This window comes from Vulpes lagopus, chromosome 16, assembly GCF_018345385.1.
Source record: "Vulpes lagopus strain Blue_001 chromosome 16, ASM1834538v1, whole genome shotgun sequence".
Lineage (NCBI taxonomy): Eukaryota > Metazoa > Chordata > Mammalia > Carnivora > Canidae > Vulpes > Vulpes lagopus.
Window position 1 is genome coordinate 29637798 of NC_054839.1, and position 71833 is coordinate 29709630.

The window sequence follows — 71833 nt, forward strand, 5'->3', positions numbered from 1 at the left end:
ACATGGCCTGAGGTTCTGCTCTATGTTGTCTTCACTGTGACCTAGGCATAGGGCACAGCTGCCCTTCCAGTACCAGGGCAGGGGAAAAAGGCGTGAGGAAGAAAGCACAGCTTGTTGCTCATATAGCTTCAGTGGGGGGAGAGATCTCTATCACTTCTACTTACATTTCATTGGCCAGGAAAAATCTGGCCGGATCAGGCCCAGCTTCAGTGGAACTCTAAAATATAATCTCACCCAGACACCAGAGGAGAAGCTGATTTTGGTGAACAGTTCTACAATTTACCACAGTTACATTCATCTCAAGGAACACTCTGTGAGACTAAGAACAATACCACAAATCGCCATTTAAGTTTGTGAAGTACAGAAATGGTGTGTGTTATCATTAAAAGTCTGTATCTGCAGAAAGAGAGGTAGGAGATTTGTGTGAGGCTCTTAAAGAGTCCATGAGAGCTGTGGCTCTCAGTACATTTCTATGAAATTGAATTGAATTGAGGTTTTCCTTTGAATTTAGTTCATTGTAAAGATAACCTGAAGTAGTGCATCTACTAAAATATACAGCATAATGATGCATGCTTTGAAGGTTTTTTTTCATGTTAAATTTTTATGGTTATTAAAATTAATTATTTTTTATAGATTCAAAAAAAAGCACAAGGAAAAATCATAATTAGAGTCTAAATAAGTACAAGTAGGAAAACATATATATCAGTATAACTAAGAAGAAAAAGTCTCTTAGCTCAGGATGCCATAACAAAATACCATGGATGGGGTAGCTTAGTGGCAAATATTTATTTTCTCACAGTTCTGAGACTGGAAGTTCCAGATCAGAATGCCAGATGTGGTTGGGTTCTGATGAGAGTTATGAGAGTTCTCCTCCTGGCTTGCAGATAGCCTTTGTCTTTTTTTTTTTTTTTTAAGATCTTATTTATTTATTTGAGAGAGACCTGGAGAGAGAGCACAAGCTGGGGGAGGGGCAGATAGAGAGGGAGAAGCAGACTCCCCATGGAGCAGGGAGCCCAGCTCAGGGCTTGATCCCAGTGATGATTCGAGCCAAAGGCAAACACTCACTGGGCCACCCAGGCACCCTACAAACAGCCTTTGTCTTTATGTGTCCCTACGTGGAGGAAGGGAGGGGAGAGAAAGAGAGAAATGAACATAGAGAAAGAAATAAATTAGGGAAAGAGACAGAGATACAGGGAGACACATAGATCTTCCTCTTCCTACAAGGCTAGAGTCCAATGGGATTATGGTCCTACCTTTATGACTTCATTTAACCTCAATTACCTCCTAAAGACAATATTTCCAGATACAGTCAGATTGAAGGTTCAGGCCTCAACATACGAATTTTGGGAAGACACAATTCAGTCCACAAGAAAAATAAAAATAAATCATATCCTCCAAAGTAATGGTATCCAGAAAGACTAGATCATGCTGTAGTAACACATATTAGTCACTCATAATAAAAAAGGTTTAGTTTTCTTTCTGGTTATTTGCCTTATCAAGAGTCAAAGCTCTGCTCCATGCTGCTTCACTTATCGGTTCCTTCTTACACATTACTGATCACCACAGCAGAGGGAAAGAGAATTCTCGGTAACCTCAAACAGACAATGAGAGGCTCCCAGCCAAGAAGTAGCCACATTACTTCTATTTGCATCTTATTTGCTAAACTAGACTCAAAGTCCCACCACAGACAGGAGAGCAGGGCAGAGCAGACCAACCATGTGGTCAGAAGGGAGGGAATTGGACATCACATCACATAGGGTTCATGGATAGTATTATGGGTTGAATTGTGCCCATTCCCCCATTCATATGTTGAAGTCCTAACCCCAGATGTCAGACATGACCCTCTTTAGAATTAAGATCATCACAGATATAATTAATTAAGCAAGATAAGAAGTGGGATGGGCCCTTAATCCATGACTGCCATCGTTACAGAAAGGGGCAATTAGATCACAAACATGGATGTACGGAGAATGCCGTGCAAAAATGAAGACGGGGATCTGAGTGATGCTTCTACAAGCAGGGAACACCAAAGAGTGCCAGAAAAACACCAGCTAAGAGCCAAGCATGGAAGAAATTCTTCCTCACTCACTTCAGAAAGGACCAACCCTGTGACACCTTGATCTCAGACTTCTAGCCAGTCTTTCAACTTTTTAGCTTTAGCTTTCGTCTTTGTGCTTGAGCCACAGTGGGTGTTAAATCAAGGCTTGTAGAATAAATTAATGAGGTACAAAATTAGTTGATATAGATCAGAAGTGATTCAGAATTGAAAGTCAAGGGGGTTATGAGGAGGCTGGGATGACAAGAAAAACATCATGAAAGAGGTGAAAATTGAAACTTGGCCATAATGAAGGCTGTGAGGGGGAAAAGAGGTAAAAAGTCACAGACCAGGACACGTGGTTGGCTCAAGGGTTGAGCGTCTGCCTTTGGGTCAGGTCTTGATCCCGGGGTCCTGGGATCGAGTCCCACACTGGGTTCCCTTCAGGGAGCCTGTTCTCCCTCTGCTTATATCTCTTTCTCTATGTGTCTCCCATGAATAAGTAAATAAAATATTCAAAAATGACTAAAAAATTTAAAATCACAGATCAAAGAGTTGAGGACAGTGAGGTATGGGGAAATGAAGCCATATCTTAAACAACATTTGTAATAAATGATTCAGCTGCTAAAACAATGACTGAGAGTGTTGAGGGTGTAAAGGAGGTGTTGATGATGCTTTACCTAAGAAAGGTAAAGCAATTTGGCAAGACTGCAGCCAGCTGCTGATAACTTTATGGCCAAGTGCAGGATACTTTGTGAGAGAGGCGTCCTCAGAATGCAATTATCTATAGGGCTTGAGTAAATAATATGGGTCTGGTTTTCAGTTCTTAATAGAGGATCTCATCGTGGAAGTTCTGCTAACACCTAAACTAACGGCAAAAAGAAGAATGTGGTCTGTCAGGCAAAGACAGAAGCAGTCAGGATCTCCAGATGGGGTTCTGTAGTCTGTTCTGCGGCAAATCCCACAACTTCTCTGTCTTTGTGGTTCCTGTTATAATATTCCTGGAGATAATATTTCCTTTATTTATTCTCTAGCATTCAACAAACATTTGTGAAGTACCACTTACCCTTAGGTGGAACTAAAATATTCTTTTAAAAATTACCTAATTTAAAACAATCACCCAATTTGCAACTTTTTAAAATATTTAAAACTATAACTTGCTGTGTCACAATGCCAGAGGCTAACCTACAATAAGAACATCTGGAAGAGAAATTACTATAGAAATAGGCACTTCACAGTGAAATAGAAGAGTTGTACTCCATAGTTCCATTTATAAAGTGGCTCATTAATAATACAGTGGTGGAGTGCTGACTGGCTCAGTCCATGGAGCATGTGACCCTTGATTGCAGGATTGTGAGTTCAAGTCCATTTTTGGTGTGGAAGCCTACTTAAAAAAAAAAAAACTCACAAAAAAAAGTAGTACAGTGGCTGGGATCTCAATGATAGTCAGCAAAGTGGTTGTTGAATGAATAAAAGCAGGCAGGGATTCATAGCTGTATACCCAGCTCTTAGACCAGTGTGTGGTATATTAAAATATATATATAGGTGAAATAACAAATAATTAATTGTATTCATTCATTCATTCATTTTGCAATCACCTATACTGTGATTTATATACAAATTTGAAATGCAGATTCAGCATTAAAACCTCAACTGTTACTCCAGAGGTGTGGAGTAACTTGGTTCTGAGTTAATGCGGTATAGCTTTCCCACTGTAAGGAAAGCTCCATGAGATAGAATGTTGTCTGAGTTAGTAGTTTTATCATGTTTTTAATAGAAATACATTAAATGAATTCATGCTAACTTCTTGTTGTCTATCCTTTAAAAAAAAAAGACTTGCAGGAAAAATGCAAACTCTTCTGCTATAGTAACTAGCATATTTCATGCCATCATCCTGAGATATTTTAGCTCAGAATTCCCAGCCTATGAGAAGACTGACCCATGCTTGATGTCCATGCAGCTGGGCCAGTACCTAGGATTAATTTTTTTTTAATCTAACTTTTATGTGTTTCTCAGTGACAACCACAGTCCAAGCGAGGGAGCATAAATTTAAGACAAACAACAACAAAAAAGATTGTGTTTCAGAATGAAAGATAAATGTAATCTGAAATCAATATTTATGAAGTTGTGACTAATTGACTGATGGCCAAATGATTACAAAATGTCTCTCTGAAACATCTACTCAAATTTATTAGCTTTGACCAAAAAAATTAAAAAACAATCTGAACTGGGTCAATGAAAGAATAATGCATGCCTAATCAATTTTTAATAGCACTTAAGATTTTATATTTTTTTAAACTTGCTTTTAAATAATTTATCATAAAAATGAATCTGATTTAAACAAGGGGTAAAAGGTGTTCCATAGCTATTTGATGGTTTTCTTAGCAAAGAAATTCAATTATGACTGACTTTTTATTACAGAACTACTTTATTAATAATAATACATCTTTCACTTACACAAAGGCATTGGGCCAACAATCTCAAGGAATCCAAGTGAGATCTAGGATTTGGCTCCAACTCTACCATTTTCTGGTGGTTTATCTTCTCTAGGTCTTAATGTCTTCATATGTGAAAGGAGAGACCTGCATAAAGCCCCCTAAGATTCCTTCTAGTTCTAAAAGTTTAGAATTTTAAGAATTTAGGGAAGTTTAGCCCATTCCAGGTGCTATATTCTGTGGGACCCCTCAGGTTACAGGACTCTTCATAAGGCTGCTAAGAAGTCAAGAAACAAATTAGGAAAACAAATGTTTTCCTATTGGAGTAATGGCAACATTACTTAACAATTTTGGCCAAATGACATCTGTTTAGAACATGATTTGTCAACAAAAGGAAATGCTGTTCATAGAGCAGAGGGAAAGGATAGTTCCTGGACTTACACTATTTGAATTATTAAAAATGAAGCCTGAGAATTGGCCTGTAATTAGTTTGGACCTAGAGATTCATAAACAGTTTGTATTGCTAACAATGTTATTTAGGTGTGTGTGTGTGTGTGTGTGTGTGTGTGTGTGTGTGTGCATGCCTATCCACAAGCATAAGTAAACAAAGCAGGTATGTTATGGTATGATCCTATTTGTGCTTATGTGCAAATATATGGATTTACTGTTTGTAAAGATATGCTTTAGAATTTAATAGCGATAACCACATAGGATAGAAAGGTAAGGAAGGCATAAGCACAGAGGAACTTTTGCTTACTTTATATATATTTATAAATGGTTTAATTTTCTTAAGATAAGTATTATTATTTTTATAGTCAGCAAAAAGCAACACAGCTTCCATTTTGAAGTGGAAAACAAGTAAAGACATTGCAACCTGAGTCTGTAGCTAAAGAAAATATTACCTTCTGTGGAATAGTCACCTAGTACTATAAATCAGATACAATCTGACCTCAAGAAACAGTCTGTTGTGGAGGCAAACACATAAACAACCAACTATAATACAATGTGATGAGTACAGAAATAACCAAATAGACAAGCACTATACCAGCACTGAGAAGCTGAGACAATGATAGTGAGTACGGAAAGATATGCTGGGAATACTCTAGATTTTGACATTCTACTTAAAATGTAGGTTTCGATTTTTTAAAATCAACTTGTGACTGAATATTAAAACCAATCACCAAGGTGACTAACCAGAAATGAATTTGCTCCATTAATGATGGAAAAGAATCTTTTAAAAAAATGTCTTCAACATGTCTCCCTGCTGTACTGTTTCCAGGGATGGATGTGAGAGGCAGAACTTTCTCAGTTCTACATCCCACTCAAAGGGTGGGAATGACAGGTCCTCAAATACCGTCTTAGGTATTAGAGAGGTGAGAAGAGGGAATGGGCAAGTTGAGAGTAGGGAAGAACAACAGCAAGATGAGGAAAAAGTGAAACTTGAATGACCTGGAGCTATCTCATTCTGAAGTCTGAGATCTCCAGCCAGGGACAGGAACCAAACGTGAACTCCAGACCCCAGAAAAATATGACTTCAAACAGCCAGAAAATGACCAAACCAGGTGACTTTATGCCAGGCATTTTTAAAAAGTGGCCATTATTATGCTGAGTGAAATAAGTCAATCGGAGAAGGACAAACATTATATGGTCTCATTCATTTGGGGAATATAAAAAATAGTGAAAGGGAATAAAGGGGAAAGGAGAAAAAATAAGTGGGAAATATCAGGGAGGGAGACAGAACATGAGAGACTCCCAACTCTGGGAAACAAACTAGGGGTGGTGGAAGGGGGGGTGGGCAGAGGGTGGGGGTGACTGGGTGATGGGCACTGAGGGGGGCACTTGATGGGATGAGCACTGGATGTTATTCTAAATGTTGGCAAATTGAACACCAATAAAAATAAATGTATTAAAAAAAGTTGCCATTAACCAGACAAGTGATGTGACTATTTTGCCTAGTTCTCCAATTCCAAACCCATGAGGCCTCCAATTCCCAGAAAATGAAGTTTTAAGCTGTTGGAAAGAATTCTCACTGTCATCTGTCAGCTGATACTGAACTGGACTTGGGCTTCTTTAGGTGAATTACTGTCTGGTCCAGTCTCATTATTGTCTGTTTCTTTGTTTTTGTTTTTTTAATCTATTTTTTATTTAATTTTTTGTATATTTTCTATTGGACTTCAATTTGCCAACATACAGCATATCACCCAATGCTCATCCCATCAAGTGCCCCCCTCAGGGCCCATCACCCAGTCACCCCAACCCCCCACCCACCTCCCTTTCCACTACCCCTTGTTCATTTCCCAGAGTTGGGAGTCTCTTGTGTTCTGTCACCCTGATATTTCCCACTCATTTTCTCTCCTTTCCCCTTTATTCCCTTTAACTAATTTTTATATTCCTCAAATGAATGAGACCATATAATGTTTGTCCTTCTCCAATTGACTTATTTCACTCAGCATAATACCCTCCAGTTCCATCCACCTTGTCCCAAATGGTGGGTATTTGTCGTTTCTGATGGCTGAATAATATTCCATTGTATACATAGACCACATCTTCTTTATCCATTCATCTTTCGATGGACACCGAGGCTCCTTCCACAGTTCGGCTATTGTGGACTTTGCTGCTATAAACATTGGGGTGCAGGTGTCCCGGCATTTCACTGCATCTGCATCTTTGGGGTAAATCCCCAGCAGTGCAATTGCTGGGTGGTAGGTAGGGCAGGTCTATTTTTAACTCTTTGACGAACCTCCACACAGTTTTCCAGAGTGGCTGCACCAGTTCACGTTCCCACCATCTTTGTTTTTTTTTTTTTTTTTTTTTTTAATTTTTTATTTATTTATGATAGCCACAGAGAGAGAGAGAGAGGCAGAGACACAGGCGGAGGGAGAAGCAGGCTCCATGCCCCGGGAGCCCGATGTGGGATTCGATCCCGGGTCTCCAGGATCGCGCCCTGGGCCAAAGGCAGGCGCCAAACCGCTGCGCCACCCAGGGATCCCCTCTTTGTTTTGTTTTTAAAGATTTTACTTATTTACTTGACACAGAGAGAGTGAGCACAAGCGGAGGGAACAGCAGAGGGAGAGGGAGAACAGACTCCGTGCTGAGCGGGGAGCCCGATGTGGGGCTCCCCCCCAGAACCCTGGGATCGCGACCTAAGCTGAAGGCAGATGCTGAACCGACTGAGCCACCCACGGGGCCCCTATTATCTGTTTCTTTGAAATATGATAGTTAGCATACATTGACCTCATTGAACACAGACACACACACACACTTTAGCAAGAAGGAAGCTAAGAAGCAGAGAGGTTAAACAGACGGCCTGAAGCCAGTAGAGCCCGAAGTTGTTGGCGCAGGGAATTGCACTCTCCTGGCGCAGGTCCAGAACCCCTTCCTTTGACCGCTTGTTTCCCGTTTCTATGCCGTCTCTTTTCCCAAAAGATTACTACAAGTCGTTCCATTGGTTTTGTTTCTAAGTCTCCCTACTGACCAATTGTATCTGTTGGCATAATTACCCTGGCCCTTTGTCACTTAAAGTGAGTTGCCATTAAATTCCAAATCTGTTACAGGCAGGATTTACGTAGGAACTTGCAGGGGTTTTCTGTCTCACTGGTAGGAAAGGCCGACTTAGGAACCTCACACCCTGTGCTTCCGAGTTCTGCAGCACAATGACACGCATCTGATCCAACGTGCCCCTGCAACGAAGGCTCTGAGCGCCCGTGCAAGTGTGCAAGCGCCTTCCGGGAGCGCGGCGGGCGGGCCCTCTGCAGCTCGCTCGCTCGTAGGTGTGAATCGGCGTCCGCGGCTCGGACCCCCAGGCCTCGGGCAGACGGAAAGCGCGCGAGGGCCGACCCTAAGCACGTCTTCAGGGAAAGCTGCGTTTCAATGTATCCAAACGCCGTCGTCAAAAGGCCGAGAGACCATCCCTGTTTGCTGCTTTTTAAGTGACATTACATCATTTGAAAATGGAAAAAAAAAAAAAAAAAAAAAAAAGATCCGAGAGCGGCAGAAAGTTGTTTCGGAACCTTGAAATGTGTAGATAACATCTTGTCTCTTCCTGTTTAGACTGCGCCGTGTGTTTGCAGACTGTGTAGGGTTTGATTTTTAGGCGAAAAACCTCTCCCGGGGATCCCTGGGTGGCTCGGCGGTTCGGCGCCCGCCTTTGGCCCGGGATCCCGGGATCGGTCCTGGGGTCCCGGGATCGGGTCCCGCGTCGGGCTCCCTGCATGCAGCCTGCTTCTCCCTCCTCCTGTGTCTCTGCCTCTCTCTCTCTCTCTGTCTATCATGAATAAATAAATAAATAAAATCTTAAAAACAAAAACTCTCCCACCCTCCAGTAGAGAGAGTTAAGGCATTCGAAAATCTCCTTCCCCATCTTCCTCCGGGCTCTGCACTTTTTCCTTTAAACTTTCAAGATTTTCCATTGATGCCTGCAGTACTGTAGTATCCTGCCTTCCTTCTCATTCTCAAGAATCTTGCAGCTCCCCAACCCGGGATTTTTTTTTTTTTTCTTTTGTCTTTCTTTTCTTTTCTTTTTTTTTTTTTTTAAATGGAAGGAAGGAAGGAAAGGAAAAGCCGTGGTGGGGCCGCGCGTTTCGAAAGCGCGTTTTCGTTTCCTGCCCCGGCGGGTTGTGGCCCTGCCGGGCTGCCGTAGCCGGCCTCGCGCGGCCCCAGACGCGGCGAGAGGCCGCCGTCGGCGGGACTTCCGTGTTGGCGGGCTTCTGAACGCTGCCATGGCTCAGACCGTGCAGAACGTTACATTGTCGCTCACGCTGCCCATCACGTGCCACATTTGCTTGGGGAAGGTAATGGGTGATTCTGGGCACTTCTAGGAAACAGGGTCGGGTCTGAAGTCGCCCTCCGGGGCCGAGGGCGGTCCCCGTGTGTGGCGGGGACAGGGCGAGAGGGCGCCGAGAGGGGTGCAGGCGCCGGCTCGCGTTCTCCTCAAGCGGCGGGAGGCCGCGTCCTGGGGGACGGAGGGAACGCGTCGCGGCTCCCGGGTTCATCCGTGTGCCCTTTTGGAGGAGGATGACAGCGGCCTGGGGCCTGAAGGGACGGCGGCCAGGCGGGTGTGCCTCCGCCGGCGGCCTCACCGGGTCGACTCCGGCGTCGGAGGAGGCCTCGTCAAAAAGAAATCGCTACAGTATTTTACGCCGCTTCGCCCCGGTTTAGTGTGTAGTGCAGCCCCCTGAAGCACGTTTCCTGGGAGCCTTGCCTGGGATCCCCTCGCCCCCCTACACAAGCGGAGCGCTCGTGCCCTTGGGCCTGCCTGCAGCGCTGGTTGGGGGTCTTCTCCATTTCCAACCGCCCCTCCTTTTCTTAGCCCAGCCTTTAGAGTGGCCTTCGCCCTGGCTTCAAAATTTGAAAAGTAAATCGTAACCCGCGCCCCAGTGGTGTTTAGAACGAGAGGCCGGGGTTGGATTCCCGGGACGGATCAGTGATGAGACAGGATAATACCCTCCCTTTGTGTTGCAAGAGGTGCCTAACGTGTTTGTGGAACTAGGTTAGGGGAGAGTAGTTCTGAATCAGAAGCGGAATTTGGAAGGCTCTGAGGCATTCGTCCCCGCTCTCATTTTCCGTTTGTACCCCTCGTTCGGTTTTTAAAAGAGTGTTTATGTTTATAACACATCGATCAAGAAAGGAAGATCCTATGCATGAACAATCAGATTTCTTTTTTTTCCCCCCACCACCCTGAATTGTTTTTTTTTTTTTACATTTGTGGTGTGTCTGTGTTTATCTTAAAATGCAGACTGAAACGACAGCCACAGATTTAGAATTGAGACCTAAACACTTCCTAGAGCAAACATTTGAGTGCCAGCCAACATGATCATCTTATCTATCTGCCTTAGGTGTTTGGGATTCTGTGTGAATTCACTTGAGTTTAAAAAAAAAAAAGTAGCAAGTCAGGCTTGGAAGCAATGGATAACTTGAAATCCTCAGAATGAAATGCCAGGGAAATAGCAGATGTGCTGTGAGAGCGTACAGGGGGATGGCTTGATCAATTCTGACTGGGGAGATCAAGGATGGCTGCGTGGAGGGGGGTATTTGAGCTGGCAGTTTGCTACCACCGCCTACATACAGAGCTGGGAGGAGGAGGAGATGATGACTGTGTTTGCTGGGCTGTGTTTGGCTCCTGACATGAAGTTCCCACAAGTATGTGTTAAATTCTGAGTGGACTTGCTCCCAAGCACTTAAAACCTGAAAAAGATATCTTTGGGAAATAATTTTCATTTGTTTAGTTGCATGCATTATACCTAGTTTCACTTAGTTAACAGGCTCTTGCAGCTGTGTTGAAAATGTGCTCTGCCTGGTTGATTTTCCATTCCTCTGCTTTTTTGTATGTAACAAAGATGATACCTAGTAGAGCATAGTGCTTTGCAGATTGCAGAATGCTTTAGTATGTATTTAAGGACTTCATTTACTCCTCCCACCAGTGCCTGAGATAGGCTGTTTACCCCGTTTTGTAAAAAGAAATTTTTAAGAAAGCTAAGGCTTACAGTCTCTGGTTTGAACCTCTGTTGTTACCATTTGTGTCTTTGGTAGATTACTTCCTAAAAACTCACATGAGCTCATCCATGACAGACACTCTTGGGGTCTCCTTCCCTCCCTCCCTTCCTCCCTTTCTCTCTTTTTTTCCCCTGTGTTGGTTAGCTATGTTCTAAAATGAAATATGCTAATAAAAGTTTAACTATTTGTGTCCTTTTCAGTCTCCTATGGAGGCATAAAGGTGTGGTGGTTGAAGGCCTGAGTTGTATGTTCAGACTGCATGAGTTCTAGCTTCTTCGATTTACTAGCTATGTGACCTGACACAAGTTATTTAACCTCTTTCATAGCAATTTCCTTATCTGAAAGATGGGACTGGTAATAGTAGCAACACCCTCACATTTTGGGATGATTAAATCAAGTGATTCATATAATAGTGCTTAGCATAAGGTCTGGGACAGAATAATATTCAATAAATGTTTACCTTTAGTGCGGGCACTGAGACAGACCTCATCTGAGGAAACCAGCCTTTCAAGTAACTGTTCTTCCCAAGTTGCTTTCTGAGGTAGGGCACTCACTTGGTGAAGATTTGCTTTCCCAATGGAGTGGGACCCTATTTGTTCTAGAGATTGCCACAGTATGTCCAGAGGTCTTAACTAGTTCCTATAACTGTTGCCTTTTGTATAGTTAAAGCAAATCTGATATACTTGGGCCATTTATCCTCCCTACATACCAGTATTTGAGGGGTATTTGAGATAGCATGACCTACGGTAGTAAGTACCATGTTCTCAATGTCACTTCTCCCTCCCTGACAGTATCTCTGGCCAACTCTGGGATATACCTAAGGTCCTTTCTGCCTAGCCCTCTCCCAGATAACATTGTTTTGCCACCCTCATTATAGTTCCTAAATACCACCATTAGCAAGATCCTTTCCTTTTGATTGTTCAACAGAATTAAGGGCCATTATTCCTGAAAGGTTACTGTAAACAAACAAACAAACAAACAAACAAAAAAGCTGTGCATATTACTTTAAAGGAGAAGGTGGGGATGGGAGAGATCTCAAATCTGAATAGATGTATGTATATAGATGCTGATTGGAATGGGGAAGAATGGAGAGGTAAGAAATTAGCGGAGATAGCCTAAGTATGCACATTGTCAGTATTTTGTCTTTTGGTTACACATATCCTTAAAATTGGACGTTCAGACATTTTGCATTTTCTTCTTGTCTGTACCTCAGTCTTAAAGATGAATTCTCTGTTCAATAATGTTTAGCAACCTTGCCAATATCGCAAGAGCTCTATGTGGCTTGAAGAAGGTAGGTACACATCTTGTGGGATGGGTTATGTGTAATGTGTGTTCTTGCTTGTTCCTCCTTAATTTTTTCGCTTTGCCTTGGTCTCATGGGCCAGCAAGCAGAAATATAGGAATGAACTAGTTCAGGATATCGGTTAAATGATCTAACTCAGGATATGTTAAATGACATTTTGGTCCTGACACCAGATTGCTAGACCAGTTTATCTCTAGATAATTCTAGTCATTTATCTCTTCAATTAGGATTCAAGCTGTGAAATCAAAAGATTGTCTGCATGTAATACATTTATTGACTATGTCTGCATTTTTCCATGAGTGACGTGTCTCCCAATGTGGCCCATAGTTTTATAAAAGGATGAAGGAGATTCTGAAGTGGAGTGCCAAGCAACTAGATTTCTGATGCTGTTTAATATTAGTATATCGTGTTCAGTTATTCCTCACTTGGGAATGAGTCCAGTTTAGGATGCCTCACTTTAAGATAAATATAAATGAACTAGGTATTTTGAAGTCATTTGAAAAGTAGTTGAATTTGAGGTTTGAATGTAAGTGGAATGGAATTGTGTTGGAATGAATAGACATGATAGTGAATCTTTAAATATAAACTGTCTTTCGTTTGGAAGGGAATCAAACTTCATGTAGCTGCATAATATTAAGATTTGTACTTTTGTAAGGGCAAGCTCTCTAGTTGATATAATCTGAGATGAAATCAGCTTCTGTAGATGTGGGGTGTCTCTCTCTTATAGAGTCCAGTAATAGAGTGGATTGTTTCCAGCTAAGAGAACTATAGGAAGAATCTTTTTTTTTTTTTTTTTTCCCTTCAGAGAGGACTACTTGCCCTGCTTTATACCCATATTGTTGATTAAAAATGTTGACAAGGTCAGTCTAGGTACAAAGCCTTATACAACTTAGAATCCTCATTCTAGGTTGACTAAATTCATTCATCAGTGTTCATCAGAGGCTGTTTGTTGATTGGCCAGCATGTCATCAACCTCGGTACACTGAGTCCAGGTATGAGTCCTGATTGCCTCTCAGTTCCTAAGAGTGGATTTAAGAACCAGTCTTATACATAACTGTCATAAGTAATTTGCTTTGAAGAAAGCCATATGGACTACATTTTTTTCTCTTTTCCAAATTAAGTTTGAACAATGAAGATACTTGAAAAACTTTATAACAATATTGTGGGTTTTTTAACATACTTAGAGTGTAATAAAATTTTTTTTATATTGATATATCCTAATAATCTTAAGGTTGATATGTAATAGCTGGCATATTTACTAAACAAATAAGATTCCTAAAAGCGTTCTAGGTGGGAGAGGCAAAATGTATTATCTTTCCTTTTACTTAGACATAAATGAGGACCCAAGCAAATAGGCATTAAGCAACTTAGTTCAGGAGCACACAGTTTTAAAGTCTAGAACCTAAATTTTAGCCCAGAGCCAAAGATTTCTTGAAACAAAGCAGAATAATCCAAAAGTTTTACTCTGAAGTTTCCAAATTCCCAGAGTTTGGGGTGGGGTGAGCTATTACCATGATTTCTATACCTCAGTCTTCTTTTTCATGGTGTTTCTAGGTCTTGCCTCATGAAACCCATAAAATTTTGACATAGGTGCAAGAAATAATATTTTTTGGAGAAAGATTAGCACTAGTCTTTAGTAAAGATGATAAAAGACTGAGGAGTTGAGTTTAAGTGTAATTGCCAGGCCATTTGGTTTAGTTGCCTTTCTGTCGCATCACCTCCATCAGTGTTCCTTTTCAATAGCCCCTACTGATCCCAGAGTCTTGATCCTAATCTCTCGGTTCTTTGAGCATGTGCCCTCTATTTCTTCCTCTCAGACTGTTATTTACTAACTCTGTTCTAAGGAAGAAAAATCTATTTCTTAGTTGAAAGAGCGCTCAATTTGCATTTGAGTCATATTGAATGTTGGTTGAATACTGGTCTGCCACTTATAACCTGTATTATTATTTCCTTGAGTCTCAATTTCCACAGCTGAAAATGAATTTGGTACTACCAGGGTCATTAAGTTGTTAGGGAAATTCATGTGACTACTCTAGATCAGTGGTTCATTCTCAAAGGGGTGGGAGTGGATTTCATCTCCCATATTTGGCAATGCCTAGAGATGTTTCTGATTGTCTCCAGGGGTGTTCTGGCTATGGTTAGTGGGTAGAGCTCAGGGATGCTGCTAGCTAAACATTCTACAGTATACAGGAGAACTCCCTACAACAAAAAGATCCTCAGTCCAAAATGTCAGTAGTGCTGAAGTTGAAAAACCTTGTCCTAAGCCAATGTATAATAACGTCTAGTAAGTGATTCTAGGATAATACGGTTAATAATGAATAATCCCCTTGACTTCTCTCAGGTACATCTATTTTTTAAGAAAGGAGCTTTGTTGGTAGAGTGGTCTCTTAAAACTGAAACATCTTCAAATAAAAGAAATGAACAGAACATAGTAGAATTACAGATTTAGAGTTAATCTTTCTGCACTTAGGACTGCCCCCTCAGGCCCATTCCAATGAGAAGAGCCTACTTTTCATACCTTGCTTTTCTCTTCTCTCTCTCCTCCTCACCAGCCTCAGGGTGCATTGCCCTAGAGTGTCATTTCGACATGTTTACTCCAGATGAGTTTGGAATTGTACATGTCACTTGCCATTGTCATCTAGCATTTTTATTTTATAAGAATACTGTTTTAATGCCACAGATCTCATTTGAGAGTAAATAGATATACAGTCTAATAACAGGCAACTTATGACTATTTCTCTATCTCAGGGAGATTATATTAAGGAAAATTTTGTGTGTGTTTAGGTACTGTATATACCAGGATCTGGGTAGAGGAAGATAGCTAGACAGGAATTGAGGGAAGGCTAGATTCTTTGCATTTTGCTCCTGAAGGTTACAGTCAAACAAATAACAGGTAATTTGTTTTAGTAGTTATTTCTTCTTTATAGATTTCTATTCTCCTAAGCTAAATTTGAACCATTGTTTAGAAATCGTCATCTGGTAAGTACTTGGTCCAAAGAACTGAATTAGTCAACTGTTTCAAAACTCCAACACAATGACAGTGACAATATCAGATATCAAACAGTGACACTGATTCTCCTGTGGGTGGCATTGCCAATGGTCTTAGCAGAGAGAACTAAGTTATCTCCCTGTAGTGGTTACTCTATAGAATTTGGCCATTAAATGGGAAGGTTAAACTTGCTTTTTCACAGTTTGGCAGTGGCCATTGACTTTTTGCTTCTTGAGACCCTTTTAGGAACATTATCTTAGTCTTTCATCTTACTACATCAAAATTCACTTTTTAAAATCTTAGAGTGTGCAGAGCATTAAATCAGGTGCTGTAGTTGGGTACAAAGATGAGCATGCTCATCCCCTACCCCCAAGGAGCCTGAAATCTAACAGGGAAGCACGATGTAAACAACTTTGTAAGTACAGCACGGTACAGAGAGAAATGAACATTAAATCAATGCTTAAGGAGTACCCTTGTGAAAATCAGACAAAGACCCTATTCTACAAAGGATTCTAAAAAGGATTCATGAAGGCCTTGCAGAAGAGGTAACATTGGATTTTCATCTTAAGAGATGGAAAGAATTCTGTTTTGATTGGGGAAGCTGGAGGCCAAGAAGATTTATTAAGCTAAGAAATGAGAGCATGGTAAACAAGAAGCCTCCACTGTTCTTGTTAATTTGGTGAACATCCAGTAGATCTGTGTGGTTGAAGTGTATATCAAGTATTGAAATAGAAGATCAGTATTGAAATAGCAGATAAAAGGGCTGTTTAAGAACCAGATTATGTTGTTCTTTGAATGCTATTCTTAAAACTGTGAACAGGGAAAAATCATTGCGTTTTGCAGGAGAACAATGAACACTTCTGATCCATATTGTAGAAAGATAGTTCTGCATCAGTTTGAAGGGTGGACAAAAGTGAATATTTGGAAACCAGGAAGCTTGGGAGGAGGTCACTGCAATAGATCCATGGCTGAAGGAATGAGAGCCTGAACTCATTATTGAGGTGAAGATGGAAAAGAAGGGATAGATGATAGGTAAAATAAAACAAAACAAAAACATTTACAGGTAGATTTGACATATTTTGGCAATCCTAGGATGTAATTTTTTCACATTATAGCTTTTTTGAAACCTGGCTGTACCTTACAAATGATGGCATCTTATAGTAATCGGCAGCATTTTTCATTCTTTTTTCTTAGTGGTACATAAAATAATGGTGCATCTCAAAATCCTTGGCTACTTAGACTTGATATATGATACCAGGATTTGGTGACCAATTGATTGGAGGTGAGGCTAAATAAAAAGGGTGAGTCAGAGACGGTTGTATTTTAGCCCAAGTAATGAGGTGGTAGTGCCATTAACTTAGATAAGGAGTGCCAGAGGAGGAGCAAATGTGTGGAGGAGCCAAGTTTGGGTCTGGATATGTTATGATTGAGGCAGCTCCAGGATCCTTACAGGAGTTGGCTCTGAGGCACAGAGATAATGGTAATATTATCTTTTCTTTTTTTTTTTTCTTTTTTTGAGAGATTGCTATGTGGAACCCTCTATGTTTATATATTTACATTATTAAATCTTAATGCCTGAATGAAAAGAGTATACTAAGTTAAGCCACTATCTTTAGAGACTGAAACCTATGCTCATTGTAACTAAAGGGCTTACCCAAGGTCAAATAGCTCAAGTGGCAGAGCTGGAGTTTGTCTCTCAGAGCCTAAGCTTTGCCATTTACTGAGGTCCAGTTACAGAGGATTCTCAGGAGTTGTCATAGAAAAGATGTTAACATCATGTGATACATGATATTAAGAGAGAAAATAGAACTATGCCAGATAAGATGGCCCAGGAAAAAAACATTAGAGAAAGCAGCTGTACCACCTCCAGTATTTTGACTGTAAGACTCTGATCCTCTTTTCATCATACCTACTCTCCAGCATTACTTCAGTCTTATCCAGACCAATTTGTTGACTTATGAATATCACTTTTTCACTGTCATCATTACCGTTCATATACTCATGTCCCTTGTCAGCCATGGTCATTTATTATCATCAGTCCCTTGTCTCTTTCTCCTTGGCAAAAATCCAACTCTGGGTAAACCCAACTATTCATTTTCTTCCCACCTAAAACTGCACAGGTAAAAATTGGTAAGAAAAATACACACTAGGGCAGCCTGGGTGGCTCAGCACTGCCTTCAGCCCAGGGCCTGACCCTGGAGACCCGGGATTGAGTCCCACGTTGGACTCCCTGCGTGGAGCCTGCTTCTCCCTCTGCCTGTGTCTCTGCCTCTCTCTCTCTCTCTCTCTCTCTCTCTCTCTCTCTCTCTCTCTCTCCCTCTGTGTCTCTCATGAATAAATAAATAAAATCTTAAAAAAAAAAAAAAGAGTGACTTAAAAAAAAAAGAAAAATACACACTAGTGTTAATTTGGTTTTGGTTTATAGTCAAAATCTTAGATCTCAAATAGGAACTCAACAATGTTTGGTAGTTCTGCTACATATAAATTTCTAGTAAATTTACCGTCTTTTCAAAATAGCTGCTTTTTCTGTTTTCTCAAGTTGATAGCCCTACCCACTTCTCACTTTCAGCTGGTAACCTCACCTCATATTTAACAAATATAAGCAAATGGAATTTTAGAACATGAGTTCTCTCATTTTTCCATCAACAGATCTTCAGCTCCTTTGCATTTTTTCTCACTTCCCTGGCCTTCCCTTTTGTTACACTGAAAGATAGATCCTCAATCTCATACAAGCCAAAACCTCTGCTTTGTGCTTTGGATTTCATTCCATCTTGACTTCTTAGGGACTTTGCTGCCTATGGCTCTAATCCTCCTCGTCTTCCTCCATTATTAATATGCCCTCTTTACTGTATCATTCTCATTGTCATTTCTTACCATGGTCTTTATTTTTATGCTCATTCCTTTACAGCAAAACATGAAGGAATTGTCTATATTCTGTGTCATCACTTAACCATTCCCTCTCTTTCAGCCTTCAATCAAGTTTCTATTCCTACCATTTCCTGAAACTGTCAGTGTTTGTCAGTAACAGATCACAATGACTTCCATGTAATTAAATCCCATAGTTATTTCTCTGTTCATATCAAGCTCATTCTCATTCTCTCTCTCTCTCTTTTAAAGAGATGGAGAGGGATCCCTGGGTGGCGCAGCGGTTTGGTGCCTGCCTTTGGCCCAGGGCGCGATCCTGGAGACCCGGGATCGAATCCCACATCGGGCTCCCAGTGCATGGAGCCTGCTTCTCCCTCTGCCTGTGTCTCTGCCTCTCTCTCTCTCTCTGTGACTATCATAAATAAAAAAAAAAAAAAAAAAAAAAAAAAAAAGAGATGGAGAGGGGTAGGGGCAGAGAGATAAGGAAAGAGGGAAGCAGGCTCCATGCCTAGCCAGGAGCCTGATGCAGGGCCCCATCTCACAACCCTGAGATCATGACCTGAGCTGAAATCAAGAGTCTGACACTTTGCCAGCTGAGCCACCCAGGCGCCCCAAGCTCATTCTCTTATTATTTGACATGCTTGGCCACTGTCTTCCTCTTCGAAAACTTCTTTTCTTGGCTTCTGTAAGACCATACTCTCCTGTCCTCTAGCACAGGCCCCTCCTTCCTAGTCCCCTTTGCTGATTGCTTTTCCTTTTCCTTCCTCTGCTTGCTGGAGTGCCTTGTCTCCAGCCACTCTGCCCATGGAGGGATCTTCTTAGTCCTGTGGATTTAAATGCCATCATTTTGTATGCTGGTGATTCTCAGACTCTGCCTTATCTATTTACAAGTCCACCTGGCATCACAGTTTTAACATGGCCAAAACAGAATTCTTGATTTCTACCACGTATGAGACCTCCTCTTCCTCCATCTTTCTCACCTTAGTTAATGATAGCACCAATCACTAAGTTATCCAAAACCACTTTTTAGATTGGGGAGATAATCTTTGTTGTGGAAGGAATTACATGGAAGATACTGATTCCTTTATTTATTTACTATTTTTTAAAATATTTTATTTATTTATTCATTCATGAGAGAGACACAGAGAGAGGCAGAGACACAGGCTCCAAGCAGGGAACCTGATGCCGGGACTAGATCCCAGGTCCCCAGGACCATGCTCCGGGCAGAAGGTGCTGCTAAACCGCTGAGCCACCGGGGCTGCCTGAAAATACTGGTTCCTTTAAATGTGCTTCTGATGAAGGAAGCCTATAAGGGCAGGAGAGCATTTTGAATCTTTTTAGATGTGCAGTTTTATGTTTTGACCATTGGTTTTCATCCATTTTAGATGAACTCATACTAAAAAAATAAAATAAATCACTGCTTCTAAAAGTCCAAGGAGATAACTTCTCTTTTTTTAGTTGAGTTTCTTAATTTAGGGGGTATATCTACCTCTAGGAGTATTGTAGGAATTAGGGTGTGTGTATGTGTGTGTGTGTGTGTTTGTTTGTGTGTGTGTTGAATGAAGCTCTAGGACAGATATGGCAGTATCTTTCTGGTACTTAGTTTGAGAATTTTTTTATTTTTAAAAACATTAAATAACTTTATTTTAAAAATTTTATTATTCTTTTTTTTTTTTTTTTTTTTTTAGATTTTATTTACGTATTTGACAGGGGGAGAGAGGCAAACAGAGAGAGAGAGACAGAGCGCCCAAGCAAGAAGAGTGGCAGGCAGAGGGAGAGGGAAAAGCAGGTTCCCCCGCTGAGCAGGAGCAGGATATGGGTCAGATTCCAGGACTCTGGGAGCATAACCCCAGCCGAAGGCAGATACTCAACAGACTGAGCCACCCAGGCACCCCTATTTCATGACTTTAAAGATGAAATGAAAACACACGTAAATATATGATGGTTTAGACTTGGACAAATCACATGACTTTTTAGGAAAAAACAAAACTTGTAAAGGAAATTTTAGACTTATCTGCCTTTTGAGACTGACCAGGAATACCTTCTAGATAAGCATTCACTCCTTGTTGTAGGTAGGAATACTTTGGAAGAGTTTGAGAAGCTGTCCTTCATGGTCTCATTCATTCATTCATTCATTCATTCATATCAGCTCTGTCAAATTAGCTGAACTGAATGAATTAGAATTGATTTCTCCAAGAGGAAGTCTAAATGCATGCTAAATTATCTTCTCTGTTTAGTTTTCATATGTTAATGTTCATAATCAAGGAACCATCTCAGTGTTTGGAAAGCCAGACTAAGACCAGGAAGTTCTTTACAGTGAGACTTAAAATAATTACTTGCCTGTCGTGGATTACCATACATCTGTGATTTCTTTCAAATTAATGAATACTATCTTTCTGAGGCAAGACGTACAACAGCACAAGCATTTTCTCTGCAGAAAGTGGTTTGTGGTGGTTCTGTCTCTTCCCTTCTCCCTCCACTTTCTTTGCTTCCTCTTGATCTTCTGACTCTAGTGCAGAAAGACTATAAAATGGTATTTTTATCATCATTAGGACAGGAAAATACTGACAATGATATAAAGTGTTCTGAGTCCCACAGTAACATTACCTTGTGAATCAAGTGAGAGCCTAAGCATTTTTGTGTCATTTTGGGTTTTATTTTAAAATTTTTGCTACTTGAAGAATATTAAATTATTGTTCCTTCTGGCTATATTCCCTAATTCATGTTAAATACTGAATTAGTAGCAGTTATTTCAACTAATTTTTATTGAGTACCTACTGTGTACTAGGCTGTCTTCTTAGGAATTAATGAGATGAAGGAAGTTCTTGCTCTCATCCAGCTTCCTTTTTAATAGGAAAGATAGACATTAAATGTGTAAACAAACACAATATCAGAAAACTAAAGTAACTTGTTTCTTCTATTTTCTGTCTTATAAAACAACCACACACAGTCAGAACACCTAGTTAATCCTGACTGAGCCACCTAATTTCTTCACATTTTGGTTTCCTTATTTGTGAAGTATATTTACTGTGTTTACCTCACAGGAGGACTATTTAAAACAAAAGCAAAGAGAGAGAGAAAGTGCATGTGAAAGCCCTTTGTAAAAAAGAAGACAGTATAAATCTAAAGTATTAATATTTGTGCTTGTTAAAATGGAGTCAAAGAGTTTTCTATTTAGCATATGTCAGTATTTCTGTCAGCATTGTTTGATGTTTAAATTATAAACCAGCATTTTTATAAATCCTGGATAATTTCCTCTTAAAGCACTTACTCTGCTATACTCTAGAGAAACTATTTGTTTGCTCTAAACTAAACCAATTGAGATTCTAACTCTGACTATTGCCCTGTACTAAAAGTAATGTTTCTTTTTTCAAAGGTACGCCAGCCTGTTATATGCATCAACAACCATGTATTTTGTTCAATTTGTATCGATTTGTGGTTGAAGAATAATAGCCAGTGTCCAGCTTGCAGAGTTCCCATCACACCTGAAAATCCTTGCAAAGAGATTATTGGTAAGGGCCTATTTTATAAACACATGAAAACAAATTTGAAACTATTTCTAAATAATGTATACTTGGAGGAAGACTAAAATAGACAATTTTCACTGATGTCATTTTGCCAATATTCTGGATGGATTGGTCATTTTGTATAATCTATAAGTGAAGCACATGAGGGGCACTAGCCACTATGAGAACTCTTAGAGCCTCCTGGAACTAACATTCTGGTAGAGGCTGTGCATGTGAACCAAAATATTAATGGTTTAAAGCAGCAGATGCTAAAGGTCAAAAGAGGCCCATAGAGTTCAGGCAAAGAAGTTCAGCTGGGAACATCAAGAAAGGCTTCATAAACCAGGTAGCCTTAAGAGATTGAAAGATGGATAAAATTTCAACTGGTAAAGATTGGGGAGGGCATTTCATACAGAGGGAATATCATGACCTAAAGATCAGAAGTAGGAAAATACAAAGCATGTTTTTAGAAATGATCAGTAGTTTAGTTTGGGTCTGACTACTGAAATAATAATGAAAAGATAAATTTGAGACTTTAGTGCATGGAGTCTTGAGTAATAAACTCATTCATGGACTGGCTCTATGGGTGAGAATAAGGGTGAAGTGAGCTGATGGTTTTGAACGGGGAAGTGGCAAGATCCAAAATGTGCTTGAGGAATATTACTGGGGTGATGATATGTGGGTTGGGCTGAAGGGGAAAGACATTGTGTGAGTAGGTCATGTAGGAGGCTCTAGCCAGTTAAGGGAGAATGTGAGTCTGGTTTAAGGATAAAAAACATTCAGTACCATACCAGTGTGGATAAAAGGGACAATAAAAATTGAACTAGAAGATCCTTGAAAAATTAAACATTTAAAGAGCTCTTTTAGTGTTTGGATTTTATTCTGTTCATATAAGTTATCTTACTTAGATTGCAGAAATTAAAATTATTTGTTTCTGCTTTAGGAAAAATTTAAAGTGAGTCTCTCATTTGCTATGTATAGAAAACACTTTTTAGAAAACATAAGACATTTTAATAGTCCCATTTTAGGGAAAATGGACTTAAGATTTTTACAGTGGAAATGGAAAGGAAGATAGATACTAGGATAAACGAAGAACTAGTAGGACTTTGGGACTAAGAAATCTGAAGGGGAAATCAGAAATTGTGTCAAGGTTTCCTTCTCGGTACCTGGGTGAAATCTGCTGGAGGAGTATTTTTCTGCAGTGAACTTTGATGATTAAAATAATTTGAATGTGTTTTCCTTGGCTTTTCTTCACATCCTTTCTCCTGCCTTTATTCATTCATATCTAAGTGATATTTCATAAATTCTCTTAAGTAAAATAGTTCTTTCACCCTTCGATTTGGATAGAACGTCCTGAAAAAGAGCATCTGTAAAATGCCTTTGCTATGGTAATACTAAGAAGTACAAAGGAAGTAACCACAGCATAAATGAAGAGCTCTCAGGAAGAATTCATTTTAAGTGTATTTGTATTGAATTACAGGCATACAGTCAATGCTGTGATTCATAATCCATTGCAACTGGGTTGTTAGATTCAGTAAAAAGATTCATTAATCTTTTCACTTGTGTTACCAGTAACTAGATATGTTTGAATACATTGGTTATAATAATATATATTATAACATATGAGATCATATTAAGATGTATATAAATTTTTGACAACTGTGAAATTTAAATTGATAATATGGATAATATATATATAATTATTGGTTAAATATAAATAAAATCATTGGTTTTATTATCATTTAACAGTTGTCTTGTATTCAAATTTGGAGTAGTCCAAATGTGATAATTAACAATACAGCCTTTGCCTTCATTGTGTTTATTATAATAAGATACACAGGTACGTAATCACCCACATATTTTATGAAGATATTTTTTATGGTGTTATTTGATATTTATCTTTTCTCAAGGTCGAGATAGAGAAAAGGACTAGGTGATAGCCCAAAGTGTGTATATAAGGGAAAAGGTAGAAATTAAGCTGGAGAACTATACAAGACAATAAGAAAACCGTTTATCTTTGTTTTCATACTGCCTAAATTGGAATGAAAGTTAGATTTTTTTCCCCCCCTGTAGGAGGAACAAGTGAAAGTGAACCTATGCTAAGCCATACAGTCAGGAAGCACCTTCGGAAAACTAGACTTGAGTTACTCCACAAAGAGTATGAGGTAAATAATAATTATAATTTAAAAGAGGACAACATTGAATTCAAGGTAAAACAGCTATCTCAGTCTCTGGACTTTTTATAGTACACATCCAGTGAAATCTTACTTTAAATGCCATTTAAAAAATATCTTATTTGAGGGGTACCTGGCTGGCTCAGTCAGTAGAGCATGTGCTTCTTGAACTCAGGGTCCTGAGTTCAAGGCCTGTGTTAGGTGTGGAGCCTACTTAAAAATATATCTTATTTGATATTTTTTTTTCTTTTTCCCTTTTCTATTTCAAATAGAAGATAGGAACAAATGTAAGCATTTTTTTTCCTTTTTTTTTTTTTTAAGTTTTAGATTTGTCCTCAACAGACACATCATTGTGTAGGTATTTGCTCCCTCAAGTTGGGAGATAAACCCTCTTGTGAAAGTCAGTCTTCAGCCCCCACAGGGCATTATGAATGCTCTGGTAAATAGTGACTATAACTTTCATTCCATTTTGTTTGTCTATAAATTGCCTCAGAATTCTGTGCCTGATTAGTTTTTGTAAGATAAATATACCTATGTCAACCGCCAGCAAAATGATTTTGGTGTGAAATATGCTACTTTCTAATTTGTTTTTTTCATGTTAACCAGTGCGGGGTTTTTTGGGTTTTTTTGTGGGGTTTTTTGGTGTCTTTGTTTGTTTGTTTTTTAAGATTTTTATTTATTTATTCATGAGAGACACAGAGGGAGAGAGAGAGAAAGGCAGAGACACAGGCAGAGGGAGAAGCAGGCTCCATGCAGGGAGCCCGACGCGGGACTTGATCCTGGGTCTCCAAGATCAGGCCCCGGGCTGAAGGTGGTGCTAAACAGCTGAGCCACCAGGGCTGTCCCTGTTTTTGTTTTTTTTTTAAATAAAAATTGTATATATATATGGGGCACCTGGGTGGCTCAGTCAGTTAAGCATCTGACTTTGGCTCAGGTCATGATTTTAGAGTCCTGGGATGGAGCCCCATTTAGGGCTCTCCACTCAGTGGGGAGTCTGCTTGTCCTTCTCCTTTTGTCCCTCCTCTGGCTTGTGTGCACACACATGTCCACACACACTCACACTCTCTCTCTCTCTCTCTCTCTCTCTCTCAAATAAATAAATAAGTAAATGAATAAAATCTTTTAGAAAAATTTAAAAATTGTATGTGTTTAAGGAGCACAACATGATGTTTTAATATACATATCCAAATTAACTACATATATTATTCTGAATGGAAAGTGGATGGATATGGTATACAGTAAACCTATATGGTATAGGGATGAATATGATATAGGAATGTAAACTCCTATACATTTTGATGTAAACATCAAACAAAACTATTGTGATCTTGATCAACACTGTTTTTTTCAATTTGCTTCACTAAAACAATTAAACATCCTCTTCTTCAGAATTTTCTTCTGCAGAATCTGCTTCCTTGCTGAATTCATGTGACTTGTCTTGTTTTCTGGATATCTTCAATAAAATCAAAGATTTGACTTACTTACTTACTTACTTAGTTATTTTTTTAATAGGCTCCACACCCAGCATGGAGCCCAACATGGCTTGAACTCACATCCTTGAGATTAAGTTCTGAGCTGAGACCAAAAGTCAGATGCTCAGCCTATTGAGCCACCCAGGCGCCCCAATGTTTGTATATTTTTTTTAACCACAAACTGTCACTGAATTAAAATGAAAGCAATGTAAATGCCAGTTTTTATCAGAGTCAAATACATTTGAGAATTTCAACTGTATGTGACTTTCTGCCCACACAACTGTTCTGATGCATAATGAATCTGTATACCTATAGAATTTGGGAGTATGAAATTTAAAAACACATTGACTTCAAGTTAGCATACATATGTGTTTAATCTGTGTCTGTCTAATAATGGCCATGCAATTCTTTTTCAGGATGAAATAGATTGTCTGCAGAAAGAAGTAGAAGATCTTAAGAGTAAAAATCTCAGCTTGGAGTCACAGATCAAAACTATTCTGGATCCTTTAGCTGTGATGCAAGGCAACCAAAATGAAGACAAACATCCAGTTGCAGATAATCCAAGTAAAATTGGCCCAGAAACTGAGGCAGAGTGGAAGAAAAAACTTAGAACAGCTAATGAAATCTATGAAAAAGTAAAAGATGATGTGGATAAGTTAAAGGAAGTAAGTTGTGGTTGTTTTTAAAATTCTGTATTTTAAGTACCTTCAAAAGTATAAATAGCCATATTATCTTGACTCATTAGAAGATTTTTGAAAAGTACAAAAATCTCTGGATGAGCATTTATAAGCAGTGGCTAAACTTTTTTCTCCTTAAATATCATTAATTGCCAAGAAATATCAGGTGGTTCCATTTGTGACCATAATTGGAGACTTAGTGCTTCTGTATGAGTTTGCATCTTCTTGTAGAAGAGTGACATCAATTTAAAGAATGTGTTTCTATTTCTCTGCTTTGTGGTTTGCCATGATTTTTCCTTAAGTTTATGTCAGTGACTACCCTATATGCATAAGAAAAAACATGTATCCAATTCCCTGCCTATAAAATGGAAGGTTTGGAACATATTTTTTCTAGTACTACCATGCTCTGATTTTTAAGATTGTAAATAGTTAAGGACTTAATGACTAATTCCAAAGAAGCCTTTGAGTAGCTATTTTAGAATACTCTATGCAAAAGAGTATTTTTAAATTTTTCTTTCTTTCATCCAGCAAGATAAAGCATAGGAGAAAAAGGCAAATCTCTAGGATTTTTCAATCTAGGAAAGGAGATGAGATCCATGCCAGCAGTATGAGAAGTTGTTATAATCAAGTGCTGTAGAATTCTATTGGCCAAAGGGACTAGCCTTTGGCTTTCATTTCAGGTTTATCTACAGTGGAGTCCTGCTATGCTGAATGGAGATGGTTTTGTGGTATCCATGTCCACAACCACCCATTAACCTGTCTGCATTCCCTTCAGATATTGTTAGTGTGCTGAATTATTGAATCCTGCCTCCTTGGAATCATTAATCAGCTCCTTAAAAACGTACCACCACTGACCCTCAGATCCTCAGTAAAGCTAAGTAGCATAGAAGTCTGAAACTTTAGTGTAAATACTAAGCCATCTTTGTATACCCACCTATAAAATAAATGTTGTTTAAGCTCAGGAAAGGCCAAAATGAGAGAAAGAAGGGAACATAGTGCTTTCAGAGAGAGAGAGAGAGAAAAAAAAAACAGATATAATTGCACCGAGTTTGTTACAAGTTTAGAGGAATGTACTTTCTTTGGGTATTGAAGGCCAACATTAGCCTGTTGATTTGTCCAAAAAGAGGATATGAAAAGGAAAGAAAGCTGGAAAGTTAGAGTAATGTCCCCTTTAACTTCTTGACCTATCATTAAGTTCTATGTGGTTTCCTTTTTATAGTTATTAAACTTGATTTAAATTTTTGGCAATAAATGTTACTTTGAAGACCAGGATCTGTATCAAACATTCTAGAGCTTGTAAAAGTGGTATAAGGGGTATATGTGAAAGAAAAATACATTAAAAAGTTTTTCTTTGCTCTTTTAAAGATCAGGTGTTAAATTCAATACCCAAAGCTACACTGAGACCTCAGAATTATTTGGGATATTTGATAAGCCCATTTTGGATGTCTAGTGGTGGTATTAGGTAGTACTAGGCAATATACTGGGGCACAAATGAATTAAAAATGTAGAAGCAAAATTTGAATGTGAAGTACAAAATAACATACAATAAATCAAATACAGGAGCACAAAACATTCAGACTACATAGAATGAGTGAAATAGACTTGTTTTCTGATGTTTCCAGGACTAGGTGAGTTTTGAAATCATTATGAGGCCTGTATCAATACCTAATCAGGGGATCCCTGGGTGGCGCAGCGGTTTGGCGCCTGCCTTTGGCCCAGGGCGCGATCCTGGAGACCCGGGATTGAGTCCCACTTCAGGCTCCCGGTGCATGGAGCCTGCTTCTCCCTCTGCCTGTGTCTCTGCCTCTCTCTCTCTCTGTGACTATCATAAAAAAAATTAAAAAAAAAATAAATGCTGGTTATGGAGATAGTTTATAGAGGAAAATGACCCAGAAAGCAGAACATCTGGGATCTTTAAAAACAAAACAAAACCAGGACGCGAGTCCTGAGTTTTAAAAAAAAAAAAAAAAATACCTAATCAGTGTTGCAAATGCAAAATAGTTAGCTCAAGTCTTCATTACTCTTAGGTGCAATAAATGGGCAGAACTTTGCTCTTTGTAATCTTTACCCACCTAAACTAAAAATACCTCTGATTGTTGAAAAAAAAAAAAAAAAAGAAAAGAAAAGACCTTTGATAGTTGAGGAACCAGCCAGTCAATAAAGAGGATATTAGAGAGCCACAGGACTGGTGAAAGACCTTGAAATGTAGCAATACAGTATGGAAGGGATGAGGAAAAGAAATCAAATGAGTTTCTAATTTAAGCTTGTCATCATCATCAAAAAGCATTCACTAAGTGCTTCCTCTTATGGTGCTATGCTTGAGAGCTTTATTCATTGTCTATGTGTATGAGGAAGTAAATGACTTTCTTTATATCTTCAGAGGGGCAGTAATAGTGTTTATCAGTCACTTAAAGAATTAACCCTCTACAGTACTGGTTTCTTTGCAACCATGAGGGTGAGCACCTACTCAGGAGCCCAAAAAAAGAACCCTGATGAGTCTGAGTACAAGAGCTAGCTAGGCTTTGTACCCAGAAGAATGCTTTTTGTCCTTCCTCTCTTGTCATCCTCTTGGGGTATTTATGTGTGGGTGGACAAGTAATATAGTCAGAAGTTCTGGGAATTAGTCAAAGACATTGGTCAGGTTTTTGAAATCTTTAAGTCTTTTGGTTTAAGCGTTTTTGTTGACAGTAGTTTTTGTGACCCATTCACTTTAAAATGTTTTAAATGTCAGTGTTCTAGTCAAATAAGTTTCTCTGATCAAGTTAGTGAGATTGGTTTGTAGGCTAGGGAGTGTTAGTCATTGGAATTAAAAAATGCTATGACTGAGGAATTTAAATAGGTTTTAAGAAGACTCTAAAATTGAGGCACACTACTTTTTGTCCAGAATCAATATCCAACTTCTAAATTTTCTAGCAATTAATATTCTGTTAGACAATGTGTAGGTATCGGACAATTCAAAAAGAAACTCATAGCTGGATTTTTTTTTATCATCAAAAATAATCCTTAGAATTTATTAGAAAATATTGACCCAATTTTGAGAGTCCCAGAAGTTGTGAGCCAAGGCATTTGGGAAAGCCTTTTGAAGAAAGAAAACAAGTAGTTTAATTATATTAGATTTGTTATCACTAAAAAGCTATTTTTAAGTAGCAACCAGAAATCAATCTCATAGCTCATAATTCATAAGAATTAACTCTTAGCATTAGTTTTGCAAATAACTGCATATAGTATAATGTTACTATGCTTAGAATATTCATTTGTGAAAAAAGGAAAAAACTTATTTGCCATTACTATATAGTCCCTTAATGACACTAAGCTAACTAACATAGCTCTGTTTATTTCCCTGGATAGGAGAATTGCAAAGTGCTTGGGGAATATGGATTAAAAATGCTTGGTTGTATTCACAGTTTCACAAGTCATTCCCAGTGGTGATTTTAAGTTTCTGAAGGCCATGTTCTAGTATTCTATTTTCTGGTAGCACTCTCAAAAATACAGATGGCTCATGACTTAGTTTTTACAAAGTACTTGTTTTAGCTCATGCTTAATTATTTTCAACTCTTTTTTAAAGGCAAATAAAAAATTGAAATTGGAAAATGGTGGCCTGGTGAGAGAGAATTTACGACTGAAGGCTGAAGTTGATAACAGATCACCCCAGAAGTATGTATTTTGCTCACAAAGCAATGTTTCAGATTACGTCAGTGTTTTAGAAAAAGCTATCATTGTGTTTTTCATTTGACTCTTTTCATTGAAACGTAGATTTAAATAGAGTGTCTTGCCTCTAAAAGTCAAGTATATACTTATGTTATTGGGTGAAATCTTTGTGTCAGTTAAGACTGATTTTCAGGAAACGATTTCATTCTTATCCTTTTTCCTTATCCGATTAGCAAGAGGATTGCTTTATGTGACCTAAGACAGAACTTTCACTTGATTTTACATGGAACTGTTTAATAGGGAATGCCTGGGTGGCTCAGTGGTTGAGTGTCCTGCCTTCAGCCTAGGGCATGATCCCGGAGTTCTGGGATCGAGTTCTACATCAGGCTCCTTGGCATGGAGCCTGCTTCTCCTGTCTCTGCCTCTCTCTGTGTCTCTCATGAATAAGTAAGTAAAATCTTTAAAAATAAATAAATACTTAATTTAAAAACTGTTTAATAGTACTAACAAAGAGGGCAATTAACATAATGCCCTTTAGATAGTCTCTGAAATAACCTTAATAGTAGTTAACATGTGTATAGTGCTTTCTCTTTGCTAGGTACAACAACCTGTTATGTACTATTAGTGTTCTCCATTTATAGATGAGGAGAAAGAGGTATAGAGAGATTAAGTTAATTTATCTAATCTGCATAGCTAGTAAGTGGTGGAAATAGGATTTGAACCCACGAAGTCCAGGCCCAGAGTCATGCTGTATTGCTTCACTGAGAATCATTACACTATTACATTAACCATTATACTAAAACACCTACCTGAAATAGAATTTAAGGCATTATTTGTTGAATTTTAGACTGATTTTAATTATACAATTAGGGAAATCTATTCTTCCTTTATGATGGAATAGTTTTCATTCCATTCCAAATAAGAGAGTACAAGTGTTGACCTGTAAGAGTTTGTTTAAAATTACAAGAAACAGTTGGAAGTTGAGAGTTAAAGATGGAGAAAAGATGGGAGATAGCACTTGAAATTTTTCTTCTTTAGGGGAAAAAAAGACCAATAAGCAGAGAGATGGCCCTTCACTCCCTCTCTGAGGAGTGGCATATCCACATTTTCCTTCTGTAACCACTAGACTTCATTTCTACCTACTGGAAAAAGGCAAGGCAATGGAAAAAGCAACCAGTGGAAATTTATCCTACCAGAAGTAGCTCTCTGCTTATCATGTGAAAAAGAGAAAACATTGCCTTTAGTAAGTGTGGTATCAGGAAATGGTAGAAGTATACCATAATTACTCAAAGCAGAGATAACTAACCGATAGAGAAAGAAGCATAGCTTTTACTTTTAAATAGTTCCTTCCCCTGTGCTTTCCAACCTCATTTTTCTTTCACTTCAGATAATGTTCTACTTTGACAAATTAGTGAAATAAGCTTAGGAAATGTTGCTGTTATGTGGTGGTTTGAATTTCTGCTCTTCTCATTTATTGGCACCTCGCCTTGCCAGTCACAGTAATGCTTGTCCATTAGCTGCATTTCCCACAGTATGCTCAATGGAACTAAAGCTATTTTGTTTGTAGCTTTTATTTCTTGAAAAGTTGCCCACCAGATTTCAGATTTAATGCCAGCCACTAGGATGTGTTTTTAAATATCCATTGCTCCAACCTGATAAATAACAGGAAGAATCTCACCTAAACAAACTTGGCCTCTGTCTTTTCTAATAAGCAGCCATGCTTCTGAATCTCACATAACTTTAGGACTTGCTATCTTTAACTTCCATTTCTTTCCTTCAGGGGAGGGGAATAGTTTCACTTAAAAAACGATTTGAACTGACCCCTATTCCAGATCAATTTGCAATGCATTGAGGTATTAAATGCATTGCATTTGATTTATAGCCTTGTTTACTCTGCATCACCAAACTCTAGTGGGATTCAGAGAGAAGCTGACCACAGCTGAAAATACCCAGATCTGGTTCACCTGAGAAGAACTCCTATTTGTGTTGAAAAAATATGAAATTTCAAGAGTTTAAAAAATGCAAGCAAATTAAACCATCTGTTCCATTTTGTTCCCTTCATTGGGAAGAGCCTTAACTGATTATTCTTCTTCTGTCTTCTTGATTAGGTATCAAGGTATGTTTTTTATACACATAGCTTTAGTTTCTGATGTATCCTTCAAATTGCGCATATTCTACAAGTCATGCAGAATAGAGAGCTTTAAAACTCTGATACTAGAAAAGAATTAAGAAAGTGTAATTGTCGGCTTAGGATGTCATAGCAAAATACTAAAGATAAAGTGGCTTAAACATGGAATATTTATTTGATCAACAATCTCAACAATCTAGAGGCTAGAAGTCCCAGATCAAGGTTTAGCAGTTTTAGTTTTTGGCACGCACTCTCTTCTTGACTTGCAGACAGCCACATTCACACTGTTTCTTCACATGTCGGCAAAAGAGTTTTGGTGTCTCTTCCTCTTTTTTTTTTTTTTTTTTAATTTTTTTGATTTTTTTTTTTTTTGGTGGGATTGGTGGGAGGTTGAGGGAGGGCAGAGGGGGAGAGACAATCTTAAGCAAGGCTACATGCCCACACCCAGCACAAGGCTTGATCTCATGATCCTGAGATCATAACCTGAGCCGAAATCAAGTCATATGCTTAGCCAATTAAGTCACCCAGGCACTCCTTTTTTTTTTCCTCTTCTTATAAGGCACCAGTTCTGTCAGACTAAGGCCTCATCCATATGATCACATTTAACCTTAATTATCTCCTAAAGACTCTATCAATATATATAGTCACACTCAGGATTAGGGCTTCAACATGTGAATTGGGCAGTGGGTGGAGAATACAGTATAAGCCATAGCAGAAGGTATTTGCTCCCAACGAGGCTAACATATGGTATGGACAAGGGTGACTTAAGCATTTACATTGGTCTCAAGTAGATAGTGCTGTATGAAAGTTATATATTTTGTAATACTTTAAAAATAGTGCTGTAACCTTTTAAAATGAAAATCTGGATTATCATTAATCTCCTCTGTTACTGTTTTTCTGTTCTGTTGGTTTCTATCCATTCTAGCCAGTCTTAAAGTGTGCCTGGATAGTTTTCCTCCCTCAACTTTAACCTGAAAGCCCTTTTGAGCAATATGGCAGGAATTCTACTAAGCTTGTTCTTCTAGGTTTCAATAATATCCATTCTGTTCCTTGTCAAAAATGTCCTAATATTTAAACTAGTGGTCCAGAAAATGTGGTCTTTTTCTTTGACTTGATATGCATTTCTTGAATTTTTCTTCTCTTCTAAAATAGTTTATTTCACCTAGGGAAAACAATTTGTTTGCCCTTTCAGCTTTCTTTAACATGGACTCCTAAGAGAATCAGTTTTGATGTTCATAACTTCAGAGATGGTGATGTGTCCTTTAATTTACAAGGCTGATAATTTGAAGAAAATTTACTCTCCCAGCCAGCCTGGGAGTACTGAATGTTTATTTACATACTACTGTACAAGATGCATTGAACTATATAAAATAAATACTCCTGCTGACCCCTAAAGTAGCTTAGGTTCCCTTGCTATAATCTCTCTTACTACTTTGTGCTTTCCCTTCATAGCACGTATTATAATTGCTAATACTTAATATTTTGTATGGCTTTCTTCTGTCTGAGCCAGGACTATAGTCGTATTCACTGTTGTAGCACTGCATTTTACAGAGTTCTGGCTCATATTCTGCTCCTAACATATACTTGTTGAGTAAATGCATGATAAATATAGCTTTTAAGACTAGGAGGAAACAGACAAATTCAGAATGTGGTACACTTAATAGGAAAAATGGGTAGATGGTTATTATATGCAACTGATAAGTCACTAAACCCTACCTCTGATGAAACAGTAATACATTATATGTTAATTAATTGATTTTAAACTTAAAAAATGAATAAAAAATCATTGGCAAAATGGGAAGGGAAGGTATGCTTTACAAAGAAGAATTAAAAGATATAATAATCAGACGCAGTATATGGATCGTCTTTGAAAATTGATTCATAACAAAATATGTCAAGACATTTTTGAGGAAATTGCGTAAATTTGGTTATAAACTAGATATTAGGGATCCCTGGGTGGCGCAGCAGTTTGGCGCCTGCCTTTGGCCCAGGGTGCGATCCTGGAGACCCGGGATCGAATCCCACGTCGGGCTCCCAGTGCATGGAGCGGAGCCTCTTCTCCCTCTGCCTGTGTCTTTGCCTCTCTCTCTCTCTCTCTCTCTCTCTGTGTGTGTGTGACTATCATAAATAAATAAAAAAAAAATAAAAATAAAATAAACTAGATATTAGGTAATACCAAGGGATTACTGTTAATTTTGTTTAGGTATTGTGGTTGCCTAAGAAATTGTCCATATTTTCTTTTAGAAATGAATACTAAAATATAGACTGTAGAATATTTTAATAGAAGAAAAGGGATATATATTGAATGTAGGTGATGAATATATGCGGGTGATGAATATGAATATATTCACCTACACTACACATATATATCACCTACACTACTCAAACCCCCATATATTCACCTACACTACACATATATATATATCACCTGCACTATTTTACTTCTGTGAATGCTTGAACATTTTTGTAATAAAAAAAATAAAACCCATAAAACATGGTCTCTGCCTCTAGGAAACTCATAATCTAACGAAGGCAAGAGACAAAAAGACATAAAACAGACACTAAACAGATACTAAGTAAAATAGCAGAGACAGCCATAGGAGTTGAGAATGACTAGTGTGCTTCAGTGGAAAGAGTCTTCATCAAGAGGCAGGACTGGAGCCTGGCTTTGAAGGATAGAGGTTTCTATTAGGAGGAAAGCATTCTGAGCTGCAGGGAAACAGCTTGAGCTGTTAGAGATACTAAGTAGTCCCTTTAGCTCCAGTTATGCTTAAGAAACATGGTGACTTCCTTCTCAAACTCATCAGAACAGAAGTCCTCTATGTAATTTGCACATCTCTCCATTGTGGCCATCATTACCCCCACTTAAATAGCTGGTTAGCATGACTACTACCTCCATTACTCTGTGCTTTAAACAGAAAGTCCTATTCTTCTTAGTCTCCTGTTTAGTGAGCAATGCTAAGAGTCACACCTCCACATGGTAAAAAAACAAGAATGAGAAGAAGCTGAGGGAAGACTTTAGTGTTAACATTTCTCATTTTGCTGAATTCCCTTGGCTTCAATTACTGTTCCTAAACTGTGCCCAGGCATGTAGATAAACTTGTCCTTGATAGAATTAGGAGTTCTTCGGTAATTTTTTTTTATTTTTAGCTTGAAGAGATATGAAGAATTGACTTGTAAAGCATTTGAAAGTTTCATGTCCTCTGTCTGAGATCTTTCTGTTCAGTTGTGCCCTTTTTTTTAACCCCCGCTGTGGGCAAGGATTGTGCCAGCTATTATGAGCCTTTAGTGGAGCAACAGTTCTTGCCTTTGGCTACTAACTTACCTTAACAGCAGAGGGTGTTAAACTCCATGTACAAAACTCTGTAGGTCATTAATATCAAACTTGGTTATAGTTGGATTAATGGCTTTCCTTTCTATAAATATGTATTCAGGAATGTTATGTGTTCTTGTCATTGTGTCTTTAGTGAGATCTATGGATTTGATAATGTCTCCCTGCATGCAGCTCTTTTACTGCACTGCAACCCCAAGGCTTGTCATTATGGACCAATCTTACCCCATGCCCCTGCTCCTTCTAGGGGAAGATAAAGGTTCCATATTCTCTCTGGATAGTGAACAGTATTTCCTATTATTAGTATAAGAAAAAAAGTATTCTGAAGAGGAAAGAATAGATTTCATAGATTATGACCTGGGCTATATATTCGTGTTTCTTGATGAACCATTTCATTTACTCCAATGGCTTTAGTAATCATCTACATATATGTCAGAGATAAAAATGCAATCTAATAAATCTTTGTTTGGCCTCCCCTTTTTTCCTCAGCTGTAGATTCACATTTCCATCTGTTTTATGCCTTCACCCAAGATCCTATACCTTAAATTCACCATAAAGCATAGTGTTTAAATAAATGCTTAGCTCTGGAGACAGGCTACCTGGACTCAAATTTGCCTGCTTCCACTCTGTCCCTTCTTCTTCTACCCAATTCATTTTCAACATACTTGAAATTACTTTTTCATAAAATATAAATCAAGTTATATAAGTCTTCTACCTAAAACTGTCCTGTTTTTTCCTAAAATAAAATCTAGATTCTTTACAGACTAGTCTATGTTTGCCTGTTCCACTTCATCTCATTCCCCCAGCTCATCCTGCTCCAGCCATACTGGCCTTCTGTTTCTAAAATATGCTGGACTTTTTCTGTCTGCTTAGAATGTTCTGCTTCCAGGGGCACCTGGGTTGCTCAGTGGTTGAGTGTCTGCCTTTAGCTCAGGTCGTGATCCTCAGGTCCTGGAATCAAGTCCCACATTGGGCTTCCCACGGGGATCCTGCTCCTCCCTCTGCCTATGTCTCTGACTGTCTCTGTCTGTCTCTCATGAATAAATAAAATCTTAAAAAAAGGAATATTCTGCTTACAGATCTTTATGTGGCTGCTTCCTTCTGTCTGTCATCAGATTCAGAGAGGCCTTCCCTGATCATTCATTCTAAAGCAGCCCTCTGCTCCAGTACCTTCTAAGTCCTTACTCTGTCTTATTGTGATACCGTAGTAATAAAATCATAGTATGACGAAGCAGTATAGTGTGTGATTATGAGCACAGGCTCCAGAGCCAGACTCCCTAGGACTGAACTCTGGTTTTGTCTACTTACTAGCTCTGTGATTTAGGGGAAGATCACCTTTTTGTATGTCTTGTACTTGTCTTCTGTGAAATGAGACCAACAGTAGTACCAATCTTATAGGTTGTAGTAAGGGTTAAGTGAATTAAAACTTGAAATGTGCTTATAACAGAGCCCACAGCTAGTGCTGAACTGAGGTTATAGTATTATTGTATTCCTAGCCCTAATCAGGAATTATCTCTTTGTTTAATTGCTTGTTTGTTGTCCGTCTTTTCCATTCTAAACTCTAAGCTCCACAAGAGTAAGGATCTTACTGCCTATTCCCTTCACTTGCAAAACCCCAGCACCTTAAAGGCATCTGATAAATATTTGTTGAATAATTAAATGAATAGATAAATAACACTCCATAAATTACTTAATCCCTTGGAGCCATCATTTTCTTTATATAAAATGTGGATGATGTGGTATTGCGAGGATTAACGGAAATAATTTTATGTCCTTGGAACAGTGTGTAGCACAAAGAACTGATAGAGTTGTGTGTCTAAATAATTGTATCCATTATCCATTCTACTCAAAAGATTGTTTATCCTCTTGCTTTGTTCCTATCCTCCTTAATGGCTTTACTACTCATCTGGTTGCCTCAGATAAAAACCTCAGTCTTCTGTTTCTCCACGTCTTCTCCTCATCCCACACCTAATTGTTTAGTATATTCTATCTATCCTACCTCTTAAATGTCTCTGTAATCCATCTTCTCATTCCCACTAGTTTAGATCCACATGATTTCTTGCTTAGCCTATTTTAAACAACCTTCTGACTGCTTGCTCTTCTTTTCCAGTCTCAGCCCTAAAGCATCTGCCTTATTGTTGCCAGGATTGTAGAATATAAATTTAATCATCTCACTCCCTTGCTTAATAACCTCTGGTGCTTCTCCGTTGTCCTCAAAGCCCAAATTTCTTTGTAAGTATGTGAAGCTCTTTACCATATGACAAGCTTTGGCCTTTTTGTGTCCTCTCCAATCTTCCCTTTCTTACACCCTGCTTTGGCCATGCTGAATTTCTCACTGAACCCAGATTTAGCATATTATGACATGCCTTTGCACCTTTACTCATGCCTTTTCCTTTGCTTTCCCTGGTCCTCACCATTAGCCTCTTTGTTTTTATTCTGCTTTGTAAATTACCTGCAGTTGTCACTCTATCTGTGAAGCATTCCATGATTTCCTAAGACAGAGGAAACACTTTTCTCTTGTTATTCCCATTGTTTTTATGTTATTAAGGATCACGTGTTATACTCTCAAGTTCCATGACTGTCATGCCCAGTTAATCTACCAACTAGCTTCTTGGAGCTAAGACATATTTTTAAAAATGCATGCCATATGGATATCTGTATAAAATACATGTGTGTGTGAGAGAGAGTTCCTTCTCTAGAGTCTGGCAGAAGCAAGGAGTCCTTATATTCATGCCGCAATATGGAAGGAACTAACCAGGGAATTAAGATTTTGAGCTTCCTTGAAGCTTAAAGTACAAAGAGTTTACAAGGACAGGAAATCCCAATATTCTTGGCATTTTCTCCAAATGAGGAGAGCAGAGGGATTTCCCGAAGTTTTCCTGAGTCTTATTAGAGATTGCGAGTTAGAAAGGGGAGAGGAGGAGGTGATGTTGCTGGGCTACTGGACAGGATTTCTTGTCTGAATCTCCTTACTTGAACTGGGTTTTTCCTGCCTTTATCTACCTCCATGCTGTGGCTCCTTCGTGGCTCACATTCTTCCTAACCCGTATCTCAAGACATGCCAGTACCACTCAGATTACTGCTGTCTTTTGGCTTCTTCAGCAACACCTCTGGTCTGCTGGCCTTGGCTATTGTCCCTTCTTGACCTATTCTGGCCTTTTTTTGCTTCTCATGATTCTTCTCTGACAAATGCCATGATTCCTGGTATTTGACCCCAGCCTGATCTGATGACTGATTCTGCTATGCCCTTTGGTTTTCCCGGAAGGGGAACTTGTAGACTGTCAGGGGAGCCTGATGATACCCTGGGGCCAGACTGTGACAGCCAGGTGTGCTCAGGCCCCTCAGCTGCCTGAGGGGCCCTTCTCTGGGCATTCAGCTAATTGGGGATGGACAGTTACTGCAGTTTCTGTCAAGTTGTCTTTATTGTATTGATAAGAGATTTTAGGAGCCTGCAATGCATGCTAATGACTAAGCAACAAGGTTGTCAGAAAGATTAGGAACTGCTTGAGAACAAAGACGTCTTCTCCTCCTTTTGTTTTCTTTTCTCATACTTCCTCTGCATACTTTAAGTCCTCAGTAACTGTCATCAGAGTAATAATTACAGGGTGGCTGGATCACAGTTTTTTTGTTTTATTTTGTTTTGTTTTAGGTTGTTTCTCATGTTAATAAACATTCCCTTTGGATTTGGAAGAATAAGAAAATAGATTATTCCTCATGGTGAGAGAGAGGTTGATTTAACTATAGTGAAAAATGTGTAGATACTAGTCCAGAGATTTTTAAGTATGCTTTTTTCATATAACAATAGTTGTCTTCTTACACTATTGAGATTTTTGTTGTTGTTAAGATTATTATATTTTGGAGAAAGATCTAAATCCTTTATTCCTTTTAGAACTGTAAAAAGATATGAAATAGCATGTCATATGTTATTTCTTTCTACAAAAGATTAGAATCCCCACTGATGTCCTGTAAATTTCAAGGTTGATCTTTTCTATTGGGGCAGAAAAATAAGGCATTTCTATGTGGAATTGAAATATATTTATCAAATAAAATGGAATTTATTCCACAGTAAAAAGAGTAGTCCACCTTCACAGGCAGTTAATATATACATATGTCAGCCCTTTTTAGAGACCATGAAAGGGAATCTGTTCATGTTCAATTTCCATATGCAGCCCAACACTAAGGTCGTTTGTGTTAGGAGTTTCTAGGTATCTCAGCAAGAATTTTCAACATCACAGTTTTTAACTACAAATGCAAGGTTAGTTTAATGAAATAAACACATGCACAAAACTTTCTTTAAAATTGTATTGATGCCTGGGTGGCTCAATGATTGATTGAGCCTTTGGGTCAGGTCGTGATCCTGGGATCAAGTCCCGCAGCAGGCTCCCCACAGGGAAGCCGCCTTCTCCCTTTGCCTATATCTGTGCCTCTCTCTTTCTCTCTCTCTCTCTGTGTGTGTGTGTCTCATGAATAAATAAATAAAATCTTTAAAAAATATTAATAAGGGACACCTGGCTGGCTCAGCGGTTGAGTATCTGCCTTCAACTCAGGGCATGATCCCAGAATCCGGGATCGAGTCCCATGTTGAGCTCCCTGTGAGAAGCCTGCTTCTCTCTCTGCCTATGTCTCTGTCTTCTCTCTCTCTGTGTCTCTCGTGAATAAATAAGTAAAATCTTTAAAATAATAATAATAAAACAAAATTGTATTAATAATGTGAGCTGTTATTTTAAAACTCTGCTCTTCATTCAAAAGCTTGCAAAACAGACTATACCTTAATCTTTAAACGGTACCTTTGGGAGGTAGAGGGAGGAAGAATGGCTGCCTGGGCCTTAATTATTTACCTAGTTCCACTGTCTATGTGAGACCTTTGTCTTTAAGGAGGAAATTGTGAGTTTTATTTATTCTTACAAATGTTGAAGCACTTTCTATTTTATGCTAAAACTAAGATGCAGCATAATATAGCTTGTATTTTTTTTTTAATTCCTCAGTATTAGACCCAGGGACAAATACATATGTAATGCTTAGGCCCTTAAATATTGCATTTAACATTTTGCTCATTTCAAGTAAATATTGTTTCCTTAAAATTGAAGATGCCTGCTGATTATGCATAAGGTAGACAAGATGATCATGTATACTTTCTGTTGTGAGCACAATTAAAGATGGAGCTTTCAAATTTATGGTTCAGGTTCATATTTAGTCTTCATATCTCAACCCAGAGCTAACCTCTTTGGGTTGGCATTTGTCAGGGTGATGTGTCTATGCTATAATTTCCTGCAAGGCCACTTTAATAGAAACTGTGTCTAAAATCATAGTAGGTGTTTGATAAATATCAATTTTGTGAATACATATGTGTACATACATACATACATCTTGTTTCCTTATTTCCTCTCCATGTTTTATTAGCAAATGTAGGTATTAATAAATATTGCAACAGTCCTAGTTACTTAACAATGTGTACAGACTGTATACCCAGCAAACCTAGCTTGCATTTTACATTACTTTATAGTATAAAAAGGTGCTTATGTTTATTGAAGAAGGGATCTTACATTCAGGCACTTCATATAATGTCAGACATGGTATTTGGACTCAGACATGCTTGAATTCAAATCCCATTCCTGCCACTTTCTGCAAATCCTTAAGCAAGAGACAGTCATCTCTTTTCATTTATCATCTTTAAAATAAAAACAACAGATTTTCCGTCATTGGGTTGACACGACAATTAAATTAAAAAGATAATATGTAGTACCCATATATAGCAATGTGCTTGGTGCAAGTAAGCATTGAATAAATTGTGGTTGCTGCTATTATTTTTGTCAGGATCATTATCAGTAGTTATCAGGCTACTGTTAAAGACTTACTTGTTACACTTACTCTTGGTAAATTCCAACACAAAAGTTCACTTCATTTATTTATTTATTTAATGGGGGGCTGTTTCTTTCTTTTGTTTATTTGATGATGGTCCAGAAAACAGAAGTGTCTTGAATCGTCGGGTGGGAAGAATTTCTTCCTGTTCTCTTAGTATGGCTCAGATTACTTCACATATTTTTGTGGAACCAACTTGTATGGCTAGGATCGGTCATAGACAGTACTCTTATGATTAACAAATTAAGAATTAATTTAATTAATTAAAATTAATAAATTAAGAATGTAGCATTTTCATAACTGAGTGTTTAATTTTAAAAAGAGAAAACTCTTGAAGAAACACTGGCAAGTCATACAGTTCTGCAGGAGATAAAAATGTGTAGGCCACTTCCAAAGCTTCTCTAGTCGTTTAAAGACAGAATGCCTCCCCACTATCCTCCTGACACATACACAAGGATGAGATAGATAAGGGTAAATACACAGACAACTTCTTGGAAGCAGGGAAAGAGAAAGAAGGTCCCCATCACCAAGTACAGCTTCCTACAGTCCTGGTCCTCTCTGCCTTTCCCTGAAATATGCCCCTCTATGCACACTGCACACATAAGCATGAGGCAGGACATAGCACTTGGGCCTCTCCCTTTTCTTCCTAGTCATATCAAAATTCATGTTTCTGAAGAGTTGATATGATAAGCTACTCACTTCAGTTATATGTAATAAAAAAGAGGAGTTTGCAAATTTAAGGAATCTCCAACTGGTGAATTTTGCTAGCAAATTTAAGGAATCTCCAACTGGTGAATTTTGCTTTAGGAGAATGTATTTAGGAAAGAGAAAGGAATAATGGAATGTTCTTCCCTTGTGAAACCTTACCTCTCCTCTATGTTTAAAATAAGATACTTTTCTATTATCTCTGAAAGTCTGGGAATGAGAAGATATGCAACTGCAGTTGTGTAAACCATACAATAAAATTCCCTCTGTGAATAGGTTATTCTTTCTTAGGGTAGGTAAAGTGACAGCTCTTTAAAAAAATTTCAAGACTCACTTAGGTTTACTTGGTTTTCTTACATATCAGCTATTCCTTTAGGGAGGTAATTCTCACTTTGCAGAGTTGTATGGGACCATAAAAAAGGCCATTCAAGTAAAAACCATGAAAAGTAGTCTTAATAATCAATGGGAAAAATCAAGTTGCTTTATAAACTTTAATAATTTTTGTCAAAACATTAAGTCTTTTACTATCAGTTATAAATGTATATGGAAATGAAAAAAGAGTAAAACTAATATTTAGTACATTAATGTTTATGTAGTATAATTTAAAACATTAGAAACATTGAGAAGTATTTAATTTCTTTGTAAAAACCTTGTGGAAAATAATCTGAATAGTGCCTGTCTTCCTGTCCTATAATGCCTTGACAAATTGTCATACTTCTAAGTTTACATCAGCTTCCAACATTTTTATCCTTAATGCTTACTATGTTGTGAAACATCTCCATATTGCTCAAATGTGAAGGTTTTTGCTAGCCTGTCATTTCTAGACAACTTTATTCTTTTCATCACAACTACTTTTCTTTATCAGTAAGTTTACTGCTCCTAAGTTCTCAGGTGTTGCTAGAGTCTCTGGAATAGTGACAGTTTCAACATTTCCATGGTCAGTTCTTCAATAATTACATTTACACTTGGTTCCAGTTTTACTTGTAGCATTGATCACTATTCAGTTATTTGCTGCACCTTCATTTTTGTTGGCCAGTTCTGTCTTTTGATTATCCATTCTTGTAAAATGTATGTGATGGGACTGCATGTTTTACTGTCTGTGTGTGAACTGAATGACTGATGTAGAGTGACCAGTCACTTTCAGACTTTGAAAGAAGTGACCTGATTGGTCACTGATGTACATCTGTTATTTATGTAGTGTTTTGTGAACTGAAAAGCAAGTGTTGAAATTTTTATTTTATGCAATTTCATGCATAAAATAGTTATGTTAATATAATAATAGTTAATATAATGTGGTAAATTTGAGCCACATTGTTAAGTAATTGGTATTATTTAACTAAACTGTAGCAGCTGAAATTTATGCATATTAGAACCATGCACAGCAAGGATATCAATGCTAGAAAACTGTCACATAGACCAGATCAGAAAATCTGGTCCAGATCCAAAGATTACTTTCATTTTGTTTCATAATTACTTCCTTACCTAGTAAGTAAGGAAAAGATATGAAATCAAAGATAAGTGGGGGGGGGGGGGCAGGTGAGTTCACTTTCCTGATGTCCCTCTATGTCCTGAAGATGTTTCTGAAGTTTAGTAGTCTCAGCAACCCCCTAGGCTGGCTGCCTTTTTCTGTCTTGTTGGGGATCCATTGAGAACTAGAGAGGCGCAAGCTAATCGCTAAAGTTCTCACAGCTTGTTAATGACAGCATAGCACTAGAAGGTTAGGTCTTCTGGTACTTGGTTCTGGGATTTATTTTTTTTACCGCAGTTGCTTTCTTTTGATCACCTCCAAGCACATCTTGTTACCCCTGTGTGATGGGCTGTGAGAAAATGTGGACTGAGGAGCTTTTCTTTTTTTTAATTTTTATTTATTTATTTATTTATTTATGATAGTCACAGAGAAAGAGAGAGAGAGGCAGAGACACAGGCAGAGGGAGAAGCAGGCTCCATGCACCGGGAGCCCGACGTGGGATTCGATCCCGGGTCTCCAGGATTGCGTCCTGGGCCAAAGGCAGGCGCCTTTCATTGTTAGGGAAAATCTGCTCTAGGTAATACCTCAGAGGTCAAACTAGTAGGGCTTACATTTCTCTTACTGCTAGTAGGGACAGGAACAGTCTTCTACCTCTGTAGCTTTTTGGACAAGGGGAGCCTTAATCCAGAGTGTACATATAGGTTAACATTGTACACTGAAAAATTCTTTAAGCTTCTCCCAGATTCTAGCACACTTCCGATATATCAGTTGCAGCTCCCAAACTGCTTTATGATGTTTTCTCTGACATAATGAAGCCTTTGGCCATCACTGCTACTTTCAAAATCAAAGCCTTTTGGTCTCTAATGGAATGTTTATAAAAATACTCCATTTTGAAATTTGCTCAGGAAAAGGAAGTATGGTAAATGATGTTAGAATTCCCTCCGGCTTGCCTTGGCATTGATTCGTTTAATGTTATGTACTCTGGAAATATCTGGAATTAGTGTGAATAAGAGTATTAAAACCCAAAGTTAAATAAGCTCTTATCATCATTGTCTTCTTTTATGGAAGTATAGCATCAGATAGGCAGCCCTAATTGTTACTTCTATATGACTTGATTAATTTCCTTTGCCAAATCTAATATAGTAATCGAGGGTTAGCTTAAAATCCCTAATAGCTATATCAAAAGTCTCATATGTTTCCATTCTTTTAAAGTTAAAGTGGAAGGTTTTATTTAGAAGGAGCAGTATAGGATGGCAAGCCTGTAGTAAAACAAACAAACAAAAAGCCACAGAACTATACTCTGTATATGTTGTTCTCTGTTGCTTTCTTTGGTGTCAATGAAAAAAAAAAAAAAAGAAAGGAAGAAATAAAGACAAAAAAGAAAGGGAGTCAAATGTATGAAACATTCAGTTTAGTGACATAGTAAATCAGAATACTTACATATAGAAGAGACCCAAGGACCTTTGGCTTATCTGATGCTATGGTGGTGGTTCTCTCTTGATGTAAGGCATTGATGGATCTTAAAGTAAGAAAATAACATTTATTCAAGAAGTATTTAATAGGACTCCTATATGCCAGGAATTGCTCTAGGGAGCTAGCAGTGAAATATAAGATAGTCAGACTCCCTGCTTTCCTGGAGCTTATACTCTAATGAGGGAGAGAGAGACAAAAAAATTACATGGATTGATTAATTAATTGATCAGTTCCATGGTTTCACCCTACATTTCTGTTAGTTTGCTCACCAGCACAGGCCTCTGATTAGCATGGTAAAAAGGTCTGATCACTCAAAGTATTATAGACTTGTAAAGTATTGAAATGGAACTTTGGGGAATTGAGGGCAGTGACCTTTTAGAAAACAGCTGGCTCCATCAGTGACTTCTGCTTGGTGTCCCTGTCATATGTGCTCTGTTGCTGACCTTTATTGTTAGTTCTCATAGCACTTCAGCTTTCTCTCTGAAATAACACAAAAATTACACAGTTGGGACTGTTATTTTGACTTACAACGCGGAACCATTTGTTAACTTCTTTTAAAAACATAATAAGATTTTGGGAAACTTTTGGGAAAGACTGTTTGTCATTAGTCTTTTCTTATGTAAGTCTCTGAGTTCCCAAGGACATACCTTGGTAATAGCTGACTTATTATCTAGTAACAGTATTTGATTCTAAATTGTTTGATTTTTTTTTTCTGAGTTTACCTTTATTGTAAAAATTGCACTTAAGGAAAAAATAAATTTTATCTTGGTAAGCAAATTTAAGGCTGTCACTTTTGCTGTTTGCATGAAATAAACATGCTACACATTTTTTTTCCATTTAAAAATATGTGGGTTATTTGATTATAGAGTAGTTACAATCAAGAACTCACAAACATCTTTGCTGATGTCCTTACAATCTTTATCTGCTCTTTAAAATTCCCTTGAAGAAACTACAAATACATTTACAAACCAAAACATTTTTCTTTAACAAAGAAGGAACAACTACCATCATTGACTTAACTTGATACTCATAGTAGTAAACTTGGTTTTAATATAGGGAGGCTTGTTACTGTAGTTGATTTTGTTTTTGTTATACCTGTGGTTTTTGCTTTGTTTTTTAGAGGCTGAAGGGAGTGTGCTCTTTCTGGGAGTTCAGTTAATTGTAGTGAGTAGATCAGTATTCAGTACAGTGTCTTTTAAGGCCCTTTCTTGAGATTTTAAGAATCTGTGTTTACCTCTGACCTGCTTTTTCCCCCCTAATGACCAGAGCTGGGATTGTGTCGGAATGAGCTAAAGCGTGAATTGGGCTGGAGTGTAGGAGGAGGTGTTGGGCATTGAGTGAGAGTCATAGCACATACAGTGGTTGTCTCTAAAAGATTATTACTGTTGGGTTTCTTCTTTATAGTTTTTTTAAATACCTAGTATATTCTCTTCATTGTAATTACTTTTTTTAAAGATTTATTTATTTGTTTCAGAGAAAGCGTGTGATTTGGGGGTAGGAGAAACAGAGGCAGAGGGAAAGCAGATTCCCTGCTGAATGGGACCTGAGGATACCACAAGCCCTGAGATCAGGACCTGAGCCAAAACTAAGAAACCACCCACCTTAATTGTAATTACTCTTATAATTAAGGGGGAAAGGAAGAAAAAGATAAACCCATAGATAAAAAAAAAAATTTAGAAGTAACCTTCTCAAGTACTTTCCTCCAAATAGACAATCTGTGAATTCTTCAAGATGATAGAAAGAAGCTTTTTAAAAGAATTTTTGTAGAGAAAAGTATTTTCCATGGGGTTAGAATGCAATGCTTATTATGTTTACTGGCTCATAAGAAGCAATTTTTTTTAAGATTTATTTTTATTTAATTATTTTAGAGAGCATGCATGTAAAAGTGAGTGCAAAAGGGGAAGGGCAGAGGGAGAGTATCTCAAGCAGACTCCACACTGAGGGCAGAGCACCACGTGGGGCTCAATTTATGACCCTGAGATCACAACCCAGGTAGAAATCAACAGTCAGCTGCCCAACCAATTGAGCCACCCGGGGCATCCCGCCCCCAGTACCCATTTTAAGGGAATAATGAAAACAAGATAATCCTGAGTAAAAGAAGTGAATTTTTGATATGTTCTTTTTCAGTTACTCTCCAAAATGTTCCTTTTCAGAAAATGTGAAAATGTTTTTATGTGTAATATATTGGAACCACAAGCACTGACTTTGTATTTCAAAGTTGGAAGAAATGAGATTGATGTTCCGCACAGTTGTAAAATGCCAAAAATAAGTAGAGCTAGAATGAATTAAAGCCCAGTGTTCAAAAAGGCCAAGTAAAAGCTTCAGATCAAGGGTGGCTATAATTGAAAGGGTCCAAATAAGTATTTAAAACCACTCCTGCTGGGACTGCTAAGATTTCTGAATTTCAAATTGGCATTTTATGTTTGACAAGGTGACATTGTATAAGAAATGTATTGTAAAACACTGCTGTACGATAGGAAAATGATTGAATGTAAATATTTCAAGATGTGGACCACTGTTCAAATGTTATCATAAATCTTTGCCATTGTTTTAGGGGATAACCCTGCATGCATATATGAGCTGAATTGATAGAGCTAGCTCTTGGAAGGGAAATCAGCCATGAGTTTCTGCATCTCTGCTGCTACTAATCTGATTTGACCACAAAATCAGATCTATCTATCTATCCTATTAGATCTTTGCCATTGTTATCACATGCATATTATTACATAAAGTGGAAAAAGTCTTTTGTGAAAATAATACATCTGGCATTGCTTTTGACCTGTTCTCTGAATGGTCTGAGATGTCACTGGTAGGTGAAATTGGAATGGGTTGGGACAGTTTGTATTCTTAAACTTTGAAAAGTAAAGAAAAAAGCTCGAACCGTAAAGTTTTAACTGTCTTTCCATTCCTTGCAGGTTTGGAAGGTTTACAGTAGCTGCTCTTCAGTCCAAAGTAGAACAGCATGAACGTGAAACCAATCGCCTCAAGAAAGCCCTGGAACGAAGTGATAAGTATATAGAGGAACTAGAATCTCAAATTGCACAGCTAAAAAATTCAAGTGAAGAGAAGGAAGCTATGAATTCCATTTGCCAGAGAGCACTTTCTACTGATGGCAAGGGGAGCATAGGTAACGAGGAGGATATGGCCTCAAAGAGTCAAGGTGATGGTGCCAGAAAGCAGGTTGGCTCATCCACCTCAAGTTCTCACCTGGCAAAACCTTCTAGCAGTTCTGCGAGGCAGGAATGCACCAGCAAAACAGAACCAAATTGTTCCAAGAACAAAGACCTATATCAGAAACAGGTGGAAATAATGTTAGATGTCACAGATACAAGTATGGATACTTACTTGGAAAGGGAATGGGGTAATAAACCAAGTGATTGTATACCCTACAAAGATGAAGAACTTTATGATCTTCCAGCTCCTTGTACTCCTTTGTCCCTTAGTTGCCTTCAGCTCAGTACTCCAGAAAACAGAGAGAGCTCTGTGGTCAAAGCAGTAGGTTCCAAAAAGCACTCAAATCATCTCAGAAAATTGGTGTTTGATGATTTTTGTGATTCTCCGAATGTTTGTAATAAAGATTCATCAGAAGATGATAGAAGTGAAAATGAAAAGAAATCAGAATGTTTTACTTCCTCAAAGACAGGGTTTTGGGACTGTTGTTCCACAAGCTATGCCCAAAACTTGGATTTTGAAAGCTCAGAGGGGAACACGATAGCAAATTCTGTTGGAGAAATTTCTTTAAAATTAAGTGAGAAATCAGGCTCATGCTTATCCAAAAGGTTGAATTCTATTCGCTCTTTTGAAATGAATCGGACAAGAACATCCAGTGAGGCATCAATGGACGCAGCTTACCTTGACAAAATCTCTGAACTGGATTCAATGATGTCGGAGTCCGACAACAGCAAGAGCCCTTGTAATAATGGTTTTAAGTCAGTGGATCTGGATGGATTATCCAAGTCATCTCAAGGCAGTGAATTTCTTGAGGAACCGGATAAGTTGGAGGAAAGAACTAAGCCAAACCTTTCCAAAGGTTCTCTAACTACTGATCAGTTAGAAAATGGGAATGAATGGAAACCCACTTCTTTTTTTCTTCTCTCTCCATCTGACCAAGAAATGAATGAAGATTTTTCTCTTCATACTAGTTCTAACCCAGGAACTAATGAAATCAAACCCCCGAGCTGTTTATTTCAGACTGAGTTTTCCCAGGGTGTTTTGTTAAGCAGTTCACACCGGCTATTTGAAGATCAGCGGTTTGGGTCATCTTTGTTTAAGATGACTTCAGAGATGCATGGTCTTCATAACCACCTTCAGTCTCCATGGTCTGCCTCCTTTGTGCCTGAGAAGAGGAATAAAAATATGAATCAATCAGCGAAAAGAAAAATCCAGAGCAGTCTTTCCAATGCTAGCCCATCAAAAGCAACTAAAAGTTGACTCATTAGAAAGGTGTCATTTATGTTTTTGTCCTGAGAGGAATATAAGTTTTTAAAGTTACTTTTTTCCCCTCGTAAAAGTTCTATATGATTTTGAATTGATAATCTGTAGTCAAGTGTCAAGTCAGAATGGTGGTTTAGCCTGTACCCCCAAATACTTCTGTTCATTTTAAAGAATTTGTCCTTTTTCAGTTTCATTTGGGCATCTTTTTAACTAGAAAAGATAGTTTCTTTTCATGAATATTATATGTATCTGGTTTGGGTGTATTTTGTTTTCTTGAATCTTAATTTAGCTGTTAGATACAGTGGCCTATTAATGAGCCTTGGTTGTCTTCAGAACTTGGATTTCTTAAATAAAACTTTTTGTGTTGTCTACACACTGCTCATAAGACACTTGAGTTCTTTAAAGCTTTCCTAGGGTAAAAATAATTTTGCTTGCCCTTTTTTATTTATGTTTAGTGGTGGCCCAACTTTTAGGCAGGGCCATGGTGGAGAAATAGCACTCTAACCTTAGTCCAATACTCATTTACTTTTTTTTTTTAAGACTTTTTTGTACGTATGTTTGCATTTTTAACATTGTGTTTTGTACAATTTTTGTGAAAACCTTTTGCTAAAATGAAAGAATACATTTTCTATATGAAAATATTTGTTTTATGTCAGGTAGCTTTCGTTTCCTCATCTTTTTGTATGTGTGTTGAAAATCAGAAATTGAGCCTACTACTCTTTACTTTGGAAAGAAGGCATAGAACGGTTGGTTGGGTTTGGAGGAGCCTAAACGTGGTAACTTCATTATTCCAGATACACAGGTGCAGAAGTGCTCTTTGCCAAATTCTTGATCCACTTTCATCCCAGGGGAGCTTTTTTTTTGGAGTGAAGTTCTTGTTTGCATGTTACTGTTCTTTGTGGAAACTCTGTATGCATGGTAGTGTTCTTGCTTGCACTGTTTTCCTTACTTAAGAAAAAGAAGTTTTAGTTGGCTAATAGCATATCTTTTATGTAGGACAGAATTTTTTCTTTCATGAAGAGTGTTGAGATGAGAATAGGTGAGCTAAGCACAATTTTTAATTTAGGCTCTGAAAAAGTATATTCTAAACATGTTTGGTATGCCAATATAGGCCTTTAAAAATGGTTTGTATGCTAATGACTTGTTTATCTAATGTGCACTGAACATTTTACATTAATACTGTACTGTTTTACATTAATACTGCATGCTTTTCTATGTGAATTGAATAAAGGATGTCATAAGCACTGTAATCCTTGATGTTGTCTCAGATATTGAATTAGCCTTTAAAGACCATTAAAACTTACCATTTTTAATTGATCTTATAAGGGTTGAATGATTTTTACATTCTTTAATGATTTTTAAGAATCCAAAAAATATTCCATATTACAAGAAAATGACATAAAATTCAAATTTCAGTATTTCTAAATAAAGTCGCATTAGAACACAGCTACACTCATTTGTTTACGTATCATCTATGACTACTTTTACATTGCGGTGGCAGAATTGAATAGTTGCCATTGAGACCATATGGCCCACAAAGCCTAAAATATTTACTGTTTGGCCTTTTACAGAAAAATTCGCTGACCCCTGTTAATAATAGACTCTAGGATTCAATGAACCATAAAAGTATAACAGATCATTTTTATGATTTAGAGAATCATGCCCTCCACTTTTAGAAATAATAAGGGCCAAAAAGAAAAGCTAACAAAGCATAATTTTTGTTTTATCATAAATATTTTCCAATAAGTATTTGTATATTTTTTTTGATGTGTTAAAGTTAACTGATACTTTATGAGATACCAGAGGTTTAGATATCTTTGACAATGTAATATATTTGAAATTCTATTAAATGTAGAAATCCACAATTTTTCTGAGTAATCATAGAGCAAGTTGGGGGTAAGCCTCACTCTCATTCTATCTGTAACTCATCTTTACTATGAATGTGTCAGTTTTTAATCCATTAATCCAAATATATACTGACAATGTGCCCTTGCATTCCAGAACGTGTAACCTTATTTACTAATGTCTAATCAGGGTTAGAGTGCCTCTGTTGGACCGGTGTCTTTCCCAGCTGCTTCAGAAACATTGCTGTATTCTTCCCAAAACAATATTTCATATATTAATCAAACCTGTGACATTTCTCAGTTGAAGGGAATAACCTGCAGGATTTTATTTTAATCACATATTTTCACGTGTACTCTTTACGTCTTTTACGATAATCTGATCTATCATGATAAATGTGGTGGTTTCATATATCTTTTAAGTATATTTATTATATGCACACTTTAAAAACAAAACAAAAACTTTTATTTAAACCAAGTACTTTGGGACGCCTGGGTGGCTCAGTGGTTGAGCGTCTCTGCCTTTGGCTCAGGGCCTGATCTCAGGGTCCTGGGATCAAGTCCCATGTCGGGCTCCCTGCATGGGGCCTGCTTCTCCCTCTGCCTGTGTCTCTGCCTCTCTCTGTGTATCTCTCATGAATAAATAAATAAAATCTAAAAAAAATAAAGTACTTTGCTAACTTCTATTTCCTTTAATCATCTTTTCAAACTCTGTAAGCCAAGAACTGTTATCCTCAGTTTAAAATAAGAGATTTGAGGGGTGCCTGGGTGGCTCAGTCAGTTGGTTGAGCATCTACTTTCAGCTTAGGTCATGATCCCAGGATCCTGGCATTGAGCCCTGCATGGGCTCCATGCTCCAAAAGAACTCTGCTTCTCCCTCTCCCTCTGCTTGCCCTTCCACATGCTTGTGCTCTCTCTCAATCTCTCTCTAAAATAAAATATTTAAAAATACATATAAAAAAATAAATGATTTGAGGATTAGAGTTCACACAGCTGGAATGGGATAGAGCCAGGTCTTAGAGCTGGGCCTCGGACTCTAGAGTTTACCCTTCCTCTCCTATGCTGAGAGTTCACATTTGGAGGCCAAAGGATGAATGAAATGGATTTGAAATTTCCAAGGATTTTTTTAAATTACTTTAGAAATATTTCTAAACATGTTTCTAACATGTTTCTTTCCAAGTAGCATTTAGTTCCTGCCAATGTTCCGGGGGTTTAACTCCACTACTAAGTGGAAGCTCAGTGATGAGAGTTGTGTGCCACTTAGACATTTAGAAAGTTTGTATTTGCTCTGACGTTTAGATGAATTTAACCCTTCCTTATTGGGAGGGTTAGCACTAAGGCTGTGTTAGAACAATATGCGCTTGTGATAAGAGAAGCAGACACTAATCTGTCATGTCTCTAAAAACAGCATCTTTTGATTGCTCCTCTTTAAAATGTAATGGGTAAGGGAATGTAACATGATGCTGGGCTTTTTGTTTTGTTTTGTTTTGTTTTACATGCCTTTTAGTGTTCATCTTTTAATTTTCAAAATTTAATCCCATCCACAATGACATGACTTTTTCCTGTTTTAATTGATCAGCTGTGACTAAAAGTGAAAATGGTAGGTTTTAAGATGTATAGCTCCTTAATTTCAAATTTGCTTTGTATTCTTATTATTTCTTTTCTATTTACATTGGTTTAGAACTAAAGTTACCACTGAATAGAGGAAGAACTTTGGTCTTAAACCCTAAGATGTTTCAGAAACTTGATTCTGTCTACTTGAATTGTTTTCAATTATTCGGTGTAATACATATACCAGATTTTGTACCTGTGAGTGATACTTGTAGAACATCAAACTGAGATGAACAGTTTAACATTTATGGAGTGTGGCCCTATTAGATTAAGAGTGTTTCCCAAAGCTTCATAAGGTCTTTCATTCCTATTTGTGGGAGTCCTACAACACAGTCTTTGCTGTGATGATGTAACCCAATCCTTTTAATAATACTTGGCAGGGAGAAAACCTTTTAAGCAATGATCTCAGAGTGCATAGTGAACATTTATTGCCTAATTCTCGGAACCCCGCTCTGAGCGAGGAAACATCTAGTAAGATGCAGATTTCTTTTAAGAACCCATCTGGAGCTCAAGCTACGGTGATCTTCAGTTTTATAGGACGGAAGCAACCCAGAATACTTTGAATTGGAACTCCACTTCTTGAAATGGCAGATTCTTAGATCTGTTGTGTCTTTAGAGGGAGCAAGCCAACTCCCTGTAATAAATGTTAGTTGGATGACCCCAATGTGGAGAAGTGTGTGCCTTGTGCAACGCTTGTAATTTCGTGGTGTAAAGATCTGGTTACCAAAGGCAAGGATTTAGGCATTTACCGAGACTTTCTGTTATGACAGAGAAGCTAGTTCTGGCCCATTTTGATCCTTAAAGCACAGTGAGTAGAAAACGTCGGTGCTGGGGATGGCATGGGGCAGAGAGGAAATCAGGCATCTCCACGGAAGTGCCGTTCGCGTTGGGTCTCTAAGGACGAGTAAGAGCTCGGTGTGGGAAAGGACGCGTCCTCGAGGGGCCTGCGGGTTGTCCTTGTAGGGGCGCCTGTTTCGCGGGCGTCTCAGAAGAGGTGCCCCAGGCACCGCTGCCTAATGTCAGGGCATCCGGATGAGAAAGGGCTCCAGATTGCTCCAGCCTGACCTTGCAGGTTTGCCTTTGCCCCGCCTCCTCTTTCTAGGCGTCCCCCGAGACTGGAAGGAAGCTAGCCCCGGCCGCCGGGGCGGGCGGCCTGCTGGCGAGACGGCGGCTCCCTGGGCGCGGGGAGGCTCAGGAGGTGGCCGGGCTGGCCCGTCATCTGTCCATTAGGCCGAGGCTCGGCGCGGCGAGGCCGGAAGGCGCGACCTCCTGCACTCCCAGGGTCGTCTCTGCGCGGGGGGCGGGGAGCTGAGGTCCAGCCCCGCGGCTCGGCTCCGAGCCCCCTCCCTCCGTCGGACCCCGGCCCGCCCGGCCTCCGGGATTTCCGCAGCCAGCGCAGCGCGGCTCTTCCCCCAACCCCGGCCCGCGGCCCCCGGGGGCACAGACGCGCCGGAGCCCCGCGGCCGGGATTTCCCGCGCTCTCTCGAGGGCGCTCTCGGCTGGTCTCGCCCAGGCCCCACCCAGGACTTGCTCTGCGGTTTCCTTTCATTTTATCACCACTCGCGAAACCTGGCGATTAAGACGCGAAACCAACAAAGAGTTTTCTCTCCACCTTAACCTTGCACACAATCCTTTAACAAATTAATTAATCCTAATGAATTAACACTTCATTTATTTAAACGCGCTACAGTCCATGAATTAAATTTTCATGCAGTGATTAAAGGCTGTTAAAATATGCATGATTTCGTTAAAATTTTATAATAAATCAGGGCAATGTGTTACATGACAAGGCAACTATTTCCCAGTCCCTCGCAAGGGGCTTTGATTTGTGCGGGCGGCGAGGAGGAGGGGCGGCGGCGGCGGCGGCGGCGGCGGCGGCGGGGAGCGCCCGGGCCCGGCGACAGGACCCCACTCCGCACGTCTGGCGGTGGGACTGGCGGCTTCGCGCGCGGCTCGGCGGCTTCCGGGCGCTCCGGGGGATCCCGCTCGGGCGGGCGGAGCTGAGCCTGCGGAGGGCGCCCGCCTGCACGCGGCCGGGCCCGGGCTCCTCCGCTGCCCGCTGGCGCCCGCGGGGCTCGCTCCGACCCGGGCCTGCGGGCGGGCGGGGACTGTCTGAGAAGGGGGAAGGCGACTGAATTCCCGTGTCGTCGCAGTCTCTGGCGGGAATGCCTGCTGTAGGGTTGCTCTGTGCGTTGCTTTAAACCGGGCACCTCGAGCACCTCTTTCTGAACAGCGCGCTCTTCCGGCTTTGAAGGAGCCTGGGTGGAGCGGGGTGGGGGGGCGTGGGGGGGCTTTGCTCCTCTTAGGGTCTCATCCCTAGGGCCCCGTGGCCTTGTTTAGGGATACAGCGTGGTTCCCTCGGACGGCGAAACTGGGACTGGCAACTAGCGGGCGGGGAAGGCCATGCCCCGGTTAGGGCCGAGACGTAATGGCCCGGCTTCCCCCGTAGGTGTTCCACAAGGTAGGTTGGCTTTAAGTCCATAGAGAGATGCAGGTGGAGAGAGAGACAGAGGCAGAGAGACATCCACGTAGGTAACGCCAAGAGTGCTAAGGACCGGCAGTGACCTTGACTGGGGCGCAGCATCTCGGGGTGGGCTGGTCCACATCCCGGAGAATGTTCCCAAAGGAAGATGCGCTTAAATCAAGCGGCCGCGGGAAGAAGACAGCGGGGCACCTGCCCGGCGTACCCAGGAGCCTCCTCCGCAGGTGCCAGCTGGAGCCCTCCGGAGATCACCGTGGGGCCCAAACCTCACTCGACCTCAGCTCTGGGGAGGGCGGCGAGCAGCCCCCGGGGCGGGCGGGCCGCGGCACGGGGGAGGGCAGGGCCTCCAGCAAGTCTCCGAGCTCCCGGGCAGGAACGGGGCTCGGAACTGGCGGCTGGGGCAGGGCTGGGCCCCGGGGCTGGCGGAGGGCAGGGCCAGCGCCCGCGGTGCGACGGGGTGGGCGCTGCGGCCCCGCGCTCCGCTCCGCGCGAGCGACCTCCGAGGACCCGGGCCCGAGCCGCGGGGCAGGGGAGACGGGATCGGCCTGCGCGAGGGGTAGCGCTGAGACGCCTAGGACCCGGGCAGCCCGGGCCCGGCCCTGGGAAGGCGGCTGGCCGAGGCAGCCAAGGTGCCGCGCCAGCAGCTCCCCCATCCCACCCCGCGGACGGCCGGTGTGGGAGCGAGAGGCGCCGCGGGCCCACCAAGTGCAGCTCCAATTCCCGAGAACCGACCCCCGCCCCGCCCTCAGGGCCTGCTCCTCCCCCGCCTGCCCCTGCACTCTGGCGCCCGCCAGCTCGGAGCCCCGGGGGCTCCCCCTGCACGCGGAGCCCCGGCTGCTGCGCTGTGGACCGTGCCTCGTTTCAAACTGGGCAACTGCCCGCCGGAAACGTGACGTCCCGAGCCTGGGAGGTGCAGAGCTGCGGCTCGGGCCGCCAGAACGCGAAGGGGCCGGCCTGCAGGGAGGCCCGGGTCCCTGGGCTCAGGCCCGAACTGGGGCCGATGCCCTCCTCCTGTGCACACACGCCAACTCCACGCACTCAAGTAGACCTTCTTCAGGGCCAACCCCCTGGCCCTGAATCCGAACAAATAACTCGGGTTCAGTCCCTAAGGGGTGTGTGTGTGTGTGTGTGTGTGTGTGTGTGTGTGTGTGTGCCTGGGGCTGTGGAGTCCAGCGCTGATTTTCCCCCGTCCCTTAGGAAGGAGAAAGGCAGCCCGAGCGGGCAGCAGCTGTCGGGCGCGCTCTCCGGATCTGAAGAGGTGGGTGGGTGTCTAAGGTTAGGAGACTTGACTCCCAGCACCGCCGGCCCTTGAACGGCCCCTCTCTTGCCGTTCACTCCAACCAAGGAATCTCTGTGCTCTCCGAGCTCGGGAAAAGGCAGCTGCCAAAGGAGATGTGAAGTGGGGCCTGCCAAAGGAGGAGGAGAAAATTAATTAATGGGGGAAAGAAATGTGTCTCTGATCCAGATGATAGACTCCCTATCCCTGGGGGCGGAAATTCCTTGGAAATCAATAGTTGTGCATTCATTATCCCCTTCTTGATAAAATGCAAAGCTATGAGATGGGGGGGAGGGGAGAATCTCTCTTGGTCATTAAACAAGAAGAAGAAGTGGGGGCGGGGGGCGGGAGGGATGCTTTCCAGGAATCTATGCCAGGGCTCAGACCCCATGTGGGCATCATTAGCACAGTCAGGGGCCAACTAGTTACTGCACTTGCCAAACCAGAAAAACAAAGCAGTGACTTATTGGCGAGCCTCAGTCCACCACCCTTTTCTTTCACCGCAGTGGGGTGAGTAGAAAAAGACTTCATGAGGTCCCAGGAACTGCCAGCGGATCTGCCACTGTGCCTCACTCTCTAGCCTGGGGCTGAGGCCCAGCAGGGATGTGGCAAGATAACTGTCCCAGCGTCATCTCCCACCCCATCCCATATTTCTCTACACCTCCCTCTCTTCGCACCTCTCAAGCCTGTACCATAAATACCCCTTTCACCTGGGGCTGCCCCACTCTTATAGACTGCTACCTCCTGGAGGGCGGATACCCATATTTTATACCTCATTTTCTCTCCAATGTCTTGCCCTGGCTCAACCTGGTGATTACTAAGCATTTGAGGAGGGAAAGAAAAGTAGAAAGTAAATGAGGGAAGGATGAAATAATTGAACTCCGAAAAAGAACAAGCTACTATCAAGTTTTACAGCTCGCTCTGCGTGGGGACAACGTACCCCTCTGGTCCAGTGTCCATCTCCTTTTTAGGAAGACAGGAGACTTTTCAGTGATCTTCCTCCTTGCTCCCCATTAACCTCTGGTTTGCTGAACTCTCTGGCTTTTTCTTCTGGGCCCTCCACATCTGCCTTCTCTTCCTTCCTACATACATGTGTTGTTTGGTGGCACATTTTTACTCTGTGACAAGCACCTTCTTAAGTACCATGGTAGACACAGATGAGCCCCAAATGGGTTGGGAATTGAACCCACAGCCCTCATATTTTAACCCCAGGAAAAGCTGAAATACTCTCGGCAAAGGTCTGGCCCCATCCCAAGGTGTTGCTCAAAGAAAGGTGTCCAAAGGAACTTGAACTATAGAAGGAATCTTGGCAGGTGAGTGCACTCCTGATCTCTGGCAGGGTGCCTGACTTCTGGGTTTCCTGGTGCCCTCCCAGCATCATAGTGTAAACTGAGATGAGCTTCCAGTACTTTGGGGGCCCACCCTGGAGGAACCTGTGATGTTTGCAATTCTGTCTCCCATGGACCCTTCCGGGCCCCTAAAAGCCACCCTTTCCCTGGGGAGCAGGCAGGATCTAGACTCTCACCCTCTGCGGGACCCTTCCTTCCCCTAGAGAGACAGCTCAGGGAACCGCTGCCGTAGGTATCAGGAAGGATTAGGCTAAGCCTGGGCACCCGGTGTGGGAACTACCTTAGGACTTACTCGCTCCCTCCAGCGATGTCCTGCTTCTCGGCTATCCCCCATAGAGATAAAATTGCATTTAGCACTCCCAGGGGACCACGTAATGGATGGAAACGCAGCTCCTCTCACACCAGCAAGTGAACATTTTTCTTACTCCCGTCTCTGACTGCAACGGGGGAGGAGTGTAGAGAGAAAAGAAAAGAAAGAAAAAGCCATGGTGACGCCTGTGGGCTCTTCTTGGAATTTGAGCATTGAGTGGGTATGCTAAATATGGACACGTTTATCCTAAGAAAAGATCCACACATTTGCAACTGAGGTTTATTGAAATGAGATCTGTTCTTTGGTGAAAATACAGTCCTCTTTGGTGCGGAAGAGACCAGAAAGATTATTTATCTGATCTCTGCCTCCCATAAGTAGCCTCTTGCCGCTCTCCAGCTCTCTTGCCACAGATGTGATAACATCTGGGCTGTTATTATCACCCGGGGCAAGCTCTGTGTCCCTGGGGACTTGGCACCTGAACTGTGGTTCTCCTGGGAGGCCCTTGATCTGCCTGCCACACAAGGGCCATAAAACAGGTTGGCTAATTGATTCATTCTTCTTAGGTTTTGATTTCACAATAAGAGAATACATAAAAAATAAAGTCCGGACCAGAGCTTAGGTTTCTTTCTTTCAAATTGGTTTGAATTAATATTTTAATCACACTTCCCCATAAACTGGCTTGATCCTGTCCCCTATTGGAGAAGAATATATGTGTGTGTGTGTGTATATATATATATATATAGATATATATAGACACACACAGAGATAAGAGGCAAAGAAAGCAAAACAATGGGAGAGAAAATAAAGTTCTCTTTTCAACATCTTATTATTTTTTTCTCTGAAGTGAGTTCCTTTTCCCGGAGTATCCAGCATAAAGTGTGTGTGTGTGTGTGTGTGTGTGTGTGTGTGTGTGTACTTGCTGAGGAGAGGAAAGGATCCCAACAACACCCTGTTAACTATTTTTCCTTTTGATTACTAGAAGCCTCAGATCACCCGGAGCTCGTTTGAAATGTGGGTTTGTACACGGTTAAAGGAGACAAACAATAAGAGAAACGCACAATTTCATTTCAACAGCGGTTCCCTAGTAGAAAGCACACGCTCCTTGTGGCTCCTAAGTGGCTGTCACTGTCGGTGCCTGACACAGTTATATTCACAACAACAACAACAACAACAAAGTATGCGGAGGAAATTAAATTATATGGAAATCAATAGCGTCTGACTGCTTCAAACAAATGTCTGTCACCGCGATTATTCTCCAGGAACCTATTTATAAACCTTGAAAGAAACAGGTTCTTGCAGCAAAAGACAGCATCTTCTGCATTTCTGTGTTGTTGTTTATACTGTATACAGAGGAATGCGCGGGCATAATTTAACATACAAATATCCAGCTGTATACATTATATAACAGCTTGTTAGACATCCCGGAGTGGAGGTGTGCCTAAGTGATGCGCATATATTCAGGGCCCGCGACGGAGACGGGGGAAGAGTTTGAGAGAGGGAAGGCACCAAGGGGCTCGCGAGCATCTCGTCTTCCTCCCCCTGGAAGGTGCGCACCCTGAGACAATAGCTGGCCCTCTCGATCTTGCCAGAGCCGCGGTGGGAAAGGTGAGGCGTGCAGTGCGCATGCCCGGGTAGCTACAGGTGCATCACCTGCGCTGTCCTTGCTGGTGGTCACTATAAGAGCGGGCTCCCCAGCGCCTGCCACGGCCGGGCGAGCGCGCGCGCGCGCAGACGCACGGCGCCGCGGAGAGAGAGCGAGCGAGCGAGCGAGCGCGCGTCAGACAGACAGAGACAGCTGATGCCTGTCAGCGCGGCGGGGCCGGGAGCTCTCGCGAGAGCTCCCCGAACCGGCCGCGAGAAGTGGGGCTCAGGTGTAAGAGGAGTGCATCCCGTCGGCGCGCGGGGCTAGAGCTCTAGGAGAAGTGGGATCGCGAGGCCGGTGCGCGGCGCTCTGCACGGTCAAAGGGAGCGCCGGGCGGCAGCGGCGGCAGCAGCAGAGGAGCAGCAGCAGCAGCCCCCGGCGCGGCCGCCGCCTCCGCGCCGCCAGCCGCCGCGGCTGCAGCCTCCGAAGGGAGGCTGGGGGAGCCGGCGTGCGCACTTTCCCGCAGACTTTCGGAGTGTTTGTGGATTTACATGCCAAGCCATCAAGATGATGTCTATGAACAGCAAGCAGCCTCACTTTGCCATGCATCCCACCCTCCCTGAGCACAAGTACCCGTCGCTGCACTCCAGCTCTGAGGCCATCCGGCGGGCCTGCCTGCCCACGCCGCCGGTAAGCGCCCCACGCCCGCGGCCCCGGCCCGCGCGCCTGCCCCCTCCCCGTCTCCGAGACACTGCATGTCGGGTGCCGGTGTGCGCTCAGGTCCAGGTGCGGGGATTTGCGGGCAGGGATTTTTAGAGGAATCCCGCTGCGAGGCATGTTTTGTCCGGTGGCGCTTACTGTCGTGTACCCGTCGCCTCTGCCTCTGTGTCGGGCGCCTGCGCTCAGAGAGCGGAGCGCTGGGGCCATGACTCTCGACTTCCCTCCACTTTCTCCGTTAATTTCACGCCTGGGAAAGGCGGCCTCTGTGCGTGCTCGGGTGCGTGACACGGGTCCCCAGCTGCGAGTTACATCTCCATTTCTTCTTCTTCTTCTTCTTCTTCTTCTTTCCCCCCTCCTTTTTGGTCTCCCACGCCGGTTCCCGGAATGTGTTCTTGTGTTCCCCTCTCCCCTGCACCTGCCTCTCTCCCCACACTCACGCCCCTTCTCATCTCTCCCCCCTGTCTTGTCCCCGATGTGCTTCCTATTCCGTCCTTCCCGGTCTCCACTGTCCCCACCTCCCTTGCTGTTATTTCGGTTGCTTTGTGTTTGGTTTGCCCTTTGCTCGTGCTTTCCGGCCTGTGTGTGGTTTTGTTCTGCGCTTTTGCTTTTTTTCTTTTTTTCCCCTTCCGTTTTGTGGCTTTGTTTGTTTGTTTGTTGTTTTGGTTTGGTTTGTGTCGCCTGCAGCTGCAGAGCAACCTCTTCGCCAGCCTAGACGAAACGCTGCTGGCGCGGGCAGAGGCGCTGGCGGCCGTGGACATCGCCGTGTCCCAGGGCAAGAGCCACCCTTTCAAGCCAGACGCCACGTACCACACGATGAACAGCGTGCCGTGCACGTCCACGTCCACCGTGCCGCTGGCGCACCACCACCACCACCACCACCACCACCAGGCGCTCGAGCCCGGCGACCTGCTGGACCACATTTCGTCGCCCTCGCTCGCGCTCATGGCCGGCGCGGGGGGCGCGGGCGCGGCGGGCGGCGGCGGCGGCGCCCACGACGGCCCGGGGGGCGGCGGCGGCCCGGGGGGCGGCGGCGGCCCCGGCGGCGGCGGCCCCGGCGGCGGCGGCGGCGGCGGCGGCCCGGGGGGCGGCGGCGGCGGCCCGGGCGGCGGGCTGCTCGGCGGCTCGGCGCACCCGCACCCGCACATGCACGGCCTGGGCCACCTGTCGCACCCGGCGGCGGCGGCCGCCATGAACATGCCGTCGGGGCTGCCGCACCCCGGGCTGGTGGCGGCGGCGGCGCACCACGGCGCGGCGGCGGCGGCGGCGGCGGCGGCGGCCGGGCAGGTGGCGGCGGCCTCGGCGGCGGCGGCCGTGGTGGGCGCGGCGGGCCTGGCGTCCATCTGCGACTCGGACACGGACCCGCGCGAGCTCGAGGCGTTCGCCGAGCGCTTCAAGCAGAGGCGCATCAAGCTGGGCGTGACGCAGGCCGACGTGGGCTCGGCGCTGGCCAACCTCAAGATCCCGGGCGTGGGCTCGCTCAGCCAGAGCACCATCTGCAGGTTCGAGTCGCTCACGCTCTCGCACAACAACATGATCGCGCTCAAGCCCATCCTGCAGGCGTGGCTCGAGGAGGCCGAGGGCGCGCAGCGCGAGAAAATGAACAAGCCCGAGCTCTTCAACGGCGGCGAGAAGAAGCGCAAGCGGACTTCCATCGCAGCGCCCGAGAAGCGCTCCCTCGAGGCCTACTTCGCCGTACAGCCCCGGCCCTCCTCCGAGAAGATCGCCGCCATCGCCGAGAAACTGGACCTCAAAAAGAACGTGGTGCGGGTGTGGTTTTGCAACCAGAGACAGAAGCAGAAGCGGATGAAGTTCTCCGCCACTTACTGAGGGGGCAGTGGGAGGTGCAGGGCGGGGCAGAGCGGGAGCCCAAGGGGCTTCTGGGGGGCTTTCCCGGAGCCCGCGTCCTCCTGGATCTGGAGTGTCCGTTACCTTGCTTGCATTCGGGGAGTCCCTCCCTCCGAGCGCACTCTCTTCCACCCCCTCTGCTCTCCCTGCCCTTCACCCTCCCCAGAAAAGCGGACTGGGGTGCTGGGTGTGGACACCCGAGAGCCAGGCGCGGGGGGAAAGGGGGGATATTTGGGTGAGAGGGGAGTTTGGGGGAAGGAAGACAGAGATTGGAGGAGGGGTTCAGAGGAGCAGATTGGTTCTGGGGGTTAGGGTGGGGGGGGGGAGACTCGGGAAGAGTAGGGAAATGAACTGTTTTTGACCAGAGACACTTGTCAAAATCTCCTGGGGACCAAGGGACTATGTACAAAAACAAACCTACCAACCACCAAAAACCAGACAAATAAAGACAAACTAAAACAAAACAGAACAAAAGCAAAGGAAAAAAAAATGCTTTAGAAACTTAACTCTGGGGAGCCGTATTCTGCAGCTTCATTACCCCCTAAGGAAGAGAAAAAAGAGCACCACTATTACTACCACCAAACCCAACCCCACATACCTGAACTGAGTTAAAAACCGAAAACCAAACACACCAGAAGGTGAAATTCTGGGTAGCGAAGCTAGCTGTTCTGTCTCTGCGTTTACTTTTTCCCTCCAAGTCTCACCTCCACCCCATGCGTATCTTCTTTGATTTATTTTCTCCGTTCTAATGAGACCCCATACCTGTTCTCCATTGCCAGAAAGTGAGGGGGGTGGGCACAGCTGAATGAGAGGGAGGCTATTCAGGAGTCCCAAGTTTTCCTGTGACCTGGCCTATACTCCTGTGGCCTCGTCACTGTCTGGTGGGGACGTTTAGAGAGACACACAGGGCTTTTGAGCTGACTAAAAGGCAGAACTTAGGAGCTCTGAAATAAATATTTTATTCCAGGAAAATAAAACAATTTAACAAAGTTTTTCTCTTTTCATTTCTGCTCTTATATCTAAGATCTGGAAAACAGATTACTTCCAGATAAGCTCCCCCCTCCTCATGGAACTTGCTTGCCCTTTCATTTATTTTTCCCAGTGTGGTTTATTTTAAACTCTCTACTGACTTTCCCCCCTATTGATTCAAATACACTGATGGGGTGGAAGACGGTCGGAGAAATACTGTGCCCTATTTTCTCTCCAGAACAAGACCCACCTTGCTCTTCTAGGTACCCTTTCTTTCTCTCTTTGAAGAACATGAAATCTTTGAAATACTGGAAAGTTTCTGCTTTCAGTTGGAGCAGGACTTGGCTGGGAGAAAAATCAACTAAATCCCAGAAGAGAGGAAGAGAGGTTTAAAGCCCTTCCGTTTGTTTCAAAGGGGTCTGCATGTTGGGGGGGAGAGCAAAACAACTGTTTTTATTATTATTATTATTATTATTATTATTCAAAAGTAATTTATTGCTGGGGATAAATGTTGGGTAGGAAGAACTTTAATTTGCACTATCAGTCTCCCAAATAGAAAATCATGTATAGTATTTCATAGTAATAATCAAGGTACTCTATGAACTGCTGCTGGATTTAAAAAATGAGACAGTTGAAGGTGGTTAGGTAAAATGCCTGCTTGGTGCACAAGATACTCTTTTGATCTCGTGTGGAGATGGTTTATTACCATCCTTTAATAAGAACTAAAAAATTGAAAACAGAACAAATGAGAAAAAAAAACTCTGCCATTTAACAAGACTGAAATCATGCATGATCTGAAAAGGTGCAGAAAGAAACACAATTAGGTCTCACTCTGGTTAGGCATTATTTATTTAATTATGTTGTATATCATTGTTTGCAGCGCAAACATACTATGCATTTGAAACTGAGCACTAAACTGGGCTAGCTTTCTGATAGACCGTTTTGTGGATAGTGTGATTTCACAGTCTACTGCCTGTTTTCACCGAAAACACAACATTCTTGTCATATTCTTGTATTTAGAGGAAGAGAAAAAAAAAAGGAAGATTACTGTAAATATTTTCTTTAATGCACACACTCACACAGTGGTTACAAACTGCCAGTGTTAATCCTGAAATGTCTCACGGATTGATCTACCTGTCCATGTATGTCTGCTGAGCTTTCTCCTTGGTTATGTCTTTGCTCTATTACCTTTTCCCCTCCCCACTTCTATTAGAACCATTTTTGTGCGCCAAAATACAACAGGGGGATGTGTCCCGGTACGCTTACAAATAAAACATAACTGAAAGAAGAGCAATTTTATGATTTGGGTGCATTTTTGTTTATACTGGGCCAAGTCCTGGTAGAGCCGGTCAAAAAATGAAACTCAATTCAACCACAAATACAGGGGAGGATATTCAAAGGGGGATAAAAAGTGAGGAAGGGGTGAGAATGATGTATTTTTCTGCTGAATCAGAATTCACTTTCAGATAACTCATGTGAAAAGCGGTGCTCTGAATAAAATAAATTCTATATTAGTTGCCTGTGTTTATCAGTTTTTTTTTAAACTACAGAAACTCTTAAACCACAGCCCTCACTTCAGAGTGGTGGAAGGTTGTAAATAACCAGGTTCCCCCTCAACCCCAAATTAAATTGAGGTTCAGGGAAAGAGGCATTTGGAGGTATATATGTGGTTTTCTAGCCTATAAACATTTCTTTAAACATGTTGTAACTAAATGACTTTTCTTTGGAGGTTAAGAAATATATTTAAAAAAAAATCATCCACTGATCTGTCCAGCCACCATGTCAAATGCCTGTGTTCATTTGGAACATTTAGTGTGCCACCTACTGCTCCAGAAAGGCCAGAGATAGTTTATTTCTTGGTGACCTTGGACTAGATTAGATGCCAAATGTACAAAGTTTCTTAATAGCTGGGATTATATCTTCTGACATCATCCTATTTTAGCCAAATCTTTTTAATTTCACCGGCAAATCTGTGAAACAAAACACTTGATGTTCAAAAAAGGATAATACATTTAAAAAGCTGTGATTTTAAACAGTTGTTAATGTTTTAAAAAAAAAAGCACTAGAGGTATTTTTAAAAATAGATCTCTTCCATCAAAATTGATTTGTTTCTGTTGTTATTGACTTGAAATGTCATCAAAGTTTTTAATAAAATGCATTTGTAAAAAGAAAAAAAACCCAAACTGTTATTTTATAGGAAAAGTACGACCAGATTTCATTGTTGGAGAATCAGGAATGAACAAATGAAAAGATTTACAAAGACTGTCTTTTTTTTTTTTTTCAATCTGCTCCAAACAGAAATGTTGCAGGCAAATACATTTGTACTATATAATGATGACCTATGTATGTAATAAGAACTTAAGCATTTGTTTTGTATTAAAATCCTTACCAAATAAAAAGAAGACAATATTATGTTAATAAAACACCATGAAAACACATGCTTTGCAGAGTTTCCTATTTTATGTAGTAGGAAACTGTGCAAAACAGAAATGCTTTGCCCTCTGGTGAGTGAATCTGTGTACCTGGGAAGGAATAATAAGACTATATTCTAAGACACCCTTGTCAATTTAGGAAGAAACAAACAAGCAAACGTCCTCCTGAAGCGAGTGCAAAGGCTTTTCACTCAGCAGTAGTTGGCCTTTCAAAGTTTTCTGGTTCTGAAGAGGAACTACACTCTAAGCAGTTTCTGAAACCAGTCGGTGAGTGGAAATAGTAAAACGCGTGGCTCCGGTACTTTAAAAAGAATACCCTCAAGTTGGAGAGAGTGGGAAAATTGTGCTCCGTTTGTATTTCAGCTTCTCAGGAAATCCAGGCGGTCGTGGAGTAGGAAGGGCAGAAGAAAAATAAGCATGAAATGCACCTGCGACGTTTATGCCATCCTTTCGTTTCAAACTTCTCTTTGTCCCAGTCCTAGCTCAGGGTCCTGCTCCTTCCATAGGTCTAGGAAATGATGTCCTCAAGACACAGCAACTAACTTCTGAATAGACTTTTGTGTGATGCATGTTCTGAAATTGCTCTCAACTTCGATTACACTCTCGTAAATAAATCGTAGGCACTCGCTGCCATGATCGTATCAATGTTTACGTTGCTCGTGATATGAAGCCTTCTTCGGCCCTGTTTCCACGCGTAGCACAAGGCAGGGCGCCCTAGCCCCCACGACTCACCTGGCCAGCCCCCGCCCGCGGCCCTCTGGGCGGTGTCGCCTGGGCCTCTCCCGTCGACCTTGCGTGAAGCATCCCCGCTGCACCTGTCTGGGGCGGGGGGGGGGGGGGTGCGGCGGGGGCGGGGATGAGCTTCATAAGCCTAGTCCCTGAAGTTGGAATTGTGACTTCTGACTTTGGCTAAAAAAGCAAGTGTCCCGCCCTCCACTTGAATTGCCTTGGTGGCCGGCGGGATGATAAAGGTGAGGACCACAATTACTCTGGTGCGGTGCTGCTCGTCGGTGTTCCTGGCGCCGCGGTCGTAGCCCCACGACGGGAGCCACACACAGCTCGCGGGCGGTTTCAAAGGAGGCCGCAAGCTTAATTGATTTTTTTTTTTTTTTAAATAGCAGCCGAATTCTAATTCTCGCGGGGAGCCTCTTTTCCACCTGCGAGATAAGCCTTGTCGCAATAATTACGTTATTTAATATTTGATCAAACCTTCGCGCCGCCGCGGCTGGCGGCGCCGGGCCGGCTCACGCCCTCCGGGGCGGCGGGCAAGCGGCGCTCGCGGAGCCGGGCCGGGAACGTGCGGCGGGGGCGCGCGACCGCCCCGCTCCGGTTGCCTTGCCCTTTGAATAATTCATGGCCTGAGAGTTCTGGAAATTAATAAAATGAATGATAACAAGAAGCTAATTAAAAACTTTCGTAATTGTCGTCAACTTGATGGGAGACAGGCAGCCCTCCCAGTCGCTCTGCCCGAAACGGGAGAGGCTGGGCGCGGGCGGGGCAGGGCCTCGAGGGTGGAGCGCGGAGTCGCTTCGGGGCCGCCTCGCGGGGCTGCTCCCTCCCCTGCAGCCGCCGCCCGCCGCAGCTCACCTGTCACCCGGGCTGGACTCGGAGTCCCGGGCGGGTGGAAGGGCGGGTGCCGTTTCCAACCACAGGCTGAGCTGATTGGGTCATAATTTGCAGCCAGGAGGGACCCGCCCTCCCGACCCGACTAGGATTCTCCCCCAGCCTCGGAAACACCCGCCCACCCGGGGCCGTCCGCGCGGGGAATCCCCGCGCCCCGAGCGCGTGAGCCTCGGCCGAGCGCCTCCTGCCCTCCGCCTCCTGCCGGGAGACTCGCGGCCTGAAGGCGTCCCGCCGCCCGAGACCGACCGCAGTGCCTCTCGGACAGCGGGACAGCCACCAGCCTGCGGGCCCCGGCTGGCACCCGGCCCCGCCGCTAACCGCCCCGCGACCGGCCAGCGGTCCGAGGCCCGGACCCCCCGCGCGCTTGCGCAGCGGCGGCGGGGGTGGCAGGCGGGGCGCCGCCGGCTGGGAGCGCCGGGCGGACGGGGCGCGCACGGAGCGCGCGGGGAGCGCGCGGGGCCCGCACATGCGCGCTGCGTGCTCCTCGTCCCCTCCGAGAGGGGAGCCGGAGCTCCGCAGCTGGTAATTAGGAGCTCGCGGAGGGCCACGCCCACCGTGTAAGTGCCTCGGGGGACGTCCTGAGAGGGACGGGACTAGCAGCTCAGCGCGGTTCAAAAGGCTCCCCTCGCTGCAGTTTGCCTAGGTCAAGCAGACGCCTTAAGCACCACGAAACTTTCAAAACTGGTTTACGTTAAAAAGAATAATAATAATAAGGGGAAGTAAGATCTCGGTTTTTGTTTCGTTGTTGTCGTAGGTAAGGTGCGCACCACCAAAGCCCTGTCATGGATTTGAACTTAACAGGCCAGGGTTTGTATCCGGGTGGGAGGAAGGCGGGCCACCCTGCTCCTGTCCGGGAGAATTCAGTAGAATCCTGGATCGCAAAACGGGGGATGAAAATCTCCGTCCAGAGAAGCCGGCCAAGCACAGGTAGTGGTCCAGAGCCCCGCTCCTGCAGACGCGGGGGTGGAGCAGAAAAAGCGCCCCAGTTGCATCCCCCCAGCCCCAATCCCCAAAGCCCCGGAGGTAGCTGCCCTCCGATTTAGGACGGCGGGAGGATGGGAAAAGGAGAAGGGGAACAGGATGCTGCAAGAGAGCTCGGATGGACGGGGAAGTGGCAAAAGGAGGGATGGAGGAGGAAAAGAGACAGGCTGCCCGCCTCGCTGAGGCAGAAATGAATTACAGACAAAAGTTTGGTAACTCCGACTCGTGGCTTCAGTGCAGCAATAATGTACACAAACTTTTGTAGGCATGGATCAGACTGAAAGTGTTGACAGTTTCCAGCCGAGGAAATACACTTGCACCAGCCTGTCCCCACCCTCTCCCCCCTCCGCCCCCGCCAAGTGTTGACAATAAACATTTAATGAAGGCAGGGACCTGGCTGTCTCCAGTCGGTGTCAGAATACTTTAAGCAGACCATTAGCACGGCTTCTTCCACTTCAAACGTCGCGCTCTACACTCTTAACATTATATTAAAAAAAAAAAAAAAAACAAACAGAACAAAGTGTGAGACGAATAATATGTTTATATGGATATCTGGAGCGGTCTGCAGTAGTTCTGATACCCCCTGTGTTTATTAACAGAAAGTAACTCATTGTAGATTACTCGCGCTTAAAAAATGTTAAATACAGTTAATGCAATATTAATCGCCCTTTGGTGATATAAAATGCAATATTTTCAGACAGCTATCGAGCTTTTCTAGAGGAAGAGCTGATGAAAAGAGTCACAGCTGAATAGTGGAGAGAAAAAGCCCGGTATTTATTGCTTTTGTTTGGCTTTTGGCTACAGAGACAGGAACCTTCTAATGGGGTAAGGACATTTATTTTATCTGCAATCTATTGCTGCGAGAGCAGGGGCGGCAGATGGGGCTGGTGCGATATTCGCAGTGTAATTTAGACCAAATCCTAATAACTAATAATGATTTATGTTAATTTTGATCATTTATGCGACTTTACGAAAGCATTGTCATGAAAGAAAGAGAGAAAAAGAGGAAGAAAGAAAATAGAAAGAGGAAAGAAAGAAAAGAAAAGAAAGAAAAAAGAAAAAGAAAGAAAGAAAGAAGGAAGGAAAGAAAGAAGAAAGAAAGAAAGAAAGAAAGAAAGAAAGAAAGAAAGAAAGAAAGAAAGAAAGAGCAGCATGTGAGAAGGGGCTCTGAGGCTGAGATCGGAGCTCTCAACTATCCTGGTTAAAATATGTTTTGAGATAGCAATGGAAATGCAGGCATTTTAAAAAGCAGGTAGGATCTATTTAACTTGGGCAGAGAGTTATCTCCCTGGGGTTTGCATTTCTTCTGAAAATATAGCTAAATGAGAGGAATTGAGACGCCTTTGAGCGAGAGGCTCTTTCATCCCAGTTTTAAAGAAAACAGATATGTTTCGATTGTTTCATTTGCTTATATTCAACTAAAGGGTCCTTTGCGCGCTTGCTTGCTTGCTTGCGTGTGTGTGTGTGTGTGTGTGTGCAGTGGAATCAAGCGTGTGCGAGTAATGAGTGCGCGCCGGGGTCTTCCCTCCAAGTGTAAGCTGAGCCCGGTGTTTGAGACCAGCCTTAGCGCGCGCGGGTGAGCAAGCAGTTGCACACTGCCGCCACGCCTTATGCAAAAGTTTTATTACTGGCTGCTTAAACAAGTTGCTGTATCTCAATCTCCACTTCCCATCTGATATTTGTTTGCCTAGAATCAACTTTTGAGAAGCTTTGCAGTCTCTACCTCCCGTCTTTCTCCTCCCCCAAGGGATCCCAGGGCTTTTTAACTTAAAAGTGCTTCCCCCTCTCCTCATCCCCCCTGGTACCGTGGCGCGGGTTCAGAACCCCAGGGGCTGCCAACGGGACGTAGTTCTGCCCAGGAACAGGCGATTTTCGGCTGCCACGCAGTGCACTGCAGAGGGTCGGAGCGATTTTGAAAGGGAGGGTGCGTCTTGCTCGTGGCAATTTACTTTTTCGGTTACCTTTTGCGCGTTTCAACGCCTCAAGGCTATAGTTTGAAAGTAAAACAGCATCAAAGCACCTCCTTATTAGCTCTGTATTTGAGAAATCCGAAGATGAAACTACCTAAAAGGTTTAATAGGGCGGAACAGCATTTATTTGCCAAGCAAACAGCCAGAGTACAGTTCAAAAGGGGTACAGTGGTTTATCAGCAGGAGGCTGGAATAAGAACGTTGGGTAAAGCGAATTTCAAGCTTCAGTTATGCCGTTAGACCGTTAAAGTGAATGAAATAAGCTTCAAGTGAGATGTCTTCTTTGATTTTGAATATCATCTCCATCACTATATATATATATATATATATATATATATATATATATATATATATATATTTCTGTCTCCTGGAGGCGTTCCCCACCTTCAGTTATATAGAGTTATTGTCAAGACTTTTGTTTGTGAACTTTCAGATTTTGTAGAGCAAGAATAGTTACCTTTCTAGGGATTTGATCTGCAAATGTATCTAAAATATGATCACATCTTTTACAGTTAGCATTTTCATAATTTTCTTCCTCTTATTTCAAAGCTGTAGATGTAAAAATACAGTTCATTTCTTCTACCAGGGAAAAACATGAAGCTACATGAGTCAAAGAAGTTTATTTCTTAAACGTTATGCTTCGTTTTGTTTTTGCTTTTGAATCCTCTCTATCAGTAACTACTGTTATTGCATTGTTAGTATTTTCGGTATAAAGAGGACTTTAAACAAAATAAATGTTTAAACAAAATAAATCCAGGCAGGTGACACTGCCTGTTTACTGTTAATACTCAGGAGCTGGTGTGTGTTTGTGAGCTTGAAGCTGTGCCTCCACGTGTATATCCATATACAAACAGATGTAGGCACTATTTTTACTGTTGTTGACTGTAACTGAGTTTCATTTCTAAACTTTATTCTGGTTCTGTCCCAGTGTTTCAGCACTAGACACAACGCTTAAAATTGAAGAGTGGTGCATTATTGAAACTCTTTATCAAACAGCTCTGGGGTGCAGGCTTTCTGAAAACACCGGCTCTGGATGAGGTCTGACTGTCTGACTGCACATAAGCCCCTAATATGTTAATGGCCGTAGGGGATGCCTAAGGTACTATCTCAAGCTGCTTCGCACACCATATGTCAGGCCGTTAGCCACATGGATCTATTAATCAAAAAGAGCTGGAGAGGGAGGAGAGGGTCTTCGGAAGGGGGAGAATGAGAGCAATGGGGGAGGGGAAGAGGGGAAGAGAAAGCATTTTAAACCCCCATCATTTCTCATTTCTTTTAAAACAAATGAATAAAAATAGCTAAAGAAGAGTCAACCAATGCAGATTTCCTTTCTGTCAAGTTAAAGACTGTTCATAAATCTCTACTAGAAGAATTGGGGGGAGTATCTGGTTCTATCAAAATAGAAGGAAATTTTACCTGAAGGGGCTTGTTTAGGGTTCCTTTATTGCAAAACTTTTATAGGCACGACTGGATACAAGAAATGTTGTTTTGTTAGGTAGGTTGTTTTGTGGATGAGCTTTATTAAAAGTAGAGGGGGAGGGGCAATGGGGCAAATGTGCATTTAGGGGATGTAAGGAGGGCATGGAGGGAGGCACCTGGAGGATTTGTAATGAATATATAATTTATTAATATATATCTACATGTACAGTAGCGTCTTCACCACCTTTAGTTTTTCTGATAGTAAATATAAAGTGTTTACATTTTTATCCCTTCCTTTAGGCTAGCTTTATGATAAACTGCAAAGTCTACAGGGTACAAAAAAAAGTATTGTTTTAAGAGAAGAGGAAATGAGAAAGCATTTAAATCTCCCCTCTTTCTCGTTTCTGCTTTGTTTAAAAGTATCTCTTG

The 71833-nt window shown here is 41.7% G+C and overlaps 2 protein-coding genes across 2 annotated transcripts; both read left to right on the top strand.

Annotated features, from left to right (window-relative positions):
- Nucleotides 1-9142: 9142 nt before the first annotated feature.
- Nucleotides 9143-49365, top strand: OBI1 (ORC ubiquitin ligase 1). Its single transcript, XM_041731392.1, has 6 exons — nt 9143-9260; nt 21496-21631; nt 23699-23790; nt 25688-25936; nt 29514-29602; nt 47476-49365. Exons 1-6 carry the CDS (start codon nt 9189-9191, stop codon nt 48989-48991), a joined length of 2154 nt encoding a protein of 717 aa, XP_041587326.1. The 5' UTR covers nt 9143-9188; the 3' UTR covers nt 48992-49365.
- Nucleotides 49366-60012: 10647 nt separating this feature from the next.
- On the top strand, nt 60013-61992 carry POU4F1 (POU class 4 homeobox 1). The gene is made up of 2 exons (XM_041730858.1): nt 60013-60135; nt 60850-61992. The coding sequence occupies exons 1-2, from the start codon at nt 60013-60015 to the stop codon at nt 61990-61992; spliced, it is 1266 nt and encodes a 421-aa protein (XP_041586792.1).
- Nucleotides 61993-71833: the final 9841 nt, after the last annotated feature.

What these genes read in the sequence shown, in the direction of transcription:
- OBI1 (XM_041731392.1), top strand. Translation starts at nt 9,189, where the DNA reads ATGGCTCAGACCGTGCAGAACGTTACATTGTCGCTCACGCTGCCCATC. An exon ending in GCCACATTTGCTTGGGGAAG is followed by an intron (nt 9,261 to 21,495) that starts GTAATGGGTGAT and finishes CTTTTTTCAAAG; the next exon opens with GTACGCCAGCCTGTTATATG. An exon ending in TACTCCACAAAGAGTATGAG is followed by an intron (nt 23,791 to 25,687) that starts GTAAATAATAAT and finishes ATTCTTTTTCAG; the next exon opens with GATGAAATAGATTGTCTGCA.
- POU4F1 (XM_041730858.1), top strand. Translation starts at nt 60,013, where the DNA reads ATGATGTCTATGAACAGCAAGCAGCCTCACTTTGCCATGCATCCCACC. An exon ending in CCTGCCTGCCCACGCCGCCG is followed by an intron (nt 60,136 to 60,849) that starts GTAAGCGCCCCA and finishes TGTCGCCTGCAG; the next exon opens with CTGCAGAGCAACCTCTTCGC.